Source organism: Palaemon carinicauda, chromosome 11 (genome assembly GCF_036898095.1).
Source record: "Palaemon carinicauda isolate YSFRI2023 chromosome 11, ASM3689809v2, whole genome shotgun sequence".
NCBI classification, from domain to species: domain Eukaryota; kingdom Metazoa; phylum Arthropoda; class Malacostraca; order Decapoda; family Palaemonidae; genus Palaemon; species Palaemon carinicauda.
Genome location: NC_090735.1, coordinates 123,563,115 through 123,635,203, shown reverse-complemented (window position 1 = coordinate 123,635,203; position 72,089 = coordinate 123,563,115). Strand labels below are relative to the sequence as shown.

The window sequence follows — 72,089 nt, the reverse complement described above, 5'->3', positions numbered from 1 at the left end:
TATTGAAAATAGCGTCTACGCAACATAAGTTATTATCCTCTAGTTATTTTTCAAGTTTTTATATATTATATATGAAAGATTTATTTTAATATTATTATTGTTCTTAAATTTCTCTTGTAGGTTTTCCTTATTTTCCTTTCCTCACTGAGCTATTTTCCCTGTTAGGGCCCTTGACTTTCAACAATTATTGCGTTGTGGGAAAAAAACTATATTGAAAATAGCGTCTACGCAACATAAGTTTTTATCCTCTAGTTATTTTCAAGTGTTTATATATAATATATGAAAGATTTATTTTAATATTATTATTGTTCTTAAACTTCTCTTATAGGTTTTGCTTATTTCCTTTCCTCATTGAGCTATTTTCCGTGTTGGAGCCCTTGGGCTTATAACATCCTGCTTTTTTTCCAACTAGGGTTGTAGCTTAGCAAGTAATAATAATAATAATAATAATAATAACAACTGCAAGTGTACGCGATCCGCCAAAATTTTTTAAGAAGAATAACATTAAACAAATATTTCCTATATAAACTATAAAAACTTTAACAAAAGGAGAGGAATAGAAATAAGATAGAATAGTGTGATCGAGTGTACCCTCAAGCAAGAGAACTCTAACCAAAGACAGTGGAAGACCATGGTACAGAGGCTATGGCACTACCCAAGACTAGAAAACAATGGTTTAATTTTGGAGTGTCCTTCTCCTAGAAGAGCAGCTTACTTAATTCACACACTAAATGAAAATAATTAAATAGAATATGGAAAACTAATAAAAAAATTCATTATTAAAGAATATGTACCAATGAGATAAATCTGTATAGGCCTACATGGATTTGAAAAACTAATAAAATTGTCATTATTAAAGAATATATACCAATGAGATAAATCTGTATAGGCCTACATAGATTTGAAAAACTAATAAAATTGTCATTATTAAAGAATATATACCAATAAGATAAATCTGTATAGGCCTACATGGATTTGAAAAACTAATAAAATTGTCATTATTAAAGAATATATACCAATACGATAAATCTGTATAGGCCTACATGGATTTGAAAAACTAATAAAATTGTCATTATTAAAAAATATATACCAATAAGATAAATCTGTATAGGCCTACATAGATTTGAAAAACTAATAAAATTGTCATTATTAAAGAATATATACCAATAAGATAAATCTGTATAGGCCTACATGGATTTGAAAAACTAATAAAATTGTCATTATTAAAGAATATATACCAATACGATAAATCTGTATAGGCCTACATGGATTTGAAAAACTAATAAAATTGTCATTATTAAAGAATATATACCAATACGATAAATCTGTATAGGCCTACATGGATTTGAAAAACTAATAAAATTGTCATTATTAAAAAATATATACCAATAAGATAAATCTGTATAGGCCTACATGGATTTGAAAACTACACAAGAAGAAAAAACAGAAAAATTATTGGAATTTCAAACGAACCCTAGACCTAGGGATGGTTTAAGTTACAATTAAAAAAAAAAAAAACTTTTAACAACAGGAAAACTCCAAATATCATATTACTTCGATAACGTAATATTATACTGTACATATTCGTACAGTAGCTGCGGTTTTCAAAATGTCTCCTATTATTTCAGCAAAGAAAAAAAATCTAATCAGGTTCCATAGTTTCGACGTAATTCTAATGTAACTGATAGTTTCAGTTATACAGTTTAAAATATTCTCTCTCTCTCTCTCTCTCTCTCTCCTCTCTCTCTCTCTCTCTCTCTCTCTCTCTCTCTCTCTCCCAGGTTTCATAGTTTCGACGTAATTCTAATGTAACTGATAGTTTCAATTATAGTTTAAGTTATATAGATATATTCTCTCTCTCTCTCTCTCTCTCTCTCTCTCTCTCTCTCTCTCTCTCTCTCTCTCTCATAGTTTCGACGTAATTCTAATGTAACTGATAGTTTCAATTATAGTTTAAGATATATAGATATATTCTCTCTCTCTCTCTCTCTCTCGCTCTCTCTCTCTCTCTCTCTCAGGTTTCATAGTTTCGACGTAATTCGAATGTAACTGATAGTTTCAATTATGGTTTAAAATATACTCTCTCTCTCTCTCTCTCTCTCTCTCTCTCTCTCTCTCTCTCTCTCTCTCTCTCTCTCTCTAACAGGTACCATAGTTTCGACGTAATTCGAATGTAACTGATAGATTCAGTTATCCAGTTTAAAATATTCTCTCTCTCTCTCTCTCTCTCTCTCTCTCTCTCTCTCTCTCTCTCTCTCTCTCTCTCTCTCTCAAGGTCAGGATTAAGATCTTAAGTGGTCTATTCTTGTTGTGTTTATAGTTCAGTGTAAACAGTCTTTTAAGTTAATGTATTTGTTGCTACGGGAAAAATAATAGGCAGTTGAGGCTAGGATAAAATGTGCATAGGCCTAAATCCCTGATACTTGAAACTGTCAAGTGAGTCTACATATATCATAAAATATATAAATATGATCTTCCATCTTCTAAAGTTTCCTTCATTCGTCACCAAGCTAATATTACTAGTGTAATACTTATAGTCCTAGTCACAAATATAGGTCCTAATTTCTCTCTATATCTCGTTCCTAAGATTATGTAGCTTCATTTTTAATTAACTAAGTAATGTATGTATTACTAGCAATTTTTATATATATATATATATATATATATATATATATATATATATATATATATATATATATATATATTTATGAATGTAAACAGTACATTAGCAAAGCAAAAACCCCAAGTTTTCCGAAGATTTGGTTACAATGAGGTTGAAATGTCATAACACTAGTCTCATTCTATAACTATGCGTTAGCGTTTTGTTTTTGTTTTTAAACAAAAACATAATTTTGTTCTTTAAATGTGATTCTATTCCCTCTATATTAATTATTAATCCAGATAGTACTACATTGGATCTTTCTCTCTGGTTACGGTTCAGTTGCCCTTTCCCTACACACACACACACACACACACAATGAATAGACTGGCCTCTTTATTACATAATTCTCCACTGTCCTCATACACCTGACAAAATTGAGATTAGCAAACAATTCTTCTAAATTCGAGGGGTCAACTACTGCACTGTAATTGTTCAGTGGCCACTTTCCTCTTGATAAGGGTAGAAGAGACTCTTTAGCTATGGTAAGTAGCTCCTCTAGGAGAAGGACACTCCAAAATCAAACCATTGTTCTCTAGTCTTGGGTAGTGCCATAGCCTCTGTACCATGGTCTTCCACTGTCTTGGGTTAGAGTTCTCTTGCTTGAGGGTACACTCGGGCTCACTATTCTATCTTATTTCTCTTCCTCTGGTCTTGTTAAAGTTTTTTATAGTTTATATTGGAGATTTTTGTTACTCTTCTTGAAATATTTTATTTTTTCTTAAGTTTCCTTTCCTCACTAGGCTATTTTCCCCGTTGGAGCCCCTGGGCTTGTATCATCCTGCTTTTCCAAACAGGGTTGTAGCTTAGCAAGTAATAATAATAATAATAATAATAATAATAATAATAATAATTCATTTTGTTAGTTTACCTTGAGACCAGTTCTACTGTTCATCATGAACACAGAGAACCGACATTTGTCGAAAATCTGACCACGTGTATCTGAGGAATGGTATGTCGACACCTCCACCAGGACAATATTTATTCATAACACTAATACAGTCTCACTTTTCAAACTGAACGTGGAAGAAAGAAATTAAAGAAGAGTTAATTTATGACAATACATTTGCTTCAGTGATATTTTTTAGAGCAAGAACTAATACGTTAAAACTAAATATTGTAAATAGACACAATGGAGGGAATGTAAACTGTAATTTTAGTGAAAATGAGGAGGCAGATTTGATACATTTTTTTGTTGTTTTGCCAGGAATATAGAAAAGAAAGGAATGAAGTAATTGAGCTACAACAACCATACGACGAAGACCTAAAGAAAATAGTAGGAGTATTTTTATTTAGTGAAACAAATGTAGAAAAGAAAAAAGAAGTTTTAAATCTAATGTGGAAGAAAAGACAAAACAGTACAAGAAGATAAACGTTAGAGACCCCAGAACCTGAACCTGAACCTGAAATGACCAGGGCTGGGAAAAAGGGCCTGCAGTGAATTATAACCAATAATATGATCACATTTCAAAGGGAATGCAGTTGCAATACTGTGCATTTCAGCGCTTAAAGTCAAGGCCTTGAAGTTGATACAGTGGCTAAAATGCTTTGTAACGAGTGTTAATCGGTCAGCAGTGAATTATAACCAATAATATGAACACATTTCAATGGGAATGCAGTTACAATACTGTGCATTTCAGCGCCTAAAGTCAAGGCCTTGATACAATGGCTAAATGATTTTTTAAACGAGTGTTTAATCACTAAATCTCTCGTATCAATATACAATTTAATGTGGAAATCTATCAGGTGGCATTGGTGCAATGCTGGATGCTTCTATAATGAATAGACTATATTTCCATTAACCTAAATTCTGTTAATTATTGGGTCAAGGTTTTCAAAGTAAAAAAAAACAAGTCTCCTAGTTTAACCCGCCATTGTATTTGGCCACGGCTGAGGTGAGCGTGGGTGGAAAGTGTATGATAGTATGTATGTATAGTACGTATGTATAGTTTTGTCATTAAATGGTTTTTAGAGTGATTTGAGCAAATCACCTTTTTTTATTCTCTTGCAAAATAACTGCTAATGAAAGAGATTGCTGATAAATAAGAAAAAGACAATAGAGTAAGTTGATAAAATTATCTCTCTCTCTCTCTCTCTCTCTCTCTCTCTCTCTCTCTCTCTCTCTCTCTCTCTCTCTCTCTCTCTCTAGTAAATAAGAAAATAACTGTGTGATTATTCAAATGTACAATATAATGTATATTTTCGGTTTAAAGATAAAAAAGAACCACAGTTTTCGAGGCTATTTTTCTCTGTTGGAGCTCTTGGGTTTGTAGCACCCTGCTTGTAATAATAATAATAATAATAATAATAATAATAATAATAATAATAATAATAACAGGCAAGTTCCAGGATCTCACCCATATAAACATTATCATAGTTACGTATGATAGGGTTGTGGTGGCCGATGTGGTAACGTCCCTGACTGGTGAACGCCAGACTGGGGTTCGAGTCCGGCTCGAACTCGTTACTTTCTTTGGTCGCTGCAACCTCACCATCCTTGTGAGCTAAGGATGGGGGGGGGTATTGGAGTAGCCTATAGGTCTATCTGCTGAGTCATCAGCAGCCATTGCCTGGCCTTCTTTGGTCCTAGCTTGGGTGGAGAGGGTGCTTTGGCCACTGGCCATATGTAATATGGTCAGTCTCTAGGGCATTGTCCTGCTTGATAGGGCAATATCACTGGCCTTCTTTGGTCCTAGCTTGTGTGGAGAGGCTGCTTTGGCCACTGGCCATATGTAATATGGTCAGTCTCTAGGGCATTGTCCTGCTTGATAGGGCAATATCACTGTCCCCTGCCTCTGCGTTTCATGAGCGGATTTTAAACTTTTACGTAACCGTTGAGTATTGCAAACCAAAAGCGCAAATTAGAATTTACGTAAATATCCAGTTATGAAATTCATGAAATTCGATTCTTTAAGTGACGTCAGACACAGTTTGTAATAGATCCAGTTTTTAAAGAAGGCTATTGCGTAGGTCTATTGGATAAGAGTTATGGGAGAAGTTTCAACCAGGTTGCAAAAGACTCGGTCTAGCAGACCACTTATGAAATTAGTATTTGATTACGACATTTAAAACACTTCCTGAAATCTAAACCATTAAGTTATCGAATATTATTATTATTATTATTATTATTATTATTATTATTATTATTATAAAAGTCAGTAGGCCTACATTAAACCTTCATGATTCCTCCATGGTTAAATCTGCAAAAGTTGATACAAATATTATTATTATTATTATTATTATTATTATTATTATTATAAAAGTCAGTAGGCCTACAATAAACCTTCATGATTCCTCCATGGTTAAATCTGGAAAAGTTGATACAAATTTTATTGTTAATTTTAACATTTTTTTACTATCAAATTTATTCCTTTATTGAGATTTTGAAGAGCAAGACATGAGAGAGGAAGCTAGAACGCAAGTGAATAAGAAAGATAATAAGTGGGTGTAGATAAGGGCCTCTTATTAATGCCTACATTGGAAAAGCAAGATTCTATAAGTTCAAGGGCTTCAACAGGGAAAAATAGCCCCGTGAGGGAAGGAAATAAATAAACTACAAGAGAAATAATAAATGATCAAAATAGAATATTTTAAGAACAGTAACAATATTAAACTAAATCTTTTATATATAGACTATAAAAACCTCAAAACAAACAAGTGGAAGAGAAATAAAGTAGAACAGCGTGCCCAAGTGAACCCTCAAGCAAGAGAACTCTAATCCAAGCCAGTAGAAGACCATGGTACAGAGGCTTTGGCACTACCCAACACTAGAGAACATTGGTTTGATTTTGGCCTGTCCTTCTCCTAGAAGAGCTGCTTATCATAGCTAAAGAATCTCTTATACCCTTATCATGAGGTAAGTGGCCACTGAACAATTACAGAGCAGTAGTTAACCCCTTGACAGAAAGAATTGTTTGGTAATCTTAGTGTTGTCAGGTGTATGGGGACAGAGGAGAAGATGTAAAGAATAGGCCAGACTATTCGGTGTATGTGTAGGAAAAGGGAAAATGAACCGTAACCAGAGAGAAGGATCAATAATTTTCCTCCCGAGTGGAATTCAGTTTCTATAACTTTGGGAAATATTTTTTCTGGCGAAAACAATGAAAACAGGTAAACGGGGTAATACTTATTTTTTTGTTTGACCTATTGTACGAGACCATTGAATATAACACATTATTTTTATCATTGTATTCTGTATTCTTTTCTGTAACTTACAAATAAACAATTAGCACCATAAAAAAAAGTAAGAGTGATGAGAAAAATATAGTTCTGGAAGATATTTTAGGCCGATGTGAACAAACTTTTAAGATAATTCTATCATAATTTGTTTTTGGTTACATCGTATGTTCGTATGTACTTTGTAATCTGTCTTGTGCTCCTCAAAAATTCATATCTAGTTTCGACCTTCATTAACATCGTCGAATAATACATAAAAAGAAAAAAAAGAAAAAAGAAAAAAAAAGCATTCTCTCCCGTATGATAAGTTCCAGTCAAACCGGATGTGACAATGGGGTTCCCAGCTCTCTCTCTCTCTCTCTCTCTCTCTCTCTCTCTCTCTCTCTCTCTCTCTCTCTCTCATTGTTGAATATTATCCAGTGAAATATATAAAATGTTTGCCATGATTATCATCCTAATATTAATTTTCCACTGGTAGACTAATAGTAACGCTTTTATTATTATTATTATTATTATTATTATTATTATTATTATTATTATTATTATTGTTATCATTATTTCCTTTCCTCACTGGGCTATTTTTCCCTGTTGGGGTCTTTGAGCTTACAGCATCTTGCTTTTCCAAGTAGGGTTGTAGCTTGGCTAATAATAATAATAATAATAATAATAATATGATTATTATTATTATTATTATTATTATTATTAGCTAAGCTACAACCCTACTTGGAAGAGCAAAGATGCTATAAGCCCAGGGGCCTCCAACAAGGAAAATAGCCCAGTGAAGAAAGGAAACAATGAAAAATTGACGCCTTGTTCAATGTGCTCGCTTAGTGAAGCTTTTAAGAGAGAGAGAGAGAGAGAGAGAGAGAGAGAGAGAGAGAGAGAGAGAGAGAGAGAGAGAGAGAGAGAGAGAGATCATCTAAATCGAAACTTGTTCAATTAATTCTACCGTACAAGGTTCAACCCAATAAAATGTTAATATTAATTGGGATACAGAAATATACAGAAAAGTACAATATGAAATAAAAAATAAATATAAGAAAGCAGCTCTTCTAGGAGGACACTCCAAATTCAAACCATTGTGCTCTAGTCTTGGGTAGTGTCATAGCCTCTGTACCATGGTCTTCCACTAGCTTGGGTTAGAGTTCTCTTGCTTGAGGGTACACTCGGGGACTCTATTCTATCTAATTTCTCTTCCTCTTGTTTTGTTAGAGTATTTATAATTTATAAAGGAAATATTTATTCTAATGTTGCTACTCTTATTAAAAATTCTAATTTTCCTTGTTTCCTTTCCTCACTGGGCTATTTTCCCTGTTGGGGCTTATAGCATCCTGCTTTTCCAACTAGGGTTGGAGCTTAGCAATTGAGAATAATAATAATAATAATAATAATAATAATAATAATAATAATAATAAAGGGTCATTTCATTTTTATTTCAGTAGAAAAATGTTTATCATAACGAATTGAATACGAAGATAACAGATAACAAGGAGGTTTCATGAGTAAACCTCTTTGACAAACACTTGAATTAAAAGTACAACTCTTACTTTTTTTTTATCTTTTTATTATTAAATTTTACAAAAGGATCAATACAATGACTTCATATATACAATATTAAATAATAATAAATTACATCCTTTACAAATAACAAAGTAAGTAAGCCTTATATCCTATAGAGTAACTTATATTTCTTTTTATTCTTTATTTTACAATAGCATTAAGTACATACTTATAATGTTCATTTATTCCGCCATGGGGGTAGGGGGGAGGAGGATGCTTGTACCCCTCCCCCCCCCCCTTCCTCGCTGAGAAAGGGGTTACCACTCTCCCCTTCTGTTGGGTTTAATCAATAAAGCTGAGGATTTCCCCTTACCAAATCCCCCACCCCCCTCTCTTATCGATTCATCTCTGATTAAATGGGTAGAGAAAATCGAAACGGAATTTTTCTTTCAGTTTGAGGAAATAGAAAAAAAATCTATTATGAAAAGTATTGAATAAAAACGAAAAAACGAAGAAATCCACCCCCCTCTCTTATCGATTCATCTCTGATTAAATGGGTAGAGAAAATCGAAACGGGATTTTCCTTTCAGTTTGAGGAAATAGAAAAAAAAAATCTATTATGAAAAGTATTGAATAAAAACGAAGAAACGAAGAAATTCACCACCTGTTGTCACCATCATCCAGAGATTTTTCAAATGATAATTTTAAATCCCCGAAGGAAAAACTGTTCGCATGAGTCACGTGTCTGCCCGATGTGGTTTGCCAGTTAAAGCCATTTAAAGTGAAATAAAAGGAATTTAAAGGAAGGAATTTAAAGCAAGGCTTCTTGCTATGTGACTCATTTCGATGGTGAATGCGTAAAGGGAGTTAACTGGCTTATAAAATACAGGCCAACGCGTGGCAGATATCATAGGGGGGAATTATCTGAGTAAGAGAGAGAGAGAGAGAGAGAGAGAGAGAGAGAGAGAGAGAGAGAGAGAGAGAGAATTAACTCCACTATGCAGTATTCATATTTTGTTTTGTATAAAAGAATACTTTGCCTTCTTAATGTGAATCTATCAATCATTTTATAACGTGTAGAACTAGTATTTGGAGAGATGAATTTTTAGAGGTCAGATTTAACACACACACACACACACACACACACACACACACACACACATATATATATATATATATATATATATATATATATATATATATATATATATATATATATAAATCACCTTGTCCTATGAATGCAATTCATTTTAAATGTTTGTCATCAAATATCGAAATTGCTAAACAGATGTGAGTTCGCTAAACTGAACCATGAGAAGGTTAATATTATATCAGACATTGATCAAAATAACCACACAAATCTGTAATTGCTAATAAATTCTCTTATTTCATTGTTTCCTTTTCTCACTGGGCTATTTTTTTCCCTGTTGGAGCTCCTGGGCTTATAGCATCCTGCTTTTCCAACCATTATTATTATCACTTGCTAAACTAGAACCCTAGTTGGAAAAGCAGGATGCTATAAGCCCAAGGGCCCCAACAGGGGAAAATAGCTCAGCGAGGAAAGGAAATAAGAAAATATACCACAAGAGACGTTTAAGAACAATAACATTGAAATAAATCTCTCATATATAAACTATAAAATCTTAAAAACACAAAAGGAAGTGGAACAATATAGAAAAGTGTGCCCGAGTGTACCCTCAAGCAAGAGAACACGAATGTGTTTTCTTTTCGTTTATTAGAAAATATACATTTTAAATTCTTACCATTTATAAGACTGTATAGAGCATATTTATTTACGTGTATTTATTTACATGAGAACAATTGCTGATATTAGTAAAGAATGAAAATCTTAACATATTGTACGAGTTATTTTTATCAAAATCAATTTGTCTGAAATTGTTGTTACAAACTCATTTCCAGTTCACATAAGCCTATGGAAATCTCAGTTAAAAGATGCTAAAAGTATCTAAGGACATCAATTTCAATTTCATTATTATTATTAACTACTAATCATTCATAATAAGAGTTCAATTCCTTTAGACAACAATTAGACATACTTGTAGGTTAGCCAGGGCACCAGCCACTCGTTGAGATGCTACCGCTGGAGGGTTATGAGGTCCTTTGATTGGCAAGACATTACTGCACTACAGTGGATCCTTCTCTCTGGTTACGGTTCATTTTCCCCTTGCCTACACATACAAAGAATATTCTGGCATATTTACACATTCTCCTCTGTCCACATACACCTGACAACACTAAGATCACCAAACAATTTTTTTTTTCGCTCAAGGGGTTAACTACTGTGCTGTAATTGTTCAGTGGCCACTTTCCTCTTGGTAAGGGTAGAAGAGACTCTTCAGCTATGATAAGCAGCTCTTCTAGGAGAAGGACACTCTAAAATCAAACCATTGTTCTCTGGTCTTGGGTAGTACCACAGCCTCTGTACCATGGCCTTCCTGTGTCTTTAGTTAGAGTTCTCTTGCTTGAGGGTACACTCGGGCTCACTATTCTATCTTATTCCTCTTCTTTTGTTATAGTTTTTATAGTTTATACAGGAAATATTTATTTTGATGCTACTGTTCTTAAAATATTTTTTTTATTTTTCTTTGTTTCCTCTCCTCACTGGGCTATTTTCCCCGTTGGAGCCCCTGGGCTTATAGCATCCTGCTTTCCCAACCAGGGTTGTAGCTTAGCAAGTAATAATAATAATAATAATATTAATAATAATAATAATAACGGATTCCATATTTAATTTGATGATATTGGCTTTCCCCCAGATATCATATCTGGGGGAAATCAAAGCTAAAATCATCCCCCCCAGAAGTGCTCGATGACTCCAGCCAAAAGTTCTCCTTGGCCTTCACGGCCACTCACCCCTGGGGGAAATGGCGTATGGCTGGGGGAACGGAATTGGGGATTTAGGGGGGAGGGGGGGCAGGAAGAGCGTGGATGGAAGGGACTGATCACAGAGAGAGAGAGAGAGAGAGAGAGAGAGAGAGAGAGAGAGAGAGAGAGAGAGAGAGAGAGAGAGAGAGAGATGGTACAACCGTACAAGGTTGACTTTAAGGTGAAAGAGATACCTCTGCTACATAGCATTTTAGGGATGAAATTTTAGTATACCTGGGAGAGAGAGAGAGAGAGAGAGAGAGAGAGAGAGAGAGAGAGAGAGAGAGAGAGGGAGGGTTATTGAGAGAGAGAGAGGGAGGGTTATTTAGAGAGAGAGAGAGATTTAGAGACAGAGAGAGAGAGAGAGGGTTATTTAGAGAGAGAGAGAGAGACAGACAGACAGACAGAAAGAGAGAGAGAGAGAGAGGGTTATTTAGAGAGAGAGAGAGACAGACAGAGAGAGACTTATTTGAGAGAGAGAGAGAGAGAGAGAGAGAGAGAGAGAGAGATGGTATAACCGTACAAGGTTGACTTTAAGGTGGAAGAGATACCTCTGCTACATAGCATTTTAGGGATGAAATTTTAGCATAGCTGGGAGGTGATAGACTTATAGGCCTACTATGATAAATCATGTCCCTTATCGTTATATTTTCATCCAGTTTTTATCACCCATCCCTCAAGAAGAGGCGGCGGATGAAGTTGGAATAGAGGAAGCGCCAATACGAGAGCTCTCGTCAATGGAATTCTGAAATTAGCTCGTAATGTTAGCGCCATGAACTACCTCTTTCGATAATAATTCTTTGATTTAACTTACTCTACCGGATATTTGAATAAAACTGATATAATAAAATAAAAGGAAATAATACCGTGTAAGTAAATTACATTTTACAATAAGCATTTAGGTAGTTACACAATTTACAATGAATATTTAAAACCACCAACTCTAGCTTCAACTGTAATTAACTTCCTTACGGTTTAAAAATTACGAACATTGTTAACGGCGTTAATAGCAACAGGTTTTAGGATTATAGGTATATGAAAATTAACTTCCCAACAGACATCAATACAGATAAAAAGAGACTGTCTGTGCATTTAACAGCTTATCAATCAATTCATAAAATTCTCACAGACAAAACATTTATTTCCCTAAAGATTTACCGACTATTTTGAGCCCATGGTTTGGCGCTCTCTTTGCTTTCCTTAACAGCAGCTGTCTTGTCAGAAGGCCCGCGCTTTCAAGAATGGCCACGTGTAAAAAATAAGATAATTAGTTTATGTTGTAGATAGATAGATTGTTATATTTAATAAATATATAGGTATTTTATTTATAATTATTTAAAATTATGTAGATTTTTTTCTATAGTTAGCGTTATTTTTTAAGAAACATGAGAAAAAAAATAAAGATTTAGCACCACCGCTTATAAATCTGCCTTTAGCTCCGCCTAAGTGGGCGGAGCCAACCGTGTCGTCATGGAAACGCTGCAATTCTATTGGTCGGTAGCGATTATACATATTGTTATTATATATATGATTGTTTTATATAATATAGATATTTTTCTTTAGTTAGCATCATTTTTCAAGAAGTACGAGAAAAAATATTCAAGATTTACCTCCACAATTTATAAATCTAGCCTTGGCTAGGCGGAGCCAATAATGACGTCATGGAATACTCGCGATTCTATTGGTCAGAATTGATGACGTCATGAAATTGCTGCTTTTCTATTGGTCAGGTAGCGGTGCATTGTGGGAAAGCAAAAGGCGCGCGCGGGAAATGCCGCTATTCAACGGACTCGGTCTCTCTTGCCTGACAAACGCGGAGTAAAGCAGACCTCAGTGGTGTGTCGCTCTTCACTCGCTCCCTTCTTTTTTCCTTAAAATTCCATTATTCCTTGCAAATAATATCAGCATCATGGCCGATACCGCACCCGAGGCTGTGTAAGTATAATATGGGTTTTATTTTAACAGTGGAGATGGAAAAAGTGATTTTAGTATCTTTAATTTTCCCCCTAGAGTTGACGCCGGTCTGTGCTTTGGACCGGGACATTGGGGCCGATTGTGATATATATATTTATAAATATATATTTTCTATTTTATTTTACGTAAATCGTGAATTAGTTGTTCACGAATGGCTTTATTAACCGCCATGTGTAATGTGAAAGTGAATTTTTAAGTCGAAAAAATGGATATTTTAGAATAGCGCATCGTGGTCGTAAGTATACTCATGTTTTGATATCGATTCCCACAATCCTATTATTATTATTATTACTATCCAAGCTACAATCCTAGTTGGAAAAGCAAGATGCTATAAGCCCAGGGGCTCCAACAGGGAAAAATAGCCCAGTGAGGAAAGGAAAATTAACAATAAATCATTCTTAAAACAGTAACAGTTATAGAATAATGGTTCCTGTTATAAAGGAATATTTTATTTTCCCAGTTAAGGCTTAACTTTTTTTTTCCTATTCTTTCCCCCTCCGTCTGTGCTTCCTCTCTCTCTCTCTCCCTCCCCCTCCCTCTCTCTTCCCCCCTCTCCCTCTTTCACCCCTGACCTGAGAGAGAGACGCCGGGTTGGCGGGAAACTAATTTTCGCGACTTGAATCGAACAAGTTCTGTTTTAATTGATTTATACTTGTAAATAAATATATAAAAGTTGCAGATAGTCGTTAATGTCTAAATAATATTTATATAAAGTAAATTTATTCGTATAAATGTGATATATATAGTTAGGCCTAACAAAGGTATACGTGAGTAATTGACTAGGCCTAACAGTCGGTAGCATTTTTTGTTATAATTTATTTATACTTTTGATTAAATATATAAAAGTTGCAGATAATCTTTAATGTCTAAATATTTAAAAAACTAAATTTTATTCCTATAAATGTGATTTATATAGGCTTAACAAAGGTATACGTGAGTAATCCACTAGGCCTAACGTTGGTATTATTTATACTTGTAAATAAATATATAAAAGTTGCAGATAATCGTTAATGTGTAAATATTAAAAATTAATTTATTCCTATAAATGTGATATATATATGGTTAGGCCTAACAAGGTATACGTGAGTAATCCACTAGGCCTAACAGTCGGTAGCATTTTGTTGCCAAGTTGTTAATATTGATTTAATTCCTTTGTTAAATCGGGTAATTTTAAATGTTAATATATTCTGTTAATGATATCCCTTTGTTTGAAGTATTCTCTGGGTTGTGTAGTTTAATGGCCGTTCACGTTGGAAGCCATTTACACACCATTTCCTTTGTCTTGTCCAAACAGTTTTGTCTGAGGTGACGCGTATCTGTGATATTTTATAAACTAAAGACTTAACATCGGTGTATATATTTTCCAATGCGTTTAAACCAGATACTTGTTTAAAAGTGATACCGTATTTATAATCACGTGTTTGGAAATTTGGTACTTTTTGTTGTTTGCCGACTCTGGTACCTTAAGGCTCAATTTCTCGACGTATTTTTAAAAGCACATTTTTGAAATGCGATACCGAACAGTTTATAGTCACGTGTTAGGAAATTTGATATAATTTGGGAGTTGGTCAGCCAATTAACATCTAAAAGCTGAATTTCTCAACGTTGAATTAGCATTAAAGACCTCAGTACATTTAACAATCACGTGTTTGTAGATATGGTACTTTATAAAGAAGTAAACTGTTTAAAGCCTATTCCGTACATTTAACACAATCACGTGGTTAGAAGTTTGGTACTCTAATAAGGATTGTTATATTTGGTGAAGATGAGATGTAGAAATGCTAAGCTTTGTTTACCAATAGTAAAATATGGGTTTAGTTTCGAATCTGTTCACCATTGCCTTATACCTAGATTTTCCTTATGTAGTGACCTAGGCCTATAGGCTTATAAAAAGGTATATTCAAGGTTGGGCTTCTTGTTCCTGTAGTAAAATTAAAGCTTAGTAACTTCGTGAAAATTTTAAGACTTTTCTTTTGTAACGTTTTTATATGGAAACTGGTCATTAGGCCTATTTGTCTTTGACTTCCTTAAGCAGCATTAAATTTGTTTTAGTTACGGATATGCGTGAAAATTTTAAGACGTGTTTTGTAACATTTTTATATGGAAACTGGTCCTTAGGCCTATGTTTGTCATTGTGACTTCCTTAAAAAGCATTAAATTTGTTTTAGTTACGGATATGCAAACTGGCAGGTCCATAGACCTATGGTTAGCGTTGTCTGATTATTCTTTAAACATCAATCTTGTTTTAGTTACGGACTGGCCAGTTTATACTAGACAGTTATTATAGAGCGACACCCATTTGCGTAATTTTAAACGTCTCGTCCATATAAATAATTTTAGATTAAAGTTTAGTTGGTTTAACGATTCATAGAACTGATAATTTCGATGTATTGGAAAGTTCTTTTTTTTTTTTTTTAAATAACCATTGTTTTGTAAGGTTATTCTCGTGAACGTGTAAAATTACCATTTTTTTGTAAGATTCTCTAGCACGTGTAAAATAACCACTTTTGTAAGAACTTTCGTACACTTACTTTTATTTTTATGGGTTTATTTCTCCCCCTTTGGTGTGAAAAATAATTTTGTTCTGTATCTTATCAGTTATTTCGCTAGTATTTGTTTTCAGGCTTAATAGTTTTCGGGTTATAACACAAAAAAGATAAGGCTTCGGATTTTTCTTGAAAGCTGCCACATACACGTGGCATAGAAGTAAAAGTACATTAGTTAATCCAGTCAGATGCTGATCATTAATTCCATTTAGCATGTTTCCCAGATCTGGATTTATCCAGCACGTGTTTGTTCATAACAGCGAAGTGTGTGAATATTAGACGCCTTATTATACACCCTTGTCTTGTTGCTACGCACTTTCGTTTGTCGGTTGTACACGCTCCATGGTCCTTGCTCGGTGTACACTTTCGAAAAGTTTATTAGGCCTTTCGGTAGTCAAATAACTTATAAGATTCAACTATTTGATCAGACATAAACTATTCATTTAGCGCACGTGCACCTTAGTGCTATGAATTGTGGATAGAATGAGTTGTAATTAGCAATGGTATTTAATGACAGCCTAACCTATCGCCTTTACACTTAGAATCATACTATACATACCTAACAGTAATGCTCAAGAAATTGTCAAATCTTTATTTTTAAACGTTTTATAGCAAACTAAACTAAAGTTTATATGCCATCATAATTACATAATTGTTGAAACCAGTTTATTCTTCTTGAATTGAAATTTACATGTTAAATTAATGCTTGGTAAATTTGACCTATATAAAGCAAATTATATATGCTTAGTAAATTGAACTCGAGATACGAATTTTAGGTGAAGAATTTTACAACACATCATGGAGATGTGTAGAAGGCATTTATATTTCTCCATTGTAATTAAATCCATAGTGTAAGTACGAAGGGCTTTGGTGCTGCTCAGGCTGTTTATAGAATTGTTTGGTACTATGGGCTATCCGAAAATGTAATGCTTTGTATGGATGCAATATCTTAATCACCTCAATATTTTTGCTTTAGCTGATGCTAATAGGTATAGCTTTCATAGTTTATGTATGACATGTTTTATGTTTGTAGAATGGGTTAATTTGTTCATTCATTTCCTCATTTCCTTTCCTCACGGGGATATTTTTCCTGTTAGAGCTTGTAGCATCCTGCTTTTCCTACTAGGGATGTAGTAATAATGATAATATCCGGTTTTTTTGTTTTGGTAGAATCTTTGACCTAGACCCAGTTTTAATTAGGTTTATGAAGCTATTTGCATTGGCACAGGTTACCCTTATTGGTAGCCATTACATTGGTGTATCTCATACTGGAATGCATATTGGATGTTGCAAGATGTGTATTTACTTTGATCTCGTGATCTTTTATCCAATTTTCCCTAGTTTTGCTGCTGAAGCTCTTATATGTAGTGTTTTTTTTTTTTTTTTTTTTTTTTTTTTTGTAGGTGCTTAGATGGAGAATATTATAGTGCCGTTTATTAACTAGGTATTTATGAGGTCTATGAAAAGGCCTCTGGTGTTTCATACTTTAAGTAGAAATATGGATTTTTATCACCTTGTGATAATTTCTCAATGCCTTAGTTTTCTGTTTTCTGCCATCATTTTCCAGATGTTTTGATGGCACAAATCAAAGGAATCCAAGGGTGCTTGAAAATAGACTAGATTAAGTGACTACAGCTTCTGTCACTTGTGCCAAGTTCAGGAGTGACATGGTAAAAATTTCCGTCTTTAATCCCTATGTCTAAATGCAGATACAGCACACATGCCAGTGTGCCAATCTTCCTCCATCACTCCATCCTTGGAAAGGGCTAGAGAAGGTTTAGCCATATGGGTGCCATTCTTCCCAAGGGGCTCATAGGGCACTAACCTTGTGTCTTAGACTTTTCTCTGATGGACAGGTCAGGATTATATTCTGGTACAATCACTTAATATCTGGCACCCGGTGGTGCTTAAACGTTTTGTATATTATGAGTCATATTTTCAATTTACAGCAGTGTTTGCGCATACATGAGCCTACTAGCTATGCTGTCACTGAAAAAGAGGCCGGGCAATACCAATGACCTATACTAGGAAAGGGATTTTTTGAAAACTTTTTTTCTCGGGGAATTTGTGTGGAATTATAGCCTTGCATCAATACCTATTTGCTAGCATGAGTAATGGGATGACACCACAATCACAAATAAAATCTATCCTAATTTATGAATGTGCCGTGTATTACGTTATTAGGGACTAAACTAATGCACTGAAGGCCAGAACATTTTTCACCCATATACTGTATAGACATTTATTTACAGTAATTGTTTTTGCAGTTGTTGTGGATGGCTGGTGAATGACCTAGCTTTATGCTGTGGTGTAAAGTTTTAACTGGAATCCCAAAAAACTGCTATTGGTGTATCCTGCTCCCTTTGCCATCATACATGCGTTTGGGCTGCCAATTTAACAGTAGTTGTCTGGGTTTTTTAATTATAACATGATTATATAGATTGTAATTGCAATTCCATCATGTCCCAATGATTAACAGGTAACAGGCCATTCTAAGACCATACTTGACGTAAATATTATTCCTGAGGTTTTAAAAATTTTCCATTCAATTTACTCCATAAATGAGGTGGGATAAGTCAATTATTTGAAAAATTAAATGTGGCTTTAGAGACCTAAATACATACTTCGGGTATTGTTTAGTCGTCGATTTATTTCTGTTAAGCGAGATTAGGTAATTAGATTTTAGTTATGAAAATATTATGTTATGGCAATAAGTTTTTTGTTTAAGGTATAATTAATATTTACCTATTTCATACTCAGATTCTGAATTGAAGTATATTTCCTGGAGTGTTAATTTTTCCCTTTTTTTCCAGGGCTACTCCCGAAGTCACCAAGGAGACCAAAGAAGTGAAGGAGACCAAAGAAACCAAGGAAGTTCCTGAAACGAAAGAGAATGAGAAGCCCAAAGAAAATGGGGTAGAAGCCAAGGAGGAGGCAAAGACCGAGACTAAGGATAAAGAGGAAAAATCTGAGAAAGAATCTGCAGAAAAGTCAGCCTCCGAGGAAGACAAAACCAAGGAATCTGAGAAAGAAGCAAAGGCCACAGACAAGGAAGAAGACAAGACTGCTGACAAAGAAAAGACCACCGACAAGGAAGAAAAGACTGCCGACAAAGAAGAAAAGACTGCCGACAAAGAAAAGACCGCCGACAAGAAAGAAGACAAGACTGCTGACAAAGAAAAGACCGCTGACAAAGAGGAAAAGACTGCTGACAAGGAAGAAAAGTCCTCTGAAGAAAAACCTGCTGAAAAGGAAGAAAAGGCTAAAGAGGAGCCTGCTAAGAAAGAGGAGGAGAAGAAAGAAAAGAAAGAAGACAAGGAAGAGAAAACATCTGAGGAAGCCAAGGAAAAGACCGAAAAGAGGGAAGAGGACAAACCCGAAGAAATGGAAGTCAACGGATCAGCACCCGAGACTAATGGCAAGGTAATTCAAATGTTCTTTTGATTCAGAATGCTATGCCTATAGCAGTTTTTTTGCACTGGGACAGCCCATAAATTCAATGGTCAAAATTAAACACTTAACATATCTAAGATTAATTATGGTAAATTCTTTCCAGGAGGCTGTTTTAAGTTTTTGATGGCTCCCTTGTCAAAATTTAATATCTTGAAAAATAAATTATTCCTCATAAATTTTAGAACCTTTAACAGTTTTTCTCGAATTTTTATCTGATGTACATGTTTCTTTCAGTCTGAAGAAATGAACGGTCATACAGAGGCAGAATCCGCTACCAATGGTGAATCTGGTAAGTCCTTTATCGTGCAGTATACTGATTGATATTAGTATTTAATTTTAGTCTAATGAACTTGATGTATAGGCTACATGTACTAGTCTTGATTTTCCTATGCACACTGAAAATGCATGGTTTGAAAGTCCAACATTTGTGGTTCACTTGGAATTACTTTCTCCCACAGAAAAGCGGGCGGCAGAAGAACCCGAGACCGAGGGTACTCCAAGGAAGAAGGCTAAGGTTTCTGAAGAAGCTGCCGAGCCTAAAGAAGCAGCTACTGCTACAGCCTAGTCTCTGATCACAACTTTTCCTAGATTGACCACATGTGGGTGGCTCATTAAACCCTATGGGCTCCTTTTTTGTACTATTTCTTAGCTTAGGAGCACTTGAGTTGGTGCTGGCAATTATTTTTCCTCATACTTAAAGTACCTGTCAGTTGTAATCGTTTAAGAGGAAGGAACAGTTTTTATTACTTTGTAAAAAAAATGGTAACATGTTCCTTTCAGTGCTAAAGAAGTGGTTGTATTGTAATCTTGAATGTAAATAATGGCGTTCAATATTACCTTTTTAGCAAAGAAAAAGAATATTTCTGGACCATTAGTGAATGGTTTGATGTCGTATGTGGCGTGTATATTGCTAGATGTATGAGTGTTTTGACCTTAATGATCTGAGTTCTATATTTCTGAGGAGGTCTTTGCGATTGCTCGCTTTGTATTGTATACCCAGCATAAATCTATACTGGCCCTGTAAAAAAGGCTAGTAAATGAGCAGCATATACCAAGAAGTAGTTTTTAGTTATAAAAGGCAGATAATTCATTGTACCCTGGATTGAAGGGTGTTGAATGCTAACTGGTATACCATGCAGGAGGAGTAGTGCTGATCTATTTTTTCACATTTCTTTTTCCCTTTTTTTTTCCAGCGAGTCGACATTCCGTTTAATTTATCAATTTCATAAAGAGGTTACTGTGTAACCTGTGCTTGTGTGACTGGATAACGTATTATTTTTCAAATAAATTATGACTTCACAGTATGTCTTTTAGTAGTGCTTACATGATGGGGATTACCTTTTTACAATAGTAATTTTACAAGCCTTTATTCCAGTTTTCTTTGTTGAAAAAATGCTCAAGTATCATTTAAAATTTGAAACGGATTAGTATATCAGATTTGATAATCCCATTTTTTTTTTTACTTTGTTCCTACATGAATTATAAACCTTTGACCTGAATAGGGTTGTCTGGAGCTGGAAAGCAATTATAATTTCATTTCTCTGCCACGCTTCCCAGTAGCCACAAAGTGCCAAGCAATACTGTAATGTGCCAACAAGACAAACATGCTTTGTAATACATTTGTTTTCTGAGAATTAATGCATGCGTGTGGTCCTACCCCGACCGTTAAATTGACTACCTTATTTCTGGGTGTGATGTAAATCTGATTTGCACAATGGCCTGCTCAGTATTGAGTAGCTTGTGGTTGCTGCTGCATGCGCCAAAGTATGGCAGGGGATCTACTGTTGAATTTGTCTACCAGGCTTTCCCCCTAAGACTTCTGCTCTTGCTTTACCAACGTCTTGGTTGTTGGTTCCACCTTATTACATCGCTTTAGTTATATTCATCTATACGTATTTGAGGGCCTCTTGTTAGAATTTAGCAGTCTTCTTTACCTCAAGCCTTTGAATAAATATTTCTCCATTTGTTTCCTGCTTCATAGTCCTTGGCCATGTAGGGTTGGGTCTTCTAACTTCTAGTGCCTTGTGAGACCCAGTTGTGAAGTGTTGGCACTATTGTAATATTGTCAAGTTTAATTTCTATTCCTGTCCCACCATTTGACTAAATATTCTTCTGAGTGTTTTGTTCTCAAATCTACAGAATGTTGGATATTGATGTTTCATTGTCATACCACAATTCTTGAACATACAATACCACAAATCTCGCTAAATCGATATATATAGTTTGAATTTTATGTAATTACAGGCGATTTAATTTCAAAATTTTCCTTTTCCGAGCCATTGTCTGATTTATTTCAATCTTTCATTGAACCTCAATTCTAAAGATCCTGTATTAGAAATCAGTTCCCAATTATTTGAATGATTCCACCTCATTCCTTACTCCTTCCAAAGATATTTCATCTAGCATTGCATATTCCATTCTCATCCTGTCTTGATTTATCACTAGTCCAACCTCATGATATTTCATGCATTCTGAATAGCAAGCTTTGAAAAAAAATTTTTGGTGTTCTGCTAGTAAGCTGTCCTTATAATATGCCGTATTTTTTGTAACGATATTCCAGCAATCGATCTTGCTATCCTCATCTGTTCTTCCCACCTTGAGTCATGTCTGATGAGTGTTATAAATCATTTTGAGTCTGACAATTGCTTGTCTAAAACATTTCTGGTTAACATTACTATCTTTGATGAATTTTCTCAGTCCTATACTGATCATTAGCTTTCCAATTGTTCATCTTGTATCCTTTCCTTTCCGTGTTATAAGAATTTCTTGAAGTCATCTGTCAAGCATCGCTTGACACTTCTTTACGCCTTTATTGCCGCTCAAGCCAACATGAGAAATCCACCATTCCTCGCATCATATTAACGCTGTCCCACGTTCCACCTTGCCTACTATTGTCTTATGCTTCCCTTGCCATATTACAGAAAACTATTCTTTCCAAAACTTGCATTTTAATGTTGACTTACAAATGTTCATATATGAAATATTTAAAGTTTTTCAAATTTTGCCCATACTGCTTTCAGGGTCTTAAGCCTAAAATACACGTTCAAAAAAAGCATCAATTTTGACGTGTAACTTTGAAACAAAATTGTGATGCATAGTTACCCACACGCATTTAGGCGTTTTTCCCATCAAAATTCAGTATCGTCAAAATCTTCGACATGGATGCATCAGTGGCCATAGCACTAGTGTTAGCATTGGACTCTGATAAACCTAGTAAACGTCGGAAATGGTCTAAAGACTAAAAAGTTGGATCAAAATTTTGACAGGAGCCTACACGCATCAAAAATTTAATGACTTAAAAAAATATCACGGATTTGGTCAATCAAAATTTTGCTTAAAATATTTTTTTGACATCAAAACGTCCTACACACTCAAATTTTGCATAAAAATTTTGGCGCCTTTTTTGAACGTGTATGGGCCCCTTTACACCTTGTCATACGGTCAAAATATTCGCCAAAGTAAATGCCTTATCTTGTTTAGCACAAGTAGGTAAAATTTGTTTTAGCATCTTCACATTTGAGAGCTTGCCAAACCAAAAGTAACAATGTTCATCTTCAATCCTTACCGTGACTGATCATTCTTTATTTCGTAGATCAGTTCTGTGATCCTTATTTTGCTGACTGCCAAGATGAACAGTAATGCATTTTCCTGGTGTCTTTATCCCTTCAGAAATTATTTTTGTTAGCCATGCCAGCATCTGGTGCTTTCTCAAACACCAATAGGCCTCTTGGCCTTAGAGTTTATCCTGACTGCAGCTCAACCAGACTTCACTGTGTCTGGACTTGACAGATGTGTACTAACAGATCCTGGTCCAATCCTAGAGGATGTGCCTTGGACTTCTGCTCAACAGCTTGATGCTTGTTCAGTGCGCTGTACTTCGGCCTGTCAGCAATACCTCTAGTGTTCACTAGTTTCAGCCTGGGCTCACACCGTCACTCCTCTATCTGGATGATGCAGATTTAGACAACATACCTTGGGTCTTTGGTTTTGCTGCAATCTAAAGGTCATGGTAAACCTTATCACTTCTGCACCATCATGATATGGGAATGCACAGTACTCAAATGAGAAGGATCTTTATATCAAAGCTCAATTGAAAGATTCAAAGAAGGGCCCATTCTCTTTGTTGTAGGGTCACAATCAGCCCCTCAGAGGCAGCAATGGTGGGGTCGTTTGGGTGTTACATGAGCTTCATTGAAATGCTTAGTCCTCAACGGTTGCCTCATGATTAGTTGGTGCCTATTGGTTGATGTAAGCCTCTGGCCTTTGTCAAGGTCCCCTTCTGGACATGTGCTCACGGACCCATCAAAGGAAGGATGGGGCTCTCTTAGCCCTTGAAAAGTTCTTTGCAGGTCACTGTGATACTGGTAAACAATACTTTTGTCTTTTACCTGAACTAGCAAGGAGATGCCTTTAAGCTACATCTCTACAATTTCGCTGTCAATATTCTATGGACAGGACGAGCAGCTATCATTTAAGGCATGGGTTGTCTTGAGCAAGAACCAGATGTGAAAGGTTTCAGTACTGGGTTCATGGTCAACAACACCCTAGGTTCGGGTAGAGTGGTCAACAACACCCTAGGTTCGGGTAGAGTTGTCCCATTTGCATCACCTTAGTCAATCTCATGCAAAGAAATACCAGAGCAGTTGTCCCTGCAACCTCGCCCCTTAATATTCATCTTAATCTGATGGGTTCTGAAACCCTTGGATAAGATGTCTAGGCATCTCTTTGGAGCCGCTCAACCCTTAAATTTTACGTTGCTCAGCCTCTATGTGCTTCGTAGTGTCTCCTTTGATGCCCCAGTACCTTTCTTTAGCCCTAAATTTTATAATAAAGATACTGGAGTTTATTGCAAATAAGGCTGTAGCTGACCCTAGATCTGGCCTCATTCAGATTGTCTACATGCCGTAACCTGATACAGATCAGATGTTTTGTCTACCCGTTATCACTGAAGTGCTCACTTACGACACAATGTATCATCGATATTGACTAGGGAAGGTTTCAAAGAACACAATCTCTTGGATCAGGGATGAATTGAATATTGGAAGCAAAAATTAATTGCTAGTGAAGCTACAACCATTGCTGGAAAGGCAGAATGCTATAAGCCAAAGGGCTCTAACAGTATAAATAGCTTAGTGAGGAAAGGAAATAAACTAAAGTAATGAACTTATAAAATATAAGAATATCTTTGAAATGCCTTTCATCTATAAACTAAAATGACTTCAGTTGGCATTTTGTATGAAGTTTCACCTATACAACCTTAGTACAAAGGTACTGTAATTTCAAGTGGAATAAAACACACTGTAATATTGAGCCTCATGATGATTAGAATTTACTAGTATTACGAACAGAATGGTACTTGAGATTTTAGTACAATTTAATTCAAGCCTTTGTCTGCAGGTCCAAACATTGTGGTGCATGCAAAGGCAAATAAAAAAAAAAATTGGACAGTCATGTTGCAATATACTACAGGAGTTATGAAGTGAGTTAGAACTAGATTTATTACATGAAAAAGAATGGTTTACAATCTCGAAACTAGTCAACAATCACCAGACTATACAAATATATTACAGGCTCATTGCTTCATCTGTCAATATGATGCTACTATAGCGAACTTCAATACACATTACAGGAAAGACAAGACAGAATAATCGAAACTATGTCGAAAGAAAACCCCTTCAAAATAGATAATTTTTGTGTAATTGAAGAAAGACCTAATGTTTCTCAACAGTGAATTTGCTGTCACAGAATTTTAAGTTAAAGGAAATTTATCATTGCTAAGGTCCGGATGTTGAGGAGCCACTGTCCTCGACCTACTGGAAATCATTCTTTGAGTTTTGTGAGGATTCAACTTCATATCCCATATTAAGGGTTTCAGCAACCCCAAATCTACCCGCAGGTGAAGGAATTGAGTAGAGAGAGTAGCATCGCCTGCATATGCAATGAGCTTGTTGTCTATGCCAAGCCACATGTGTGTTTATGAAAAGTAATGGGCCAAGAACACTTCCCTGAGGAACATCTACTTGAATTCATTCTTAAGGTGCGTCCACACCGTTGAACAGTGTATGTCGCAAAAAACTGTTACCATATCTAAATTGAAAGAGAATGACGTCATAAGCGTTGATATGGTAACAATCAGTGGTACCAGATGAAGTTGACTACCAGGATTTCTACTCCTTTTACCAAACAAAGACGAAGAAATGTCTTGACCTGATGTCTGCTGATATTTGTTATTTATGTCAGTGTTATAATCTGTACTCAAGAATCCAGTATCAGTTAGCTTCAAGAACGTAGCATCAAAACCATAATGCACCATAAAATTAAAGCACAATCCAATAAATTAAATTATGCAGCATGATTATTCCTGATCTTTTGAGAACAATGGAATGGACTAGTTGCAGTGAAAAGAGAAGCCATTCATCTATATTAATAGAAACTCAAATTGGTTATGAATCAGACTTTAAAAACTATGTACTGATGGGCCCAAACGTTTTATACATTGTTTCGGAGAACCTAAAACCTTTAATAACTAAGCAGGAGGAAGCATTTTCCCAGAAGTACGTCTGGAGGTATTACAGAGTTACATACGTCTGACATGAAAAAACCTATCGGTGAACTGAGGATGTTATTGTTATTAACGTGCAATGTATAGCCTATATTATTCCAAGAAATAACTGTTTGAGACTGGTCATACTTCGGATTATTTGTTTTTAACCGAATCCAAATTGTTTTACTGATAAAGATAAAATGTTCAAAATTTCTTTCCCGTTTTTTCGGAGAAAGAATTACGTACAGTATTTTCCTCACGATCAAACACTTCTTCGACCAAATATAACTTCGGTGTCCTTAATTGAAACAAATTCTGTTATGCTATATTCGTATATCGAAACGGCATAATTTGGTTGTGCAAATTTCTTGTACCAACCTCCGACTTTTTTTATTTCTCCAATTTGCGTAGCTCTTCCTTGCAATGACCCATTATGGATTCCATATTCTTTTCGACTCGTAAACCAGTTACAGACATTCCACTTATCAGAAGTTGTGACGGTATTTTATTTATTGCTGCTACACGTTTATTTCTGTCTTTCAAAACATTTTCTTTGAAGTTTTGTAAGCATGGGCTCTGCCATTACTGATTGATTACCAACTGAGCCTCTCTCATATCTCAAAGTCAGCTTTCCTCCGTAACTGGATTACATCTAGTCATGTTTACAAGGAAGGTGATACCTAATCTTCTTAAAGTTAAAGTTAATAGGATAAACAAGTAGAACTCCATCCATAATGCCACACCACCTACGGAGAGTGTCTGAAGCTTGGACTCTACAACACAGGCACACCACTTGGTGGTCATTATTGATGCATTAACACTACTTTCACAATGTTAACTGGTAACAATTTTGTTCGACTGTGTGGATGGACCTTAAGTTTCTGGTGTTTTACTCAACTACACTCACGGGTTACTCGCTAGTTTGCCCGTGGTTTCCCCATCTTTAATCACCTCCATTTGTGCCCGCCGATCACTCTCCCACCTTGTGTCTTGAAACGGGGTATGGTAACAGTGTTTGCTCGTCGGGCACTGCCCGGTAGTGTGGACAGGCCCTTAGAGTTTTGTGAGGATTCAACTTCATACCCCATATTAAGGGTTTCAACAACCCCAAATCTACACGCAGGTGAAGGAATTGAGTAGAGATAGTAGCATCGCCTGCATATGCAATAAGCGTGTTGTCTATGCCAAGCCACATGTGTTTATGAAAAGTAATGGGCCAAGAACACTTCGCTGAGGAACACCAGATAATTATTATATCCCTATACTCAGTATGGTGCTCATCTCCCCACTGCGAGTTTGAAAACAAGAACTCAGCACGGTCAAATGCAGCACTAAAATCGAGACTAATCATACAAACTTCCTGATCACAATCAAAGGATGTCTACAATATTGTATTGTTTAAGGTCATCATATGCTCTAAGGTCTCTATGGAAGCCAAATTGCAAATAAGGGAACATGATTACCTTCAGCAAACCTATTCAAACGTTTTGCCAAAAGAAAATGAAAATGAATGAGTATAACTACATCTTTCAATGAAAAGGCAGATAAATAAGGGCAATGGATGAACCTCTGGAGATTATGCTTAATTAAGACAATAATTGTTTTCCCAGCGTATGAGACCAAAATTAAAAGGATACCCAAGGGCCGGAGAGTTTTTGGTAAGGAAAATTACATTATGAAATGTAAAAGTGCCACTTTCTCTAAAAAAGAAAATAATCACCTACCAGTATTAACTTATACATCAGAAACAAGCTAGTTACATCTTAGAGGTATGGAAAGAATAATGATGGAAATGACTTTAATAGACAAAAAGATCCATGTAATAGAAAGAAATGGACATGGATAGGCCTATAGGACATGATAGGTGGACATTAAGAATAACGGACTTCATTTTACCTGCTGCACTAACTTGAAAAATATGTTATCCTATTATTATTATTATAAATTGCTAAGCTACAGCCCTAGTTGGAAAAGCAGTATACTATAAGCCCAGGGGCTCCAACAGGGAAAATAGCCCAGTGAGGAAAGGAAACAAGGAAAAAAGAAAATATTTTAAGAATGGCAGGCTAATATTAAAATAAATGTTTCTTATTTAAACTTTAACAAAACACGGGGAGGTGAAATGAGATAAAATAGTGTAACCTCAAGCAAGAGAACTCTAACCCAAGACAGTGGAAGACCATGGTACAGAGGCTATGGCACTACCCAAGACTAGAGAACAATGGTTTGATTTTGGAGTGTCCTATGTAATTAATTTCGATGCCCTTCGGCTTCCAGCATCTTGTTTTTCCAACTAGGGTAATAGCTTAAGTAATAATGATGATGATAATATGCAGCAGGTTTTGCTTATGGACACTGCATGACTTGTAATTTGCTGAGAGTAAACTATTTATCAATGGTTGTTGAGTGGAACAATGAGTAAAAAAGAACGACCAGGAAAGCAGCTTTAAATCAAGTAGGTTTTGTTTTATTTGATAGTATGTGAACATCAGATTCTATGCCTCGATATACCCACCACTATAGTCAATTTCTTTTAGCAATGCAGGTTTGCACCGACTCGCAGCGGTGCCCTTTTAGCTCAGAAAAGTTTCCTGATCGCTGATTGGTTGGACGAGATAATTCTAACCAATCAGCGATCAGGAAAATTTTCCGAGCTAAAAGGGCACCGCTGTTAGTCTGTGCAAAACTGCCTCGATAAAAGAAATGGACTATAGTTAAGTCTCAGAAATATGAGTACGCATTTATTATTATTACTTGCTAAGCTACAACCCTAGTTGGACAAGCAGGATGCAGCCAACAAATTGTGTTTAAAGGTTTAAAGGCCTCTCATGAATGGCAGAGGCAAAGGACAGCGGCATTGCCCTGTCGAGCAGGACAATGCCCTAAAGACTGACCTTATATACATATGCAGAGCTTAATGGCTGCTGATGACTCAGCAGATAGACATATAGACTCGCCCAAACCCGCATCCTTAGCCCACAAAGATGGTGAGGTTGCAGCGACCGAAGAAACATGATTTTGAGTGGGACTCGAACCCCAGTGTGGCGTGTACCAGTCAGGGATGTTACCACATCGGCCATGGTGTGGCTTTCATAATAAACGAGCAATATGCGGTGTGAAATGCTGAATGTTTTGGAATGCACATGATAAAATGACCGTGGAAGAATAACCTATTCAATTGATTAGGCCTACAAAGGAAGTATAGCCACTTAGTTGTTATTAAAATTCATTATGTGCAATAATATAGGAGTTAATTATGTATTTTGTTACATTGTTATAGAATATTCTAGCATACGTTACGTCTACACGGCCCTTTGCGTCAATAGGCGTAGATGATGATGATAGGCCTACCCTTTGATGGACATTACCAGATAGCATATACTGTAGGCCTACTGATTATGATAGCGGTGGCCACATTAGAAAATCTATAGAGGGTGAATTAAGAGTTCAGAGAATTTCATATATCCACCAGAAATGGAGGACTTTAGTCTCAAGCAAACATATCGATATTTATTTTCTGTTAATCATGTCTATAATGCATCTCATATAGGCTTTTCATATGGAATCGGAAGTTGAAACACATTATTATTATTATTATTATTATTATTATTATTATTATTATTATTATTATCATTATTATTATTACTTGCAGTTAAGGGAGTAGTAAAAAATAGAGGGTTGGGCATGAATGTAAAGAGAGTTCTATATGAGAAAGTGATTGTACCAACTGTGATGTATGGATTGGAGTTGTGGGGAATGAAAATGACAGAGAGACAGAAATTGAATGTGTTTGAGATGAAGTGTCTTAAGGAGTATGGCTGGTGTATCTCGAGTAGATAGGGTTAGGAACGAAGTGGTGAGGGAGAGAACGGGTGTAAGAAATGAGTTAGCAGCTAGAGTGGATATGAATGTGTTGAGGTGGTTTGGCCATGTTGAGAGAATGGAAAATGGCTGTCTGCTAAAGAAGGTGATGAATGCAAGAGTTGATGGGAGAAGTACAAGAGGAAGGCCAAGGTTTGGGTGGATGGGTGGAGTGAATGAAGCTCTGGGTGATAGGAGGATAGATGTGAGCGTGCTAGAAATAGGAATGAATGGCGAGCGATTGTGACGCAGTTCCGGTAGGCCTTGCTGCTTCTTCCGGTGCCTTGGATGACCGTGGAGGTAGCAGCAGTAGGGGATTCAGGATTATGAAGCTTCATCTGTGGTGGATAACGGGGGAGGGTGGGCTGTGGCACCCCTAGCAGTACCAGCCAAACTCAGTTGAGTCCCTTGTCAGGTTGGGAGGAACGTAGAGAGGAGAGGTCCCCCTTTTTGTTTCATTTGTTTGATGTCGGCTACCCCCTAAAATTTGGGAAGTTTCTCGTATATGTATGTATTACTTGCTAAGCTATTACCCTAGTTGGAAGAGCAGGATGCTATAATCCCAGGGGGCCAAACAGCAAATGGCCCAGTGAGGAAAAGAAACAAGGAAAAATAAAGTATTTCAAGAACAGTAACATTAAATTAAATATTTCCTATATAAATTATAAAAACTTTAACAAAACAAGAGGAAGAGAAATTAGATAGGATAGTGTGCCTGGTTGTACCCTCAAGCAAGAGTACTCTAATCCAGGACAGTGGAAGACCATGGTACAGAGGCTATGACACTACCCAAGACTAGAGAACTATGGAGCTATGGTTTGATTTTGGAGTGTCCATCTCCTAGAAGAGCTGCTTACCAAAGCTAAAGAGTCTCTTCTACCCTTACCAAGAGGAAAGTGGCCACTGAACAATTACATTTCAGTAGTTAACTCCTTGGATGAAGAAGAATTGTTTGGTAATCTCAGTGTTGTCAGGTATATGAGGACAGAGGAGAATCTGTTAAGAATAGGCCAGACTAATCGGTGTAGGCAAAGGGAAAGTGAACCGTAACCTGAGAGAACGCTCCAACAAGAGGAAGTGAGTTTGAATGTTTGGGTAAGAAATCTGAAAAAACCTAAGATATCGCAAGACCTACGCAAATGTATCGGCATTTTATCTTTTTCTATATTTCCATTGTTCCTTTCGTTACTTGTCTCTGCCCCAACCATTGTTTAACCCAAGTGCCTGATACTCTTTTTACGGTCTGCTATTGTGCAAGAGCCCGTACTTTGCACAATTTTATTAATATAATTGTCAATCTATAACGAACAAACTTATACCATGGCTGGAAATACTGTCGCTAAATTAAATGAAACAACACAATAAAAGTTTCCATATTTTATTTTTCCCTTGACGATTAAGATTATTATAAAAGTATTGATTTGAAATGAATGGTTACTTTACAAGAGTGGTTTATGAAAATATTAAATCCAAAATACTCTTGTTAAAGCATTTATTTATGTAGAACACAAGGAGGTTATTTTCAAACCCATTTTGTTCTTAAACTGTACTTATGATGGATATTCTATGCATTATAATGTTGTTTTAGTTTATTATGTGGAGCATTACCAAATTTTGCTGATAATGTATATGTAACCAACAGTATATGTTGTATTTTATGTACACATTTAAAGTCGAGTATGTAAAGATAACTCTACATTTTTAACGGTCTATAATTATTTGATGAATTTACAGTGGAATAAGAATAATGATGAAAATTTAAGTATATAAAATGATATTCTATGCGTTGTATGTTAATTTTTTATGGGGAACATTACCAAATTTTGCGGATAACCAATGGTATGTGCTATACTTTATGTACTAATTTAAATTCGATTGCGTAAAGATAACTATATTTTAACAGCCTATAATTATTTGATAAATTTACAATGGAATAAGAATAATAATAAAAATTCAAGTATATAAAATAATACGCCTCGAACTCCCGCAAGAAAAGACATTTTATCAAAACATTGACGTTGAGAATCAGAAACAGGGGTGCTGATCTTACGATAATTATCGTACATATACGATTTACTTTAGGTCCAGTACGATGTACGATACATACCTTAGGTATATACATATATGTGTGTTTATTTAAACAATTATACTAAAATACCTTAAAATAAGTAATTTATATTACTCCTTAATAAATATGTCGAAACTTTGTATGATAGTTTTGGTTAAAAAAAGGATAATTTGAAAGCTCACGATTTCCTTTACTCCAGTACGATGCACGATACATACATTAGGTATATACATATGTGTGTGTTTATTTAAACAATTATACTAAAATATATTGAAATAAGTCATTTATATTACTCCTTGATAAATATGTCGAAACTTTGTATGATAGTTTTGGTTAAAAAACGATAATTTCAAAGCTCATGTACGATAATCCATTCGAAATAGTCTGGTAACCCTGGTCGGAAATGTTTATTCGCGTATAATATTTTGACAGTGAAAACGTCTACTTTACTCTATTGAATAATTTCTCTTATAATGTAAGTAACTAAAAGAAGAAACAAGGTTATTCATGGTTATCTAAAAGCTATTTTCCTCTGTATAATAGCTTATTTGTGTAAAGTTTTTTTTGAGTTGTATCTAGACAAATTCATTTCGGTCTTTATTGATGAATTAAAGGTTATTTTGAACAATATATATTTGGACTAAGGTCCTCAGTAGACTTTTTTTATGGTAGCGGCTACCTTTATGTATGGTGACGGCTGGCTAAGAATACAGCAGTGTAAAGGGGGTCGCAGGGGGCTAACGCCCCCCCCCCCCCTTAGGTAAGTTGGGTAGGACACGGCTTGTAGGATAGGGGGAAAGTTTTGGGGTTGTATGTATGATAGCGGCCACCTGCTTGTATTAAGGGTTGTATGTATGATAGCGGCCACCTGCTTGTATTATTACGGATAACTTAGAATACGGTAGTGTAATGGGGGTCGCCGAGGGCCGTCAGCCCCTCCGTTAGGTAAGTAGGTAAGGGCACAGCTTGTAGGTTAGGCTACGAAGGAAATTTAAGATTAATTTATGTCCATTTTTAATCCACAAGGGACGATCTGGCTGCTGACATACAAAGGCTCCAAGTTTAGTTTGGTTGGTGTCCATATTTTATGCTCGCTGGAGGAACTGGCGGCTGATATACAAAGGCTCCGTATAATGTGCATTCACTGAATTAGACCTTCATTTCAATGGCAAATAAACCAAAAACCCTTTAGGCTGTCTAAGAACCGGGATATTTTTAAGAAATCTAATTGTGTTTTCTTAGCTCGCGGAAACAGAAAAACATCAAGTTCCTATTTGTTGGCAAGCGGTAAATGCTGAGCTGCTCATGCTAGTCCCATTGATTGTTATTTCGGTATTATTGTACTGTATTACAGGGCAATGTAACCTAGGGAAAAAACTACTTTCTTCTATAGGAAAAGGTCTGTTCTCTTCGAAAATGACACTCGTTCCTGTCACAAATGAATAGTTTCAGAAATATATATATATCTATATCCACCAATAATGGGGGACCCCCAGTGGGAACTCGGGGTTTTGGGTAGGGAAAACATACTGGGGAAACAGTATATAATGTTAAAACAAGCCTTTTCTTCTCTATACATTACCCTCTTGGATGTATAACAAACCGATGGAAAAACACGCTAATTATCTATATCCTGTACTAACGGTACATTTTTCATTTATTTGTTGACATTCTACGGGTCAGTTGTATTCCTCTTGTTTGTTCGTTTGTGTACATAGCGGGTTTCAACTTTCTGCGCATAAACTCCTCCCACCTGTGCATAAGTGGTTGAAATGAAGGTCAAATTCGGTTAAATCACGTCATTTACTACAGAAAATCATATATTTTCTGATTGAAATGAGAATCTGTAATACAGTACAACTTTATCGTTATTTCTTAGATAATTAAGTTTTTATTTGCAGTAAAAATAAGTGTCATTTTCTAAGTAAGCGGAAGTTTTTGTATAGGAAGCACACGTTTTTAAGTATAAAAGCTTTTTCCATCCTTAACTATAATAAAACCCTTTAACCCTTCCCTTTATCTGTTGAAAAGCATTTGACAGTTTATTAGCCTAGGCCTTATTGATAAACTTTATCCTTTAAGAGTCTTTGTATAATGATGGACAGGACTTCTTGTGTGTATAGAACGCCACCTAACTTAAAGTTCCCCATCTAGCCTAGCTTACAAACTTTGTCCTTACCTAAAGGGGGTAGTGGGGCTGACACAGTCCTGCGACCCCCCTTAGATTGCCGTATTTTTAGCAATAGAGTTAAAAATAAAGGGTTTTTTTTCAATATTAAGCTTACCCGATAATCATGTAGCTGTCAACTCCGTTGCCCGACAGAATTCTATGGAGGGATACGCCAGCTATCACAATACTAGAAGGGGGTGTACTTACCAGCGCCACCTGTGGCCAGGTACTCAAGTACTTCTTGTTGACACCTCCTCAATTATTCCTCTGTCGTGCTTCCGGCTAGACGTTCTGGGATACGCTTATGTTCTTGGAGTATTTTCACGACTTTGGTGAAGTATTTCTCTTTGATTTCGGCTGTCGCTTTACTGGAAACTTCTATATTAGCTTAGTTAGCTTTTGGAATTAATTTGATTAATTATGGTGACGAAGAGAGTATGAACTCTCGTTCACCTTTCAATGGCCGACCCTTCCCTTAGACGGAAGTGTTGGTGTCTAAGAGAGTATAGACTCTCTTTCTTAATTTTGCTTAACAAAAGTTATAGATTTATTTTATATCTCTCCGCCTCTTATAGGCCTCTTCGATTAACTTCCTTTTATTATAAACTTATTAAAATTAATTTTTATATTTGTTTATATTCGACCTTCCTAATAGTAGGCGGTCTTTTCTTGGTACCGAAGTTAATTAACATTGAGCCCGTCATTTCGGTTTTACCTGTTAACATATTATGCTATTTCCGCCGCAGAGTTTGAAAGAATTTCTTTGATAGTCTCGTACTTTTTCAAAGTTGAACTAACGTTTTGTTTTGTCTCTGCAGTTGTTGACGTTCAGAACGTTCAACTTGCACTCTATCGTTACGATAGAGAAAGAATGTTCACGGTTTCACATTGCAGTAAGAGTAACCGTGTCTAGCGTTTTGTTCATTCTTTCTTAACTTAATGGTTTTGATCCTAATAAAGGAACTTTTCATTTTGGGAAATATTTCAGTTTTTTTTCCTTTAACAATAATATGTTTTAACGATATATATGATTGGGCTCTTCTCTCAGGTTCTAAGTCAAGAGAGAGAGAGAGAGAGAGAGATAGAGACGGAGGGAGAAAGAGGATAAACGTTTCACTCAAGCCTGCCAGGCGTACGAGTAACGTCGTTATCGTTTTTGCTCTTCTCCCTAGTCCCTTTAGGGGAAGAAACTAAACGTTTCTAGAGTGATCTAGTGTTTAGTCTCTTTCCAGCCACTGAATTATCTTTCATTAGATTTTTCTGTTACATTGTAATTCTGTTTTCGCAATTACTAACTTTTGAGAAAGGATAGAATTGCGTGTTTCAGGTACAAACCACTTAAAGTTTCGAGTTCAGTGAAATAAGTGCAAACAGAAATCAAAGTGATAAGTGATTAGCGCAAAGTATGTCAGTGTTGTGCGTGAGGGTACTTTTGTGCGCGCCAGTCGTCCTCCCAGTCCGGGACCTCTTGCAAGCTCCCAAGCCCAGGGGAGAAGCAATGTCGAAGGACAAAAGGGTTCGGCAGGCCTTGATCGGCGCACAGAAGTATCCTCGGTGGTTGTGGGCGTGTCTTACCGAGACCGTCACTCCCACCCGCAGACGATTGAGCCCTTATTTTGCTCGTCTGCAGAAGAGATTTAGGGGAGAAAATAAAGGCAGAGTTACGCTGGTCTCAGGTCTCAAGACCTCTTAAACGTAAAGTCCAGACCTATGCCAGACGTACGAAGTTAAAGTTCAACAACCCGGATGCAGTCATTGGGTTAGCTCTGACTCTCCTCAGTCATCAGTTGAATACACTCCGCCTAAGAGGAGTAAGGTTCTGCCGCAGCAGATCTCTGCTGTTAAGGCTTTACCTCAGCAGACCTTAGTGTCTGCCGACCCCAAGTTGACTCTACTGCAGTCCAGGCAGTCACAACTTTCGGTCTTGATGCGTGAGTGTCGGGCTGAGAGTGTTGCGCCTCCGCCTCCGCCTACACTCCCCCCGCCTATGCTCGCTCCGCCTGATCGCAGTACCACCTGCCAGGCGTACGATGTTGTGGACTCTACTACAGTCCATGCAAGCACAGCTTTCGGACTTGATGCGTGAGTGTCGGACTGAGAGTGTTGCTCCTCCGCCTCCGCCTACACTCCCTCCGCCTACACTCGCTCCGCCTGATCGCAGTACCACCTGCCAGGCGTACGATGTTGTGGACTCTACTACAGTCCATGCAAGCACAGCTTTCGGACTTGATGCGTGAGTGTCGGGCTGAGAGTGTTGCTCCTCCGCCTCCGCCTACGCTCGCTCCGCCTGATCGCACTACCACCTGCCAGGCGTACGATGTTGAGCCACGTGCTGAGTTTGCTGTTCCCTGTGGTGTTCAGCCTCCGCCTTCCTTAAGGCAACCTTTACAATGGGATCAGGAGGATTATACCTCTCTTCCTCCGCCTCCACTTGCTGCTCCACCAGTGATGCAACACTCGGTTGAGGTACAACAACCTCTCCCGTCCATGAGTCAGTCTCCTCAGCTCTCGCTGCAGCGAGCTCAACCCTCCACAAGGCAAGCACCACAACACCTTAGCCTTGCGCCTCAGGAGCCTCAGCTTGCGAGACATTTACCTTGTTCTGCGCAGCCTCTTCCTCATCGCGCTCCGCTCACACCACAGGAACTGGAACTTGCTACTCCGCTTCCGCCAACCGCTCAGCAAGCGCAACCCTTGGGTTCAACCACTCATGCTAGGAGTCAGCCTCCTCCACCCATGCGCCTTCCTTCTGCTTGTCTTTTATTCAGCCTTTGCAGACTGAGCCTCAGGTGTTCCCTCAACAGAGTCTTGAAGAGGAAACCACAACTATTGTTGTTCCAGCTCGTTCTGACTCTGCTGTTCAGCATACCTTACCTCCATTTTCAAACCATGGCAAAAATATGAATCATGAGTTATGAATGTAAGGTAAACATTATGTTGATTTTTTAACCCCATGCAAGCATGCATAAAGCACTCTAGCACTGGTCATGGAATTTCTGAGAAATGTTAAACGCCATGCACACGCTCTGCTTTCCTTTCAGCAGGCTCTGCTTACAGCATGCTCTTCTTACTACATGCTCTGCATACAGCATGCTCTGCATACAGCATGCTCTGCATACAGCATGCTCTGCATTCAGCATGCTCTGCATACAACATGCTCTGCATACAGCATGCTCTGCATTCAGCATGCTCTGCATACAACATGCTCTACATACAGCATGCTCTGCATACAGCATTCTCTGCATACATCATGCTCTGCATACCTTACCGCATGCTTCTCAGTCACACATCTTGGGTTGTTGCCAACTCACTAGACTGTCAAGCAGTTTCATTACGTTGCCTTCTAGTCTGCTGCTTTTGCACCAGTGAACCCTCACTCAGAGAACTTAGCTTTTCTAGGATAAGGTCCCTGTAGATGAGAAAGTTCTTTTCTCCCTCCTTCTGATATTCCCTTGAGGACTCTGTCATTTGGAGGGAGCCTTTAGCTGCATAACCTCTTATGGACTTTTATTTAAGCATAACATGCTTCCAGGGAAGGTAATGGTTCCACTTCAGTCGCTAATCCCGTCTGTTACCACACCTGCTCCCATAGACCTTGAGCTGTGTTGCATGACATGCAGTCCAAGCTTAGTCCTTGTTAGAGGATTTTTTGTTTACGGAGTCAATGTGTCACGGGGAAGACGTTCAACAACCAACAGAAGTGACTTGTTGTGACGCAGTGCGGCAACCTCAGCAACCCGTTAAGGAATTGTCTGTACGACCCAGACAGTCTAGACAGATTCGGGTTGTCACTGTACTTCCTCGCTTGCCCATGATTGACAGTTCACAGACTGTGCAGCAGTATCATGATCTTGTGTCCGGCTCCGTCAGACGACTGGCTTTTAAGAGCTCCCACAAGTCGTCGCTGTCTGGAGATTTTCAAATGGACTATGGATCTGACCAAGGAACTGGGCCTCCTGGTCAATTTTGAGGAGTCTCAGCTCGTTCCATCCCAGACCATTGTCTCCTTGGGTATGGATCTTCAGAGTCGAGCTCTTCGGACTTTTCCGTCGGCCCCAAGGATCTTCCAAGCCCTAGAATGCATCCAGAGCATGCTGTGAAGGAACCGATGCTCAGTCAGGTAGTGGATGAGTCTAACAGGGACACTTTCATCTCTGGCCCTGTTCATCGTGTTAGGGAGACTCCACCTTCCCCCCCTTCAGTATCATCTAGCTGCTCACTGGATAAAGGACATGACGCTAGAGACGGTCTCAGTTCCTGTTTCCGAAGAGAGGAGGTCTTCTCTCGCGTGGTGTAAGAACAGCTTTCTTCTCAAGGAAGTCTACCTTTGGCTGTTCAGAAACACGACCGCCGTCTCCTCTCGGACGCATCAGACATGGGCTGGGGTGCGACTTTGGACGGACAAGAATGCTCGGGAACATGGAATCAGGAGCAAAGGACACTTCACATCATTTGCAAGAAGTTGTTGGCGGTTATTCTGGCCTTGATAAACTTCAAGTCCCTCCAGCTTAACAAAGTGGTGGAGGTAGACTCTGACAACACCACAGCCCTGGCTTACATCTTCAAGCAGGGAGGGACTCTTTCGTGGAAGTTGTTCTAGATCGCAAGGGACCTACTCATCTGGTCTTAAGATCGAAAGCTAACTGGTAACGAGGTTCATTCAGGGCGGTATGAATGTCTTGGCAGATCACCTCAGACGGAAGGGTCAGGTCATCCCCACAGAGTGGACCCTTCTCAAGAATGTTTGCAACAGACTTTGGGCCCTGTGGGGTCAGCCAACCATAGATCTGTTCACTACCTCGATAACCTAGAGACTCCTGTTGTACTGTATTGTTCTCCGATTCCAGACCCAGCAGCAGTTCACGTGGATGCTTTTCTGCTGGATTGGTTCCACCTCGACCTGTATGCATTCCCGCCGTTCAAGATTGTCAACAGGGTACTTCAGAAGTTCTCCTCTCACAAAGGGACACGGCTGACGTTGGTTGGCTCCGCTCTGGTCCGCGAGAGAATGGTTCTTAGAGGTACTGCATGGCTGGTCGACATTCCCAGGACTCTTCCTCTAGGAGTGAACCTTCTAAGTCTACCTCACGTAAAGAAGGTACATCCAATCCTCCACGCTCTTCGTCTGACTGCCTTCAGACTTTCGAAACACTCTCAAGAGCTAGGGGCTTTTCGAAGGAGGCAGCCAGAGCGATTGCCAAAGCAAGGAGAACATCCACTCTCAGAATCTATCAGTCTCAAGGGGAAGTCTTCCGTAGCTGGTACAAGACCAATGCAGTTTCCTCAACCAGTACCACTGTAACCCAGATTGCTGACTTCCTGTTATATCTAAGGAAAGTAAGATCCCTTTCAGCTCCTACGATCAAGGGTTACAGAAGTATGTTGGCAGCGGTTTTCCGCCACAGAGGCTTGGATCTTTCCACCAACAAAGATCTACAGGACCTCCCTAGGTCTTTTGAGACCTCAAAGGAACGTCGGTTGTCCACTCCAGGCTGGAATCTAGACGTGGTCCTAAGGTTCCTTATGTCATCAAGATTTGAACCTCTCCAATCAGCCTCTTTTTAGGACCTCACATTAAAAACTCTTTTCCTCGTGTGCTTGACAACAGCTAAAAGAGTAAGTGAGATCCACGCCTTCAGCAGGATCATTGTTTTCACATCTGAAACGGCTACATGTTCCTTGCAGCTCGGTTTTTGCTAAACGGGCTTCCTTCACGTCCTTGGCCTAAGTCGTTCGAGATCCCAAGCCTGTCCAACTTGGTGGGGAATGATCTGAAGAGAGTACTTTGCCCAGTTAGAGCTCTTAGGTACTATCTAAAAAGGTCTTAACCTTTACAAGGACAATCAGAAGCCTTATAGTGTGCTATCAAGAAACCTTCTTTTCCAAGTTCTAAGAACTCAGTTTCTTACTATTCAGGCTTCTGATTAGAGAAACACATTCTCATCTGAAGGAAGAAGACCTTGCTTTGCTGAAGGTAAGGACACATGAAGTGGGAGCTGTGGCTACTTCAGTGGCCTTCAAACAGAACCATTCTCTGCAGAGTGTTATGGATGCAACCTATTGGAGAAGCAAGTCAGTGTTCGCATCATTCTATCTCAAAGATGTCCAGTCTCTTTACGAGTACTGCTACACCCTGGGATCATTCGTAGCAATGAATGCAGTAGTAGGCGAGGGCTCAGCCACTACATTCCCATAATCCCATAACCTTTTAACCTTTCTCTTGAATACTTTTTATGGGTTGTACGGTCGGCTAAGAAGCCTTCCACATCCTTGTTGATTTGGCGGGTGGTCAATTCTTTCTTGAGAAGCGCCGAGGTTAAAGGTTGTGATGAGGTCCTTTAGTATGGGTTGCAGCCCTGTATACTTTAGCACCTTTGGGTTGATTCAGCCTCCAAGAGGAACGCTGCGCTCAGTAAGGAAGACGAACTTAAAAAAGAGGCAGAGTAACGGTTCAATTCGACTTCCTTACCAGGTACTTATTATTTCATTGTTATTTGAGATAACTGTTATATGAAATATGGGATACTTAGCTATCCTTTAATCTTGTACACTGGTTTTCACCCACCCCCCTGGGTGTGAATCAGCTACATGATTATCGGGTAAGTTTAATATTGAAAAATGTTATTTTCATTAGTAAAATAAATTTTTGAATATACTTACCCGATAATCATGATTTAATTGACCCTCCCTTCCTCCCCATAGAGAACCAGTGGGACCGAGGAATAATTGAGGAGGTGTCAACAAGAAGTACTTGAGTACCTGGCCACAGGTGGCGCTGGTAAGTACACCCCCTTCTAGTATTGTGATAGCTGGCGTATCCCTCCATAGAATTCTGTCGGGCAACGGAGTTGACAGCTACATGATTATCGGGTAAGTATATTCAAAAATTTATTTTACTAATGAAAATAACATATTATATTGTAGTTACGGAAAAGGTTTTCTACTAAAAAAAACTGGTGTTTCCTATACAAAAACAGCCATTTTCTTTGTGGTTGTTAGGTTTGTTTGCTGTTGAAATAATGGTCAAATTCAGTGAAATCACTTTATTTACTACATGAAATAATTTTTTTCTATTCAAAATGTTGTTCCGTCAGTATCTATAACTTTACCAAAATAAGTTATGGGTCATGGCTGTCAGCATACATAGGCCTACACCCCATCTTTTATTTGAAATAGTCCACTCATAAATTATTTAATGTATTATTGAAATATAAATAGAAGAAAGACAGATGATAACAGAATATGCAATGGAAGATGAAATATCATTGGAAGGAGAAAGGATTAGTAAGGTAGAATAATTTAAGTATCTACTTTAAGTAAAGGAGGAACTGTTGCGTCTACACCAAAGAGTGCAGATTTAAGGGTAGCCCACTCGAGTTGTCCCAGAAAGGATTTCTTTAATGGTTGAATTGTATTCCTTAGCTGGACGGATGTAGATACAGCTTCATCTATAACGAGCAGTTTTTTTTATTGATGTTAAATACAAGTGTTCATTTCACCATGGATATGTACAGACAGACCCATGAAATTGTTTATACCTTACTAGTCTAAGAAATAGAGACTCCTGGGCCGTGATCTGACGATACTTTCGACCCTGGTTTGCCAGGTGTTTAGGATGCTATTCTCCGCACCTTATTAGGTCAAAGATCAGCAATCCTGGGATTTTTGCCAGCCACTTTGATAAGAGCACTTATACCCACCTAAGGATGAGTCTCCTATCAAAGGACTTAGTTTATATTCGTCTAGGAACAAATTACAAATTTTGAAAGCCATTTGTATTTTTGCTAACTAAACAAACAACAGTCCATTAACCCAACTTCCTGCCATAACCTCCCCCTAAAATACCAGAGGCAGTCAAAGTGACTGTCCAGTGTACTGGCAAGAGAGCCACTTTGTTATAAGCTTTAACTACAGAGTTCCAGCTGCATTTGAATAAATCTCCTATTAAAGAATGCAGGTTTGTATAGTTTGTTAATTTAGTTGGTAAGTCTTTTATTTGAAACAGAGTTTATAGGTTATAAATTCTCTTGCTTTTATGAAGATTTGTTCCTATGCGACATACAAACCATCGTCCTTTAATTGGGAGATTGTTTCAGTGCGAGCTGGAGACGGCCATTAGAATTGTTTAATGAGTCATTAAACAACTGGTGGAGGGCGAGGACTAGAAGCCTCGCCCCCCCCTCTCACCAGTCTGAAAGCTTTACTTTTGTTAGAGCCACTAACGAGTACGGATGTTACTGTTGGCTTGTAATGAACTTTTTTTTTTCTTCTTTTTTTGCAGTGAATGTGTTTTAGGTTGTTGGAATGAAAGTTAAGCGTTTCGTACTTGTCGGGGAAGAGTGGCCATTGCAACCGATTTATGAGTAAATTGGCTGTACACGTATATCTACACTCCCTCCGTATGTCTTGTAGAGGCATGATTGTTTGCAGTCATCTCCATGTGCCAATTGCAAGTCGTGACCTCCTGTGCATTGGCAGGTCTATGTCCTGGAGGGAAAGAGGCAATCCAGTGTCTGTCGTGGCAATGCCTAAGAAGGCATTGAAGGTCTTTTTCTGGTTTGGTCTCCTCCGTGGGTGCATCTACTGCCATTGCTCCTATTTTGGTCCACTAGGAATGTACATCAGGAGCAAGGAGCCCTCTGATCTGCTTTGGCAGGCTTTGATAGTGTGTAGAATACTCCTTCAGAGTAAGGAAGCTATTCACCTGTCTCCCTGGAGGGTGCTGATGATGAGTTTGACCCAAAAAAGTCTTAGACTTCTTTGTGCCTTTTAGGTAGTCCTTCCACTTCTGTGTCGAGGGAGCTTGTAGCTAAGGCCACTTCTCTTCCAGTTTCCCCAGTGCCAGCGTCCCCTATGTGCTTGTGCCTGGTGATTCCAGTGGTTAAAGGGGTGGTGGTGACAGCATCAGACTGGCAGTGCCCACCCCCAAGTATAAGGGGATTGTGAAGGCTCAAATAGTGACGCTTCTGCTGGCGGAAATTATACCGGCATTGGAAGGTGTCGCGCCTGAGTATTGACGTAATTTGACCGAAAGTGCATGACACTTCTGCTGGCGGAAATTGTCTGGAAGGTGTCGCGCCTGATTATTAACAGAATTTTACCGAAAGTGCCTGGTGCCCCGATGTCCAGGGTTACCCCGTTCCTGGATCCTCCCCCAACATTACCCACCTCTTTCCATGCGCCCATCACCCTGACCCATGTGGCTGTGGATTCTGGGCCCAAAGTCCCTCCTCCCGCTGTGTCTGGGCTGGCCAGCCCCACTCGTGACAGGACCGTGTGCCACTGTAAGCGTACCTTCCTACTCCCCCGTAACAGTGTGTTCCATTGTTGTGGCTCCTGTTGGAGCAACCTGTGTAGTTTCTTCCACCTAGGAGAGTGCTGTTGGAGGGACTTTTTCCCGTGGAGCAGGAAACAGGGCTGTGGCTGGCTTCCCGATTGATTCGCAGAGGGAGGAGTATGGACTATTCCAGCTGTTTGCTGTGATCTGTACCAGGGATTTTCCTTCCATTGTCCTTAGCCTTCCCAGACCTTTGTTAGTTCTAGATTATGTTCTGGGTTCTGCCCTTGGGGTGGATTGGTCTTGTTCGTTGGGTGAAGTGGAATCTTCGGATTGGCCTGCCGCTAGGACACCAGATGGAGGTGGACAACCCTGAGTTGGAGTGTTCCTTTGTTAAAGTCCTTGGTCTCATCCGTGAGTGAAATGGGTTGAGGTAGGCAACCTTGGCACCTCCTTTAGGGCAAATATTAGTCATTGATCGGCACTTCGGTGTGCCTCATGGCTCTAGGCTTTCCTTGGAGTTGCCTTGGTCAGATATTATTGATTTAGCCCTGGATTGAGTTGATTAAATCTGTGGATCTGAGATCTCGCTAGAGTTGAGCTGGTCGCATAAGATCCTCCCTCCCTGCTCTTGAGGCAGTGAAGGTTCTATACACCAGAGAATGCCGAGTCAATCCCTCTTCTGGTTGACCCATCGGTGTCCTCATTGAGGGGCAGACTCGCTGGAGAGACTCAAGGCGGAAGGCCCATCCTTCTCAGCCCCTTGAGTCGGTGGACATAGAGTTTTCTGCCTTGCTTCCATCTATGCTGTTTCTTGGTTTGACCAGTGGTCATGAACATTAACCCTGGATAGGTACGATGGGTCGTTCGCGACCCCGAGCGTCAAAAAAAAACATGTTTTTCTCACGTGACTCACCCCCGTGACTGAATTTGTGGGTGATCGACCTGCAGGAGGTGTCTCCCCTACACGCTCTAGTAGTGTCCAGATGTGCATTGCTGTAGCTGTACTCCTTCCCCGATTTCTGAGACGCGTCGGGGTCGAGCGCGACCGAGTTTACCCTTCTAAGGTAATTTGCATAATTATCAAAGTTATTACGTATTATGAAATTGTCGTAGAATGGTTCAACTTGTATAGGTTATCAGTTGTGGAAAGTCTTGGTGGATTGTTTGGCTACCCTGTGCATGATTTTTTTTTTTTTAGTTAAAATGTCGTTCATCACCACGAGGACCATTTTACCGCGAGTGCCCCTTTTTCATTTTTTTTTTCATTTTTTTGCCAAGTCATTTTTCCGTAAGATATTGCCAAATAGTGTCGTAAAACTTTTGCTTGTTTAGTGTTGGAAAGTGTGTCTAGATGATCTGGCTACCCATGCGTGACTTTGTTTTTGTCAGATACGACGTAGTTATTGGTATATTGGGTATTTAACTGCGGTTACCAATTTCTGTTTTTTTTCAATATTTGTAAAAATTACTACGTAGTAAGGAATTGCCGTATATTATTCATTTTTTTTTCATGTTTATGTGTTAGAAAGTGTGCCTTGATGGTTGGGCTAACACGTGCATGTCTTTTTTTTTATCTGAGATGCCGTATATTAGAATGTCGGGCATTTTACCGCGAGTGCCCCTTTTTCATTTTTTTTAATTTTTTTGCCAAGTCATTTTTCCGTAAGATATTGCCAAATAGTGTCGTAAAACTTTTGCTTTTTTAGTGTTGGAAAGTGTGTCTAGATGATCTGGCTACCCATGCGTGATTTTGTTTTTGTCAGATACGACGTAGTTATTGGTATATTGGGTATTTAACTGCGGTTGCCAATTTCTGTTTTTTTTCAATATTTGTAAAAATTTACTACGTAGTAAGGAATTGCCGTATATTATTGATTTTTTTTCATGTTTATGTGTTAGAAAGTGTGCCTTGATGGTTGGGCTAACACGTGCATGTCTTTTTTTTTTTTTTATCTGAGATGCCGTATATTAGAATGTTGGGCATTTTTCCGCGAGTGCCCCTTTTTATTTGTTTTGCATTTTTTTGCTTAGTCATGTTACTGTAAGGAATTGGAAAGTAGTGTCGCAAAACTTATATTTTTATAGTGTTGGAAAGTGTTTCTAGATGATCTGGCTACCCATGCCTATTTTTTTTTTTAGCCAGATATGGCGTATATATAAGTATGTGTTCGATTTTCCTGTGATTGCCATTTTTTCGTTTTTTCCCATTTCTTTCAAAATTACTACGTACTAAGGAACTATCACAGAGTAATGATTCATTTATATGTTTATTTGTCGGAAAATGTGATTGATGGTTTGCCTAGCACGTGGCTGAAATTTTTTTTTTCTGAAATGTCGTATATTAGAATGGCCATTTTTCCACGAGTGCCCCTTTTTATTTGTTTTGCATTTTATTGCTTAGTCATGTTACCGTAAGGAATTGGCAAGTAGTGTCGCAAAACTTATAATTTTATAGTGTTGGAAAGTGTTTCTAGATGATCTGGCTACCCATACCTATCTTTTTTTTTTTAGCCAGATATGGCGTATATATAGGTATGTGTTCGATTTTCCTGTGATTGCCATTTTTTCGTTTTTTCCCATTTCTTTCAAAATTACTACGTACTAAGGAACTATCACAGAGTAATGATTCATTTAGATGTTTATTTGTCGGAAAATGTGCCTTGATGGTTTGCCTAGTACGTGGCTGAATTTTTTTTTTCTGAAATGCCGTATATTAGAATGTTAGCCATTTTTCCGCGAATGCCCCTTTTTATTTGTTTTGCATTTTTTTGCTTAGTCATGTTACCGTAAGGAATTGGCAAGTAGTGTCGCAAAACTTATATTTTTATAGTGTTGGAAAGTGTTTCTAGATGATCTGGCTACCCATGCCTATCTTTTTTTTAGCCAGATATGGCGTATATATAGGTATGTGTTCGATTTTCCGGTGATTGCCATTTTTTCGTTTTTTCCCAATTCTTTCAAAATTACTACGTACCAAGGAACTATCACAGAGTAATGATTCCTCTAGATGTTTATTTGTCGGAAAATTTTGTTTACTTCTCTTTTGATTGAATATCATCAAATTATTTAGCTAAAATATTATATTTTACATTTTTTTTTCGATTTTATTTCCCTTCAAAAAAATTTTTTTGTGTCAGAATTTTAATTTTATAGTCGTAAAATAATCGACAATTATCCAGCAACCCACCATACAATCTTTATGCATATCCAATAATAATTAGATTAGTAAATAACACCTTGAAATTGACATACCCTTCCTACATTTCAAGTGGCAGATTAGGGAGTCTGAGTCAGTGTGGTTGGCGGCCATTTTGTGGACATATCCGAAGCGTAAGTTGCCCTATCTATATATATTCTTGTTCCCTATAGAATTTGTGATATTTTGGTATATTTTTACCTGCATAAATATCATATTATATATTAAATATATGTATTTTTTTACGAAATTTCTAAGTACTCAAAAAATTACCTTTAGATATGGCCCCTGATATAAATGTAATTTACTAAATAATGAAGATTTTTTTACATATTTCTATTTTAGGATAACATATGTTTATTCCCTAAAAAAATTAGCCACTTCCTATTTCATTTGGGTACCCAAAAAAATTCATGAAATTTGGACAAATATTTTTGGCCAAAAAAAGTTACCCTTTTTTTCTCATTTCAGATCTTCACCTCCATGGGTCTGACTTCATCCAAAATACATCAAGATGTGTCCTAAACATTCAAGAATCAATTCCTAAAAGGATTTGTGTATATATGTATAAACTTTTTTTTTATGAATTTTTATGTCAGGTCTTTTTTTTCTACTTAATTTTTTAAAATATTTATAATAAATAGTTTTTCTGCAGATGAGTAGTATTTATCTTTACAGTTGTTTTAAGCATTCATTGAAGTTTTTTTTGGCAAAAGAAAAAAGGAGGTTACTGCAAAAACTGATTTTTCAAGAATTTTTTTTGGCGTCGGGGTCGTTCGCGTCCGAGTATACCCTTAAAGGGGTGTCCGAGGAGCGTACCTATCCAGGGTTAATGTACTTTGCAAAGACAACAGGGCTATCGACCCCAGATTTTTTGTAGAACTACAAGTCTCGTGCTGTCTGGTGTGAAGGCTGTGACCTTCCTGGCTTACCAGTCAGTAAACCAGTGGGCTAAATGGGTTTTGATGAGGTTAGGTGCTTTTGTTTCCAGTATCTCAAAACAAGTTACCTCAGAGGTGGCGTTGTTGCTTAGGAACTCATCGGTGTGGGGATGCCACATCTCTTTATTCCTAGGAGTCATGGGCAGGCAGCGGTGGAAACTTGATGAACTGCTTCACAGGGCTCTCTGATCCAGTGCACTGTCTCCTTCAGTGGTCCCAGCCCTTTGAAGGGAGCAGCACTTAAACCTTCGGGTTTGACCAAGCCTGCAGGTTTGGGATCAAGGAAGGTCCATGCACCCGCTCGGAGACTCTGATCAGCACCCCCCACAACCTCTTCCTAGAGAGTGTGTGTGCATGCACAGCCCTTTCATTTACCCCAACCTGTGCCTTTCAGGAAGGGGGCCCGGTGGGAAGAGGAGAGGGAGAGTGAAACACTGATGCCAATGTTCCTATTCTTCCACTGCTGAGAGTAAGGAGATGCTTGTAACACCAGTGGGTGACTTGGCAGAGACATGGGGCCAAGTCTTTGGTAGTGAGTGTACTCTGGGAGTGTTACTCAATACACTACCCTATTAGGACCTTCGGCATCCCCATCTAATCTTATCAATAGAGTTCCCGTCCAGTCATGCAACATCGCTGAAAGACTTGACCTTGCGGACAGAGGTGGAACATTTGTTGGAGTAGAATGCACTTGAAGTCGTACGAGACAAGTCTCTGGTCTTCCACAGTTTGCTCTTCCTGTTGAAGTCATCTGGGGGCTGGAGACTGGTCATCGACCTCTGAACAAGTTACAGTATTTTATCAAACAAAGTTCAGGATGGAAACAGTGTAGTCTGTACTGTCTTTCATCACAGAGGGAGACTTCATTCTTTCAGAGGATCTGATGGACACATACTTTCAAGTACCAGTGCATCAGTCCTCGAGGAAGTACCTCCACTTCTCCCTCTACAGTAAGTGTACCTGGACATGCACGCTCTTCTTCAGTTTAGCCTGATTTGGCCAGCATATGCCTCAATTGTTGAGAGGATTGATGTACCAGGTAGGACCAGAGCCCATAAAGTTAGGGGTATAGGGCCCATCATAGTTTTGAGGAGAAACATTTATGTGGGCTAATTACTGAAGGCCCGAATGTGCCAACAAGTCCTTTGACATCTTCGTGCATGGTCCTGTGGTAGATGGTCAAGTAGTGTAACCAACCCAGCTCCCATTTGGGACTGGAAGCCTCTTGCATATGGTAACTTCTAGATGTGAGTATGGAATGAATAGTAGAATGACTGTCTCCTCTTCATTTTTCTGTTTCTACTCTCGTGGAAGGGTCGGCTGTGACACCCTAGCAGTACCAGCTGAACTCGGTTGAGTCCCTTGTTAGGCTGGGAGGAACGTAGAGAGTAGAGGTCCCCTTTTTGTTTTTGTTTCTTTGTTGATGTCGGCTACCCCCCAAAATTGGGGGAAGTGCCATGGTATATGTTTGTATGTATGTACTCTCGTGGAGAAATGGGTTGAAATGTTATGTGCCGGATCAAACCTGATGCTGGTCAGTTACACTTAGGAACACCATTCTTCATCCATAAATAAGTATCATTCCCATCCTCCATAAGCAAGGGGGAGGATGGTGTAATTTTTACCAACCCACTGATCATCATACAAGTATATGGTTCCAAAGTGATATCCTCTTCAGGGGAAGGGTTTTTTCATTTAACTAAGTACAGTACATGCCTCCATGTACAAGCCAGGTCCTATCAGTGTTCTCATCCCTATGAAAGGCAGTTAGGAGCTTCCTGGAGTTACCACCTTGCTCCCATGCGGGAGCAGGTAGTTGGACACTTCCAGAGAAAAAACAACCATCCAGTTTGGTTCTAGGGAGACTTCCAACCCACCAAGCAGTGAGTCTGCCTATTAAAGTATAAGGGTTTGTATTTTGCATAAGAACAGATCACAAATTTTTAAAGTGATTTCTATTTTTCTTAGCTATACTAACTTGAGACCTTTAACTTAACTTCCCTTCTCAACCACCCTCTCTAGGTCCTGGGTCAAAAGGTCAAAAGTGAAGCTTCCAAGCTAGTGCCCCGGGTCTTCATGTCCGAACCTTTCACGGGTTGTTCTAAAGGCTGTTTGCGGTTTGTAGGGCAAAAAAGCGCACACGAAAACAAAGGCAGCGTCGCAACACGAGTCCAAAAAGAAGGATATGTAGATGGGGCTCGAGTCGGGCGTCGGTGGAGTGGTTCAGGTTGGTTTGGTTAGGGCCGCTGTAGCGGCTCATCCCTTATTGGTGAAGGAATTATCTAAATGGAAGACGACCTGTGAATAGTGGTTTTCACACGCCCTATCTTTATACACGACGCCCTAAGGGTGCTCGCGCGAGTGTAGTAACCTCTGCATTCCATGCTTTAACTTTCTCTGGTATATTTGGTAGTTATTTATATCAGAAAAGTGTGAAGAAGGACCCTTTTCACCGGGCGTCACAGGTATCTCCCCAGAAATAGATTTTTCCTTCGTCAAAATCCCTTCATTAAAAGGACTCAGGTTTGTATAACTAGGGAAAATACAATTTAATTTGGAAATTTGTGATTTTACTGTATAATCATGTGTAATCTATATGGTGTGTAGTGGTTACATTATTTAATCTATTCCAGATAACTACCGCAGATGAACATTCCCGGCACAAGACTCTTACTAAAAGTGAATAAGGAAGAAGAAGAAAATACTCCTTAATGATCGGGTCATGAGTAGAGGAGTGATGATATTAGCCGATGCATCTGGTGACATACTACGATATTCTTTTGTTCATTAAAAGAAATTGAACTAAGAGTTGTAATTGGATAAAGAGATCACGCTTATTTTTGTAATGATATTAGGGGAACACATTGGTTGAGTGATTTCTATTATAATGAATTATAAAAATGGCAATTAAATTTTGATTTAAACTTGACTCAAATTGAAGGCAGGAAAGTTTTCTTTTAAATATAGCTGAAGTATCACAGGAGTTTCTTATAACTATTGAAATTAGTTTATTATGGATAAGTATTACTCCATTTTCACATATATCATCATGATGTATGTACGGTAGTTTGGTCATTTAAATGTGATTTTTAATTTGTCATTTTTCTATGGACAATAAGTTACCGAGTCATTTATGAATGATTTGATAAATCAAGTTTTCGATTTTCTTCAATGACGATACACATTTCCAAGGTACCATTTGTTTATTCTCTATATTTTGCCATTTTTATCTGTTCAAGATGAATTGTGTTCCATATTGAAAAATCTCTCTCTTTTCTCCTGATATTAGATAGCAAATTGTAATCCATAACAATTTTAAAGATGGAGAGGCCTATGGAGACGACATATGTATGTGGCTCCTGTGGAAAAGGGTTCAGGAGAACCGATAACTTGAAGAAACATCTTCTAATTCACACGGGAAGCCGACCGTTCCAGTGCACGTGGTGTGGAAAGGCCTTCCGGGAGAAGAACCACCTGAACTCTCATCTCCTGCTCCACACAGGAGAAAAACCCTATAAATGTCCTCATTGTGGGAAGGCATTTAATCAAAACAGTAACCTGAAAAAACATATAAAGATTCACCTAGACGACAGGCCATATGTTTGCAACATCTGTCAAAACCGATTCACTCAGCAGTGTTATCTCAATGAACATATGAAGAACCACACAGGAGAGCGAGCTTACAAATGCACAGATTGTGGGAAGATGTTCAAAAATAGCAGCCATTTAAGGAGCCATAGGAAAACCCACTCAGATGAACGGCCTTACAAATGCACGCTCTGTGATAAGACTTTCAAATACATAAGAAACTACAGTTTACATATAATGGGTCACGATGGCGATCCCTCGTGCAGTTGTTCGGAGTGTGGCCGACAGTTTTTAAACCGCAACAATCTTAACATACACATGCTTTCTCACAGCAATGTGAAGATACACGAATGTTTTGTATGTGGGAAGGAATTTCACAAGCTCGATAAGTTCAAGAGACACCTGCAGGCTCACACGGGGGAACGCCCGTTCAAGTGTACCGTTTGCGATGATGGTTTCAAATCAAATTCTCATTTAAAGTTTCACATGATGCTCCACACAGGAGAGAAGCCTTTTACTTGCGAGGTGTGCGGAAGTGGTTTTCGGTCCAAGTCCTATCTCACCTCCCACATGATATCCCACACCAAGACACGTCACAGGTGCACTCTCTGCGGCAAGTCTTTCAAATACAAATGTAATTATACTCGCCATGTGAAAACTCATAATGAAGCTGAAATGCAACAGAGTTCGATACCAGTATCGACCGGCCTGCAACAGAACTGCTCGGACCCTGAACGACCTTCATATTCATCACCATCAACAGGCAGTGAGAAAGTTGCTGTAGTAGCACACAGAGCTGATTTTAACAACAGACAAGGAACATCAGTTATAGCTAAAGACAAAAAATCTCCAGATGATCAAAAGCTTTCTTTGGTTTCTAGTTCATCTCAGGGTAGTGAAAAGGATAGTGATGACGATAGTGTGAGAATCCTAATGAAATTGTGTACTGATGAGTATCCATTCCACTGTACAAACTGCAATGAAACCTTCCGGCATGAAAGTCAGCTGGAAGAGCACTTGAAAGTTCATATAGGTAGCCCTTATCAATGCTCTGTTTGTGACGCATATTTCAGAGATGACGATTATCTACAGCGCCACATGGAAAGCCATAAAGCGTTAGCAAATAAAAGTTTGGAAGGAGACATCACTGGAGCCGAAGAGTGTAGAGTCTGCGGAAAGAAGTTTACGCAGGCAAAGATGCTCAAACGGCACATGTTAATTCATTCAAACCATCAAACTTTTGAATGTAAGGTGTGTCAGGAACAGTTTGAAGATGAATCTGATTTGAAGACACACAATATGTTGCATCCTGCCCCAAAAACACACGAGTGTACTATGTGTGACAAGAAATTCGTGCAAAATATCAACCTGAAAAGGCACATGAGAATTCATTGCATGAGATCTGAAAGTGAGGATAAAATATATTCTTGCAATATTTGTAATTTATGGTTTTGTTATAAGCATAACCTGGAAACGCATAAGATGATCCATGTAATGAGAGAAACTGCTCTTCAAAATCAGAATCAGGCCGTAGCTCCCAGTGGACATAGCGAAGACAGTGTCATGAGTGATAAGAGTATAATTCATACTCTCATGGGACAGTACTTCATTAGTGGTTCTGGATTCGATTTTGAATCTGGGGAGCCGGTAATTCTTATTATTGACGAACAGGAAATGGAAAAAAAAGAAAATGAAGTGATTGTTCAAAGCGAAAGGGAATACGAATCGACGGAGATTAAAATTCCGAGAACATTTGAAAACCACATTGAAAGCAGTATGCCAGAACAGAAGTTTTTGTGCATTATTTGCGGGGAAGGTTTTATAGAACAAAGTCTACTCAGAGCGCATCTAAGGCAGCACAAACTGGAGTGTCCGCAGTGTGGGAAAACTTTCAATCGACTGAATAATCTGAAGAGGCACATGGTTGTACATACAGGTATGCGCCGCTATCAGTGTTACGTTTGTGGTAAAAAATTTAAGGAAAGTGGCCATTTGAAGACGCATTTTTTGCATTTGCATAGCGAAGAGCAAGCTCTGGAATGCAAGTCTTGCAATAAAAAGTTTGTTCACAAGAGTTATTATCAGAGGCACATCAAGACCAACCATGGAGATAAGGCGCCAGTTTTGGTGCATCAAAATATACATGTAGCTGAAGAGCCGACTAGAAATAACGAGTATTTGCAGCGGGCTTTAGAAAACATTGGTAATGATGTAAGATTTGATGCAAAGGAAATAGAAAATATGGATAACCCTCAGGAATCCAAATATGATACAGTTTCAGCTTCCTTTGATGGAGATTATAGCAACACTTACAAGAACTTCCATTATGGGAAGGAGTCCAATTATGATACAGTTTCAGCTTCTTATGATGAAAATTATGGCAACAATTACAACAGTTTCCATTGTGTGAAGGATATTAGTCTCAAGAGACATATAATGATTCATACCAATGAACACGCATATGATTGCCATATGTGCGGGAAAGGTTTTAAAGAAAATGAGTATCGAGACGAACATGAAATGGTGCACGCTGGGGTGCCCCATCCTTATGCAATTTGTGACGGGAAATTCACACAGAAGTCAGTATTGAGTGGGCATAGAAAAACGCATGATACTCTTTACCCCCAAGATGATGCGGAGAGCCGTGAAATGAATTTGGAAAGTGATGGAAATTTTGGTAGCATAGATGGGAGGAAGAAGTCCGTACGTATTCCAAAAGGCGATATTGAAGTAACTAAAGAAATTCTCTGTGACATCACTGAGCCTACAGTTGAGATTCAGGTGGGCAAATTAACTGTCCAAACCATATCTTACGAAGCGGCCATGAAAAGACGTCAGATTCTGAAGGAAAGGAAGCTTCATAGGTGTCCAGTTTGTAACAAGACATTTAACAGAAAAAGTAATCTCGCCAGACATGCTCAGAGCCACAGAGACGATAGTAATGTATTTAAATGTGACTATTGCTCAGACACTTTTAAAAGCAAACAACTACTGGAATCACACTTGCGGAGTCATAAAAGTCAGCAGACGAGTCAACCGCCGGCCTTTAGAAAAACACCCAAGGAAAACAAACCCCGTGGCTTCTATGGTCGTCGTCGTGGTCGAAACACGGAGGATCCCTCAGCTCATGCAGCGGGAAAAAAATCACTTGTGTGTTATATTTGTGGTACGAAATTCCACTTCCAGCATCACCTTGAAAATCATCTGATCATACACAAGTTGAAAAAGAAGATAGGTAAGGAAAAGAAGTATCCTGTCAAAACTAACCGTAAAAAAGTAGCTCCTCCTAAAATTGACCATGAAAAGGAGGACCTTCCTAAAAGTGACCATGAAAATGAGGACCCTCCAAAAATTGACCAGGAAAAAGAAGACTCGTCTAAAATCATTATTAAAAGCAGGGGAAATACAGCTGCTGTAGATGTTGAAAGAAGTAAGTTGGATTTAGATTTTGTAAGTAGAAGGCATGAAGAAGTGGAGGATCATGGGGAAAGTAAAGTAATAATTGTGAAGGAAGAGCCTGTGATTAGTGACGAGATAGACGTAGGTGAAATGGAAGTGGGTAAATTGACAGTGAAAACGCTTCCTTATTCAATAGCTCGCGAGAGGCGCTTGAAGGAACGAGGCATCAAGAAACGTGTAAATTGCAGTGTCTGTGGAAAAGATTTTGCATCAAATTACAGCTTGAAGGTGCATATGAAACTGCATAATAGAGGAAGATTATATAACTGTAGCTTTTGTGATGAGAAGTTTCGTTTGCGCTATTCTCTCGAGAGTCACATCAGTGAATTACATAGGCGGCCTGAGGCTAGCACACAGATGTAATGGTTAAAGCGAAGCAATTACAGTACAGGTATTGCAATCTGTCAGAACTTTTCACCGCAGGAGTTAAGGTCTTGCAGTTGTAAACGCTAATTAGGACTGTAGCTGTGTAGCACCAACCTTTATGTATTTATAGTTATTGAAATATTTGCTCTACTTCCCTTCGACTTATCCTCCTAATATGTAAAGTGTCAACATCATACAGTATAAGAATCTATTTAACATAAGAATTATGCCATAGTAAGACATAAGAAAGTCCCACTGAACAACTTGGAGCCTATCTGACTAAAACTTTATTAACAGAGGAGTAGTCCTGATATTTTAAAGCTATTTTGAGTATATAACTCATTGAAAAAGTTAGCCTTGAATGGAATTGAGGTGATGTATACTTTATACATATTTGGGAGAGTGGATGGGTTTGTTATTCATTGTATACTTTGAGTTGTTTCAAGTATATTAAGTTAAATTGTAACAGCGAGGCTAAGCTATTGAAATGATAATGGTTAGCGTGTTCACTTGATGACCGATAACACATAGCCAGTAACAGCGGAAGTGGAATTTGAAGAGGAAAATTATTTGAAGGTAATGATACTAGGATAAAAAGGGCAGTTTGTTAATGATATGAAATTAGACAAATGAAAAGCTTTAGTGTTGAGAGCCAATAGGAGGGCGTTAGCAATTTTTGTAATAAATTATATATCCTGCTCAATTGTAGATGTGTTGAGAATGCTAGTCATCATGTAGCTTTCATATGTTAGTAAGTAAAGTAGAGTTTACTGATCTCCTAAAACTACTATGTATTAGAGTACTGAAGTACATAAAGGAAGGGTTAATTATTGTAATAATAGTGGTTTTAATAACCCAGTCATTGTGATAACAAAAAGTGAGGTTTGTATACAGATTTTACAATTGTAAATGCAAAATAGAAGTTGTTCCTACATGTCATACAAACTTTAGTCATTTAATTATGGGGATTCTTTCCACGTGAGCTGAAATCAGTTGTTAAAGTTAGATAACGAGGGGTTATACAACTGGCGAGGGGGCGGGGCGAAGAGCCCTGCCCCCAGCTCTTTCTTTCATTTTGGACGCTGTCTTGTACGCATGTACTTGCAGTTCCTTAAAAAACTTATTATATAATTTTCTTTTTCCCTTTACAGGAAGTGAATGATCCTTTAATTATGGAATGGAAGTGAGAAGTTTGTGTTTGGTAGGGGAAGGGAGGACACTGGTACAGAGTCTATATAACTGTGACAGATTAAAATGTCTTTTCACAAATATGTTGGTGAAAATTGAATCAAAATTTTCATTGCCTTTTCACTCAGTGAAAGGTATTCACTTTTTATGCTGAGCCAAAAATGAGGTCTTGATACGGATGACTTCAATGTAGCTTTGAGACTGTCGTCCCATGATGGATCGATGAGGCTTAACTTTGTCATTTACGCTTGAATGTTTAATGTTATTTTTAATATTTGCTTCAAATGTCTCTTGTATCCCCAAAATTCCATGCATGGGATCATCTCCCCCTGCATTATAACAACCCAAAAGTTCTGTCAGGTACTGTAATTTCTATTTTTTTTTTTTTAGAAAGCACCTACTTCGTTTTTACCTGTACACCATCAGACACTGGGTGAGGGGATTCCAGAACAGCTCAACAAGATGCCCCCTATCTTCCTTCATTGGAAATAAAGTATCTTTTGTTCCCCAAGGCTGATGTGACCGCAGCGCACGGTCATCAGATTCCGATGGTATAACTCCCACCGGTACAACTGGATCCTGCAGATCATGAAGTCCGGAATGTGCTTCAATTACATGCATTTGGACGTCGTCAACACGTCGCCAAATTCTTCCGTTCCGTCAGAAAGAGAAAGGCTCTTGTTGAGAACAGAAGCCTTGGATGATTCGCTCGACAGTCAGCAGGTAAGTACTGTACCTAGTACTTCTTTTTTGCATAATCTTGTCCCTGTATGTGCTACACGTACCTCAACTTTGACTCCTTTTCTGACTCCGACTGCCTCCTTGTTCCCAGGACGTGTGGAGTTCATGGCATCCATGAAAGGATTCATGGAAAACATTCATGTGGAGCATAAAAGAGCTTAAGCGTCCTCAGAGACGAAGATTTAGGAACTTCAACATGCACCGAAGCCCGAGGCTTCACCAGTCTCAATCCAGACTGTTCGGCGAAGAATCCTTGGTGTTATGCAAAACTATGGTTCTGAGTGAGGAGTACTACCTTCATATTGGTGAAGTCATGGGCTCTAAACCAGTCTCAGATTTAGTTTTACCCCTCTGAGAATTATCCTTACTGTTACGTAAGGTTGAATTCCGGAGCGTCCATTAGGAATGATATGATTCCCAAGGAAACAGTCATCTTGGACCATGGTAAGGCTCAAAACTTGTTGGTTAAGGAGCTCAAGACAGCTAAGTTTACTAATACTCTGCTCTGCTTTTGGCAGGAAGAAGGCTACTTTTGTAGCTCGGAAAGACTGTCTTCCCTTTTGCCTCAAAGAGTTTAGAGGCTGTTAAAAAGGTGGTAGTAGAAGGTAGACCTCTGCCAGTGCTGGAGGAGTGCAAGCCTGTTTTGCTTGCTCTCCCATATGACTCCGATACTTGGGAAGATGCCCAACACGCCTTTACAGTTGGCAAACTGGATTCTGATATCGAAGGAAAGCAGTTTAATGAAAGTGCGCAGAATTCAGGAATTCCTATTAAAAGCAAAATTGGAGGCCAAAGAAAGACTGGCAGGTTCTTTGTTGCACCATGCTTACCTTGAAATGTTTAATGGGAACTGCTCAAAATCTGACCTCTTCCCAGTTCCGGCCAAAATCCACTTGACTACCTTCCATTGGGATCTGCATGCACTCTTTTCAGCCAGGAGAGCTTGTAAGGAGCCTGTCCTAGCAGCGGCAACTATTAGAGATGAGCCTAAAAAGTTGATTGACTTTAACGTTTGGGGCAAAGATCTGTATCCCCAAAAGATGGTTAAAAAAATCATGAACAAGGTGGCTCACGAGAACAAGAGCCTTATTCGTGTTTCTTTCATCTCTTTGCCACACTGATGACAAGAGTGCAATGTTTTCTTCTTCATCAAATAGACCATGTACTCTCAAATAAGCAACTGCTTTAACTTCATCAGCAATTTCTTGATGAAATTCCTTAGTTAACATATTGAAGAGGTCTTCTCCTTAGAAGCTTTAGGAAAAAGCTGAAATGCGGCGGGGAACATTATCAACTACTTGACTTCCAACTAACGCACCAACACTATAGTCCATTTCTTTTAGCGAGTCATATTTGCACCGACTCGCAGCGGTGCCCCTTTAGCTCGGAAAAGTTTCCTGATCGCTGATTGGTTGGACAAGAATATTCTAACCAATCAGCGACCAGGAAACTTCTCCGAGCTAAAAGGGCACCATTGTGAGTCGGTGCAAATATGACTCGCTATAGAATCACTACTCGGCCCATTTTAACAACCGAATCACTCAATCATGATTTGAACCATGTCTGAAGTGGAGTGAAGTGAGATTGCTACTATTAGGTGAGCTCACATAACGAAGCAAAAGCACGACTTTGAGATCGCACACCAAAACAGCCCCCTTTAACGGCCAATTCCAGCTCACGTTGAAACATTCTTCCTAATTAAAGGAACCAGATTTGTATAGCTAGGTCAAATTAAAATTACATGGTACTTAAGAGTTTTTTTAATTTATTGATTATTTGTCATACTGTAGCTTGGTATTTGATTTAAAATTTTAATTTACATTACCATCTTCAACTATGAAAAGCTATTTTCTTGCCCTCGAAATTTGTTTCAGAAATAGATGCTTTAGGAATACTGGAAGGTTTGAAATACGATCCTGTTTTTAGTGGTTTAAGGCTATGCAAAGTTTATATTTCTCAAAGAAACCCAATTGCTGACTTTTCCAAAATTGTGAATGAACTTGATAATGTGATGGTATACATGACTTGGTTCTGTACCAGAGGCTATATCATTGATAAATTTCCGGTACAATATTGCACTGATGTTGGTTAAAGATAATGTGATGGTATACATGACTTGGTTCTGTACTAGAGGCTTTATCATTGATAAATTTCCAGTACAATATTGCACTGATGTTGGTTAAAGATAATGTGATGGTATACATGACTTGGTTCTGTACCAGAGGCTATATCATTGATAAATTTCCGGTACAATATTGCACTGATGTTGGTTAAAGATAATGTGATGGTATACATGACTTGGTTCTGTACCAGAGGCTATATCATTGATAAATTTCCGGTACAATATTGCACTGATGTTGGTTAAAGATAATGTGATGGTATACATGACTTGGTTCTGTACCAGAGGCTATATCATTGATAAATTTCCAGTACAATATTGCACTGATGTTGGTTAAAGATAATGTGATGGTATACATGACTTGGTTCTGTACCAGAGGCTATATCATTGATAAATTTCCAGTACAATATTGCACTGATGTTGGTTAAAGGTACAGTGCATTATATGTATATTATTATGTCTTCTTTTCTCATGTAGCAAAAAATATTTGAATTAGGAGTAATGTACAATCTTCACAAAAAGAATCACAATAATCAGCGATTTACGGTATGTAAAGAATATCAAAGCACCGTACAATAAAAGATTCTATCGTATTCAAATTTTAAGGATCTTACACTTCTTGATATTAAAGTGCAGATTAGTACTTCCATTGTTTACGGCTGATTGGTTTTGAGAATCACATTTGTCATACTAATTAAGAAATAGTCAGTTTCATGTTAAGGTACCATTAAGAAGTTTAACCCTTTTACCCCCAAAGGACGTACTGGTACGTTTCACAAAAGCCATCCCTTTACCCCCATGGACGTACTGGTACGTCCTTGCAAAAAAATGCTATAAAATTTTTTTTTTTCATATTTTTGATAATTTTTTGAGAAAATTCGGGCATTTTCCAAGAGAATGAGACCAACCTGCCCTCTCTATGACAAAAATTAAGCCTGTTAGAGCAATTAAAAAAAAGTATACTGCAAAATGTGATGGGATAAAAATAACCCCTTGGGGGTTAAGGGTTGGAAATTTCTAAATAGCCTGGGGGTAAAAGGGTTAAGAAATTGTCAGTTTCATGTTAAGGTACCATTAAGAAGTTTGATGTACATGTAAGAAGGATGGCTCCGGTGAAAGATATTTTTATGTTGATTATTTGTTGAAAAAAACTGTGAAAAATAAATCGCCTCATATGAGAAGTTTCTATTTTGGTAGTAGAGATGGAAAATAATTGATACTGTGCTCGTAAATTGAATGCGGCAGACGACAGAAAATCAACCTGTATAAAATATTGTGATACCTGATATAATATTTCAATTCCTTACTGTAATTACATTTTAGAATTTTAGATACGCTTTCATTTCTATGAAATTTCTCATATCTGTTATTATTTCTATATGGCATAAGTTTTCAAACTGTCAGAGAGATGTCATATCTTGTAATGTGCCCATGAATCTGTTTAGATATGTGAAATTACATAAAGAAAATAAATACCTTTCTATATCAGACAATGATATATAATTTATAGAAATTATATAGTGTTGTTGATTGAAACAATACCTAGGAGTGCATGACATTTTGATAATTTAGCAGTAAAACTAATGTACAGTACTGTACTCGGCATGGCATGTGTCTTTAGTGGTATTCAATGTGAAAAAAGGTATTTTGAGGTATTAACCCTTTTACCCCCAAAGGACGTACTGGTATGTTTCACTAAACTCATCCCTTTACCCCCATGGACGTACCGGTACGTCCCTGCAAAAAAATGCTATTTACAATTTCTTTTTTATTTTTTTGATAATTTTTTGAGGAAATTCAGGCATTTTCAAGGGAATGAGACCAACCTGACCTCTCTATGACAAAAATTAAGGCTGCTAGAGCAATTTAAAAAAATATATACTGCAAAATGTGCTGGGGAAAAAATAACCCCCTGGCGGTTAAGGGTTGGAAATTTCCAAATAGCCTGGGGGTAAAAGGGTTAAGAAAGTTTAGGGTAAGAGGATTCCTTATGCAATGGAGAATAAAGATAGGGACTTGTAAGTCATTACTTTTGACAGTTCTTTTGGTGGATGGAGCTCAGCTATTGCACTGTATAAGTAAGAGCAGTAATTGTGTAGGTTGAAAGTCACTGTGTACATATGTAAAAATTGAGAAGAGTGTGATATATTTTTATTAGTGTGTTTATTGTTCATATTTACAATAAAATGATGGAATGTCTTATGTTGTAACAATACCCTTGAATTTTTTTTAATAAGGATAAAGGCCATAATTTCAGGTCTTCAAAATAAAATACGAACCAACCTTACCATGTCATTGTTTTTTTTACCATCTCAAGTCAGTGAGTAGCCAAATTTGCTCAGTCTCATAACCTTTTACAGTTCTCCATTTCACATGAGAGTACAATAGAATATCCTTTATGCTCAAGTAACAAAATGTTGTGAATATATATTCATTTATGTTCTGTCTTTGTGAAATTATTAACCAATGCTTTGGTCAGTGAGGTTCATGTCAAGCAAAGGAATTAAAAACAGCATGTTGTTCAGAGGGCGCTAGCATCGGGCGTCGGTAGACTGGCGAAGGTATGATAGGTAGGGTCTCTGTTACGCCCCTTCCCTTTGATGAAGGAATGATCTAAATGGAAGACAGCCTGTGAATAGTGGTTTTCACACGCCCCTGCTTTATACACGACGCCCACTGGGTGTTCGTGCGAGGGTAGTAACCTCTGCATTCCATACTTTAAATTTCTCTGGTATATTTGGAAGTATTTATATCAGAAAAGTGTAAAGAAGGACTCTTTTCACCGGCCGTCACAGGTCGACCCAGATATAGATTTTTCCTTTGTCAAAATCCCTTTTTATATTAGATTTTTAAATTTTCCCACAACCAATCGAAGGAAAATACTTCACCTAAAAGGATGTGGGCAAGCTAAGATTTGTTATTGTTAGATAAGGCATTTGATCCCTTCTTTCAGATGAGGATGTGCTTAGTCTCACTTCAGCTCAGTGACACAATTTCTTTGGCCATTAGAAGTCAGTTTATAAAAATGTCTTGCCAAGACTTGACAAAACACGACAAGCACTAAGGGATTGTCGTCTTGCCTAGCATCTTTATTGCGATCACACTTGCAAATGGTGGGAATTGAAAAAGATGATAATATTCTCTCTCTCCCTCATCAAAACTATGGATAAAGATATTGAAATCCATGAGTATTGGCCTTGGGTAAGAACGGTCAATGCAGTGACCAAAGTCGACCATGTCTGAAGATTTTCTTGTTCTGTAAGTGGTTCGATTATGGGGATTTGACAATACCCACCGGTTATGCAGTGACATATATACTGTATATATATTATATAGTTTAGCTTTTCGATCTCGTGAGATTAAAGCTCTGTTGATGGACCTTGATGCTTATGGAGGTGTAGACCCAAATGGTATTTTTCCTTTGTTTTTTATAAAGACAGCAGATTTCTTAGCTCCAAAGTTATCTGTTATTTTGCGCAAGTTAGCAAGAAGAGGAGCTTTTAGCACTAGTTGGAGAATTGGTAATGTTACTCCTCTATGTAAATGTGTTTGTGGTAGCTCAAGTCCCACTGATTACCGCCCAATTTCCATAACTCCCATATTATCTAAAGTTTTTGAACGTCTTCTGGCAAAACGTCTTAATAGGTTTGCTGAAGGTAATCATCTACTCCCTAGTTTGCAATTTGGTTTTCGTAAAGGCCTTGGAGCATGTGATGCCCTTCTTACAATCTCCAATGCTGTACAGAAATCCCTTGATTGTGGTCGGGAAGTTCGTATGATTGGCCTTGATTTTAGTGCTGCCTTTGACCGTGTTAATCATGAGGCCCTTGTTTTCAAACTGAAACAGTTGGGAGTGGGCGGGTCGTTTCTTAGCATTATTATTGATTTTTTAAGTAATAGATCTCAAAGAGTTGTTGTTGATGGGCACCATAGTGATTATAGGAATGTGATATCCGGTGTTCCACAGGGTAGTGTTCTTGGCCCATTACTTTTTATACTATATACACATGACATGTGGTTTGGCCTAGAAAACAAGCTTGTTGCATATGCAGATGATGCTACTCTCTTTGCATCAATTCCATCCCCTGAATGTAGATCTAGGGTTGGTGAATCCCTTAATAGAGATTTAGCTAGAATTAGTGCATGGTGCAAATTATGGGGTATGAAGTTGAATCCTAACAAAACTCAAAGTATGATTGTAAGTAGGTCAAGGACGGTGGTTCCTCAACATCCGGATCTCAGTATTGATAATGTTTCTTTAAATATGTATGACTCTTTCAAAATTTTAGGTGTGATTCTCGACAGTAAATTTACTTTTGAGAAACATATAAGGTCTGTGTCTTCTTCAATTTCACAAAAAATAGGCTTATTGAGAAAGTCTTTCAAGATTTTCGGTGATCAATCTATTCTGAAGAAGTGTTTTAATTCTTTCATTCTACCTTGTTTTGAGTATTGTTCTCCTGTCTGGTCTTCAGCTGCTGATTCTCATCTTAATTTGTTGGACAGAAACTTACGGTCTATTAAATTTCTTATTCCTGATCTAGATATTAATCTCTGGCACCGTCGTTCAATTAGTTCATTATGCATGTTGCATAAGATTTTTCACAACTCTGACCATCCTTTACATTCAGATCTCCCTGGACAATTCTATCCTGTTTGTAATACTAGGCAGGCAGTTAATTCTAATAGCCAGGCCTTCTCCATCACGAGGCTCAATACTACGCAGTACTCTAGAAGTTTTATTCCAGCTGTGACCAAGTTGTGGAATGATCTTCCTAATCGGGTGGTTGAATCAGTAGAACTTCAAAAGTTCAAAGTTGGAGCAAATGCTTTTTTGTTGACCAGGCGGACATAGTCTTTTTATAGTTTATTTATGACATATTTGTTTTTGATGTTGTTGATAGTTTATTATATGACATGTCTGTTTTGACGTTGTTTCTTATTTTAGAATGATTTATTGTTAATTTATTCTCTTCATTTATTTATTTCCTTATTTCCTTTCCTCACTGGGCTATTTTTCCCTGTTGGAGCCCCTGGGCTTATAGCATCCTGCTTTTCCAACTAGGGTTGTAGCTTGGATAGTAATAATAATAATAATAATTATATATATATATATATACACACACACACACAAACACACGTCTCAATGTATACTGAGAGATCTTATTATGGAGAAAGAGTACTATACTTGAAAGAGATTAGAAAGGACTCCAGTGCAGTATACTGTGAACTAAATCTATGTAGATAGGAAGCAACTAAAAATAACTATTTTTTTCCATGTAGGACATTGTATATAACAAAGAATTAAAGCCAGTTTTTTTCACATATAACAATGGAGTGTAACTTGAATACTGTCATAGGTATAAATAGCCTAATAAAAAAAAAATTCTAAATAATTTTCGGATCACCTGTAGAATTGTCAGCCCTATGTCCTTTTGGGGTGATAATTCTAATGGTGGGATACCCTAGGGGTGATGAATCTATAGGTATGAGATTCTGGGGTGTTTACAAAAGGGTTTGTTTTCAACTATCTTTAAATTACCACGTTGGTTTATTCCCTATTAAACACCATTAAATCACCACTTAGGTATAATCACCAATCAATGGTTCTAGGACAATTTCCCTTGGAGAATAATTACCTAATTGTCCTGTAATGTTATTTGCAACCTATCTTCAAAACTTTATTTTTCAAAATTTATCCGTTCTTCCTCTGTATTTCGCTGTCTTTTTTTTCATAGCTGAAGGGGTTGACTGCTGCACTGCAATTTTTCGGCTATTATCATTGTAAGAATTATGAACATGGTGACGATTCTAAAGGTAAGTATATCGTTGGGACACCCTGGATGACAATTCTACAGGTGGGATTTTCTGGGGGTGACGATTCTACACGTGATCAAATTACAGAATATGCCTACGAAGAAGTGTTTTATGAGCAGTCATTTTTTCATTTTGCAACCGATTAAAGCAAATGAAAATAAATAGGCTTCTTGTTTTCATCTTCACTTAACATGTGTCTATATTGTTCAACTACCTCTCCAATTTAGGTGTCCCCTATTTCAATTTTCTAAATTTGATTACACCTGTTGGGTTACATATTATTATTATTATTATTACCATCCAAGCTACAACCCTAGTTGGAAAAGCAAGATGCTATAATAAGCCCAGGGGCTCCAATAGGGAAAAATAGCTCAGTGAGGAAAGGAAATAAGGAAATAAATAAATGAAGTGAATAAATTAACTATAAATCATTCTAAAAAAGTAACAACGTCAAAACAGACATGTCATATATAAACTATTAACGTCAAAAACAAATATGTCATAAATAAACTATAAAAAGACTCATGTCCGCCTGGTCAACAAAAAAGCATTTGCTCCAACTTTGAACTTTTGAAGTTCTACTGATTCAACTACCCGATTAGGAAGACCATATAATCATGGTTCCAAGGATATGGGCGGTGGACACGTGCCCAAAAGTCCTATGAGTTTATCAAGACATGAATTTGAATCTACCAGACCCATATAGTCACTTAAAGTGAGACTTCCCCCTCCCCACACCATGATATAAAACGTGTATGATACGAACTTAAGCAACATAAATCAATGAGAAAATTATTTAGATGAAATGTGTTTCTGACCAGAACATATACATACTGGACGAAGGGAAATAATATATGCTCAAATATTAAATACAGTATTGATATAATGTAGTGTAGTTATTTTTTGATAAATGTAAATTATTTACTATGATAAGCACTGGATCACTATTGTAAAAAAACTATTCATTCCCGATGATTTAGTTTATAGTTTTTTTTCTGAATTTACAAACACGTCTTCACAAGGTTGAAAATAAATTTAGAATTAATTTAATAATAATTGTCAAGTATTTATGTTGTATAGTATTATATTCTAAAATAAATTGCCACCACAAGACAGTTTTATTTTTGCAATTGTAAGACTAACGAATCCACATTATTGGTTAAGTAAGCGACCCAAAACAAACGCGTATAAATCGTCAGTATTTATATTTTAGTTTACCGCTCCAACACCGTCTTGCTAAGACATTTAAAACTCGAATATTACTATTATCTGACTTTGATAGCTCATGACTAGTGATGTTTTGAAATTCCAAGTTGAAAAAGATGGAAAAAAGTGCCCTAAAATACCAAAATGTCTCCAGCTTATCAGAAGGTGAGGTTAGCCTACCGGTAGGCCCTAGTTGTTGGTGTTATCTTAGCTTGGGGTCATCGTAACTTTTGTTATTGTATTAAAAAAAGAAATTAAGAAAAGATCTATGAGGAAAATTGGAGAAATTATTAAATAAAAGAATAATGAAAAAATAAAAGGTTTACCGGTAGCCCATAGTTCTTATTGTTATCTTAGCTTGGGGTCATTGTAACTTTTGTTATTATGATATAAAAGAATTTAAGAAAAGAATTATGGAAAAAAATATAAGAAATTATTAAAGTAAAGAAGAAATTAATGAAAAAATTAAAAGATTTACTGGTAGGCCATAGTTCTTGTTGCTATCTCAGCTTGTGGTCATCGTAACTTTTGTTATTATGTTATAAAAGAAATCAAGAAAAGAATTATGGAAAGAATTGAAGAAATTATTAAAGAAAAGAAGAAAGTAATGAAAAAATTAAAAGATTTACCGGGAGGCCATAGTTGTTGTCGTTATCTTAGCTTGGGGTCATCCTAACTTTTGTTATTATGTTAAAAAAGAAATTAAGAAAAGATCTATGAGGAAAATTGGCGAAATTATTAAAGAAAAGATGAAAGTAATGAAAAAATGAAAAGATTTACCGGTAGGCCATAGTTTTTGTTGCTATCTTAGTTTAGGGTCATTGTAACTTTTGTTTTTATGTTAAAAAAGAAATTAAGAAAAGAATTGTGGAAATCAAGACAATAATTATGGAAAAAATAGAAGAAATTGTCAAAGAAAAGAAGCAAGGAAAAAATTAAAAGGGGTAGTTTGTAGCGCTACGGCCAAGCGTTCTAATTTGCTTATTATCGCTCCGACTGTTATCTTGCATAGAATAAAAACGATTGGAAATGGTCTACTGATCTTAAGTTTGTTGTGTAAGGGGGGTTCCGGGGGGCGCAGCCCCCTAGGTAAGGATATGGCTTCTAGCATAGGTTAGGTGGGTTTTTCAAGTTAGCTACTCCCGCCAAAATCGTTTTTAGAACGACGCCCACAGTTCATAATATTCCCGTTTTCTACGGGATCTGGCTGTCACCCTACAAAGGCTCCATTAAAAGATTTACCGGTAGTCCATAGTTGTTGCTATCTTAGCTTGGGGGTCATCGTAACTTTTGTTTTCTATGTTAAAAAAGAAATCAAGAAAAGAATTATGGAAATCAAGAAAAGAATTATGGAAGAAATATAAGAAATTATTAAAGAAAGGAAGAAAGTAATGAAAATATTAAAAGATTTACCGGTAGTCCATAGTTCCTGTTGCTATCTTAGCTTGGGGTCATCGTAACTTTTGTTTTTTATGTTAAAAAAGAAATCAAGAAAAGAATTATGGAAAAAATAGAAGTAATTATTAAAGAAAAGGAGAAAGTAATGAAAAAATTAAAAGATTCACCGATAGGCCATAGTTGTTGGTGTTATCTTAGCTTGGGGTCATCGTAACTTTTGTTTTTATGTTAAAAAAGAAATCAAGAAAAGAGTTATGGAAGAAATATAAGAAGTTATTAAAGAAAAGAAGAAAGTAATGAAAAAATTAAAAGATTTACTGGTAGGCCATAGTTCTTGTTGCTATCTTTGCTTGTGGTCATCCTAACTTTTGTTATTATGTTAAAAAAGAAATTAAGAAAAGATCTATGAGGAAAATTGGCGAAATTATTAAAGAAAAGAAGAAAGTAATGAAAAAATGAAAAGATTTACCGGTAGGCCATAGTTCCTGTTGCTATCTTAGCTTGGGGTCATCCTAACTTTTGTTTTTATGTTAAAAAAGAAATCAAGAAAAGAATTATGGAAAAAGTAGAAGAAATTATTAAAGAAAAGAAGAAAGTAATGAAAAAATTAAAAGATTTACTGGTAGGCCATAGTTCTTGTTGCTATCAGCTTGTGGTCATCATAACTTTTGTTATTATGTTATAAAAGAAATTAAGAAAAGAATTATGGAAGAAATATAAGAAGTTATTAAAGTAAAGAAGAAAATAATGAAAAAATTAAAAGATTTACTGGTAGGCCATAGTTCTTGTTGCTTTCTTAGCTTGGGGTCACCGTAACTTTTATTATTATGTTAAAATAGAAATCAAGAACAGAATTATGGGAAAAAATAGAAGAAATGATTAAAGAATAGAAGAAATTAATGAAAAAATTACGAATTATAGAAGGAAATGTCCCACAGCTTTAAATCGGAGAAATAGATCATGATGAAGCAAGATTAAATATGCTCAATTTAAAAGAAAATGTAGGATGTTTCCATATAATGCATTTTGAAAGTTATTTGTATTCCCGCCATAATCTATTAAAGGCGGGAGATATTGAATCTGGGGCAGTCTCGCTGAGCAAGCGTGGCCTCAACATTGTTATTGCATTGCTGCTCACCATGTATTGAATTGTGAATACATAACTATTGCACATTGCTCGTGTTTGAGTATACCCAACCTGCATACATGGCGCAGTGAGTAGGATTGCAGTGAAGCCTTCAAGATGTCGGGTGCAAGATACTCAACAACACCAAGAAGAGGGACCCTTCGACGGGCTGCACGTGGCCGCATCAATGGTGGGCATGAGGACCTTCTGAATGCAATGGCAAACCTTTTCTTGCAGCAGCGACAGAGCAGTGGTGCCCCCTCAGGTATTAGGGCAATTATGCCCGACAAATGTTCGTACGAAATGTCACAAGGAGCATTTAGGAAGTGGCGTAGGTCAATGACAGATTGGTTCCAAATTGGCAGGGTTGCAACTGAAGATGCTGTGCTGAGCATTCGTTTGAACTGCGATGATCAGTTGCAAAGGGCATTGGACTCCTGCTATACGGCCGATGAATGGAAAGCCCTTTCTTTACATCAGGCATTGGATGCCGTCCAAGAAGTGACTCAAAAGTCTGGAAATCGTGCAATTCTGTGGGATAAATTTTTTAGTGCACAGCAAGGGCCTATGGAACCCGCGAAGACATATGTACATCGGTGTCAGGAATTGGCTTTAGATTGTGCTTTCCGCTGCCCTCAGTGCCAAAATGACATGAGTGACTATATGCTGACTCACAGGTTAGCCAGTGGTTTAAATAACTGTGGACTGAAACAAGAAATACTCCAGGACTACGAGAAATATAACAGTGTCGCCAAAATTCTACAGAAGTGTGAAATATATGAGGCAGCTGAAAGGGACAGTGGGGCAAACAAATTTAACCAGAAACTCATTACCGCCAATGTGGGGAAGGAATTGCTGCCTTATAATAGTAATGAAACAGAACATAGTGATGTTGCGGCAGTAAAATCGAACTTTTGTCGACAGAAGGATAGTAAGCTGCTCATGTCAGGTAAGAGATGTGATAATTGTGGGCGCATTCATGAGAAAAATAAATCTAGCTACTATGCAAATGAAGTGTGTTGCCACAACTGTGGTGTAAAGGGTCATTTAGCTAGATATTGCAGAAAAAAACGTGTGAATAACAAGGCAGCAGGCATTGAAGTCGACCATGATGACGACACTATGTCAGTGACGGCATGCACATTAGTGCAACATTGTGGGGTCCAGCAGGTGACAGCATTGTCGGGAAAACTACCGTATGTACGCGTGAAAATTGAACATAAAATGAGACGTGATGTACCAATGTATGAGGCATTTATTGATGCCATTACCGATACTGGGGCTGAAGTTTGTATTATGGGGGAAAAGGTTTTGCATCAATTAGGACTGAACGTGAAACAGTTGCATCGTTCGAACGCCAGGGTCAATTATGCAGCCGAAAAACCCGTGAGAGTACTGGGTAGTGTGCGTTGTACAATAACATTATGTAGAAATATTGCTCTAAATATAGAGGTGTTAGTAGTGTGCGGTGTCTAGGCTATACCTATCTATAGATGTATGTAAGTGTTTAGGATTAGTGGATGCGAACTTTCCCCATCATGTTAAGGTAGACGGGATATCAGTAAATAATATTGGTAGGGAACGGCCCAATAGTGTGGATGCCAATGACGTCACCAGTGATGTGAGCAACAACCATGACGTCATAGAGTTGCCGTTCTCCTCTCAGGAGGCCAACGTACCCAAGCTCAAAAGGTTGATTTTGGAGCGTTTCTCTGGTACGGTATTCAATACTAAACGGAATCCTTTACCGGTAATGAAGGGAAAGCCACACCATATCCACCTTCTCCCTGATGCAGTCCCATATTTACGTATTGGGATATTGTTTAGCTATTTTATAAATTACAGTAGTTGATTTTGTTACAGAAATGAGTTTCTCAGTCATGAACTTCATGTGCTTGATATGCATGTTGTGATTTTAACCAACATTTGTTTTCATATATTTTAAGAAATGAGTCTCTGATAATGTTATAAATGATCTTTTACCAGATGATTCTTCAGAAGAGGATGATATGCTGGACAAGCAACGGGGTACTAATAATGACAGCAGAAGTTCCCTGAAACGGTCTCCTAGAAATGATGGGTTTGGAAGCAGTTACAGCGGATTTAGTCAATCATACCAAGGTAACTAGACTTTTGAAGCCACGATTTCTTTCTCTCCTTTTTATTTGTTCCTATATGAATATAACCTTTTGTCTTTTAACCCTTTTACCCCCAAAGGACGTACTGGTATGTTTCACAAAACACATCCCTTTACCCCCATGGACGTACCGGTACGTCCCTGCAAAAAACTGCTATTTTAATTTTTTTTTTTTTTTTGATAATTTTTTGAGAAAATTCAGGCATTTTCCAAGAGAATGAGACCAACCTGACCTCTCTATGATGAAAATTAAGGCTGTTAGAGCAATTTGAAAAATATATACTGCAAATTGTGCTTGAATTAAAAATAACCCCTGGGGGTTAAGGGTTGGAAATTTCCAAATAGCCTGGGGGTAAAAGGGTTAATAGTGTTATAATTTTAGTGAAGCTGGAAGTCCCACCCCCCATGCCAGCTCACAGAATAGCCACTTTGATTTCAGCCACCGATGTGTACCGATGCACTTTTGGTGATTTAACCCAAACTGGGCTAAAGTAATTTTCTTTGCTTTTGCTTTTCACATTGTCTATAAAGTGTGTTAGTGATAGAGAAACCAAAAGTAAACATGTGAACCTACCATGGAGTTACCGATTGTAGCTGTGGGACCTTCATAAGCAGGTCATCTGTTGAATCCCATTTCTTGTGTCCAACCTGCATTGGACTTAATTGCTCACAAGCGTCTCACTGTGAGGAATATAGGGAGTGGGATGTCTCCCAGTGGCAGAAGGAAGCAGTCTTCTTTGGGGTCTTCCTCAAAGTCTAGGGAGTTGGCTGAGCCTCCTTTTAACCTTGGTACCCTGCCCTCATATCCTTCCCAGTCTGCCTCCTCTGGTGGCTGTGTGAGGAAGGTCGATGGTCGTGTTCTAACTTAAGGACAAGCTCATGAGGGGAAACTGTCTATTTCCCATAGAGAAACTGGTTGACTTTCTTCTCAGAGCGATTCCTTTATGGGGGCCGGCCGGCTAATGCCTTTTTATAAGGACAGTACTTCGACATTCATACCACTTAATAAGGTGACTTAGGACATCTCCAAACTGCATAGGATTTTTGCCTTTAACCTTCGGTTTTGCGACGCCAGGGTGATTTATCCTGAAAATGAGTGTTTTTCAAATTCTATCTCATCCCTTGATACCTAATATTAAGACCAGGTATTGCTACCCTACATAGACTTGATGTAGCCCTCCAATAAAATAGATTTTTTCTAAAAGTAATTTTTTTTGCTAGATAAGAATATTTTCATATCTATAAATCAGGGAAAAACTAAAAAAAAAAAATTGGAAAAAGGGCTCTATTTGTTTGTAATGTCTAAGTTTTATACCAAATTTCAATGCTATATCTTTAAAACTAAGGGAGAAGATAGTATTTGAAGGTCAATAAGTATACTGTAGTTTTGAGATACGGGCATTCAAAGTTTTTTTGTATTTTTACAAAGACAATATTAATAAATCATTATGAATTCTATGTTCTTTTTTGGATATTAATAAACCAAAATAGTGTTATTTATCATAATTTAATAATAAGTTAAGATCCCTTTGCTCAATATCTTGTTTCTTTAGTTGAGACAGTTGCTCCTTCATCATGTCTATCCTTCACTAACTCCGCTAATATCGCTGATATTACCCACTTCTGAACTCTTATTAGAGCAAATTTTCTTCTTCCTTATGTCAGCGAGATTTAGAAATTGTCTTTTCTT

At 37.8% G+C, this 72,089-nt stretch overlaps 3 protein-coding genes across 3 annotated transcripts in view; all 3 read left to right on the top strand.

The window, feature by feature from the left end:
- Window positions 1-13,000: 13,000 nt before the first annotated feature.
- On the top strand, window positions 13,001-20,495 carry LOC137650170 (uncharacterized protein DDB_G0286299-like). The gene is made up of 4 exons (XM_068383335.1): window positions 13,001-13,156; window positions 18,555-19,164; window positions 19,429-19,483; window positions 19,653-20,495. Exons 1-4 carry the CDS (start codon window positions 13,131-13,133, stop codon window positions 19,757-19,759), a joined length of 798 nt encoding a protein of 265 aa, XP_068239436.1. The 5' UTR covers window positions 13,001-13,130; the 3' UTR covers window positions 19,760-20,495.
- An 11,542-nt stretch (window positions 20,496-32,037) lies between these two features.
- LOC137650169 (zinc finger protein 845-like) lies at window positions 32,038-57,922 on the top strand. The gene is made up of 2 exons (XM_068383334.1): window positions 32,038-32,142; window positions 49,888-57,922. Exon 2 carries the CDS (start codon window positions 50,576-50,578, stop codon window positions 54,662-54,664), a length of 4,089 nt encoding a protein of 1,362 aa, XP_068239435.1. The 5' UTR covers window positions 32,038-32,142; window positions 49,888-50,575; the 3' UTR covers window positions 54,665-57,922.
- Window positions 57,923-65,703: 7,781 nt separating this feature from the next.
- LOC137650167 (cap-specific mRNA (nucleoside-2'-O-)-methyltransferase 1-like) overlaps window positions 65,704-72,089 on the top strand; it is a 98,166-nt gene continuing 91,780 nt past the window's right edge. The window contains exons 1-2 of the mRNA XM_068383333.1: window positions 65,704-65,903; window positions 70,249-70,383. Of these exons, the coding sequence (XP_068239434.1) occupies window positions 65,855-65,903; window positions 70,249-70,383 (184 nt within the window). The 5' untranslated portion in view covers window positions 65,704-65,854. The remainder of the gene's footprint in view (window positions 65,904-70,248; window positions 70,384-72,089) is intronic.

Coding starts and splice junctions, on each gene's coding strand:
- LOC137650170 (XM_068383335.1), top strand. CDS start 13,131: ATGGCCGATACCGCACCCGAGGCTGT. Junction 19,165..19,428: donor CACCCGAGACTAATGGCAAG/GTAATTCAAATG, acceptor TGTTTCTTTCAG/TCTGAAGAAATGAACGGTCA. Junction 19,484..19,652: donor CGCTACCAATGGTGAATCTG/GTAAGTCCTTTA, acceptor TTTCTCCCACAG/AAAAGCGGGCGGCAGAAGAA.
- LOC137650169 (XM_068383334.1), top strand. CDS start 50,576: ATGGAGAGGCCTATGGAGACGACATATGTATGTGGCTCCTGTGGAAAA.